Here is a 71,117-nt window from a genome sequence, read left to right on the forward strand (position 1 = left end):
TTAAAAAAAAAAAGACCTAATCTCTTAGCAACTTTAAATTTATAATACAGAATTGTTGACCATAATCACTAAACTGTGCATTAGATCTCTAGAACTTATTTATCTACTGGTTACAAGTTTATACGTTAAACAGCATCTCCCCCCACAGAACGTTATGGGCAACTCCCCTTCCCTCTCCACAGGAGCTACACCCACAAGCTGGGAACTGCAATTCAGGCAGAACAGAGTTTTTCCAATGGGTCACCCCATGCCTGCCCACCTCCTTATGAGGACATATCGGTTGCCTGTCTAATTGACCCCACGAGGACCTCTCTGATTGCCCACCTGCCTGGTCCTTGAGAAGGAATGCAGGTAGAAACTGGAACAAAGCAGAGGAAGGAGCCCTGGCTCACATTCATCACTTACCAGGTACAGAGAGTGCAAACTGAACAGAGGGGCGCAGTGGCTCTCGGCTGTGAAGAAGAGCCTCCAGAAATGGGTAACACCAGATCCCTAAACAGGAAAATCCATTAGTTGTCTAATAAAAACAACTTTGGACCATCATGGGCTGAAGGTTCGTGTATCATCTTGCTGTCTTTTCCTTTCGCCCGGGAGACCCTGCACAGCTCCTCTGCTGGGAGTTCGCTGTTGCAATGAGCCCATAGACACAACAGGGGTGTCCTCCGTGTTCTCAGCCTGCCTGGCTGGGATGTCCACTGGGTTGCCACCACTTCCTGAGGTAGCTGAGGCCCCAACAGATGCTGCCAGCCATCACTAAGGAGCCCTGTGTCTCGGGTCCCAGTGGCTCAAAATAATTGAGAGCTTTGTTAAGCCAGAGGGTGACCTACTGGCATTTTCTGGAATAACTGGCTTTGAGAGCTGGTGCTCCCCATCCTGGCAGTTGGCAATGTTCCAGATGGTAGAGGCCATGAACTGGCCTCCTGAGAGAGGACACATTGCAGTGAAATCCCCAAGAAGCTGAAGGGAATTGGGACGTGCCACCCCAAAATATGCTCCTTTGGCATATTGATGATTTTGAGCTGGAGGCAATTGAGAAACAACAGACACAGGAGGAGCTCTCTGTCCTCCCTCTTTCTGCCTATAAGCAGGGCAGAAGTTTCCCATTTTTAAAGAAAATTTCCACGTGTAAAGGTGCCCCCTCTCTTATACTAAAAAAAGGAGAGGGACTCATCACCTGAGATGGGACTGAGATGAGTCTGCATAAACAACCTTTATCTGTCATTAGTGCCTCCCATACATTTCCTTAGTTACCTTCCCACAACCCCCCTCCCCCAGAATTCCAGACCCCCTTTCCTTGGTCTAGTCGCTTCTCCACAATTTAGTGTCCTTTGTTAAAATGGTATAATGGCCCCAGGGTCTAACCACCAATTTGTGTTTTCAATTCTTTCTAGGAAGCTCCCATACATAATTAAAAACATAAGAAAATTGGTATGCTTTTTCTTCTATTAATCTGCCTGATGTCAGTTTAATTCATAGACCTCAGGAAAACATAAGAGGACCAGGGGAACGTTCTTTTCCCCTCCCCTACAAGGCCCATGATGCACAGGCAGTGGACGTGAGAAATAACCTTTGCTGTGGTGTATCTTCAGAATATGGGGCAGTTTGTTATTATAACAAAATCCCGACAGATATGGCAGGCTCTGTGGTAACTACAGAGAAAAACAATCATGTTAGTGAGATATCCGGAAACCAGGCCAAGTAAGAATGGTGGCAGCAGTGCAGGTAGTATGGTTGAAGAATGGACAACCTGTTAGGGGCCAGCGGGGAAGGTGTGGGGTGGATAACAAAATTGATACTTCCAGATATTTGAAGGGCTGGCTACATGAGACAGAAGAAGGAGAGGATTACTCTGTTATTTCAAAAGGCAAAACTGGAACCAGGCCTGGAAGTTGCAGGGCTGCAGACACTTGACCTAAGCCCATTCCCACCAGATTCCCGAAGGAGGATAGGCACACATCTTGTTCACTAGGAGGTGGGTACCTGTCTTGAGGATAATTGCATAAAGGATTCCACTTTTGCAAGGCGAGTAGACCAAAATCCTACAGCTCTGTGGAAATGACACCCCAAAGCGGTATTGAATGTACTTAAAATTTCCCCTATATTATATTCCATAAAATACCAACTTTAAGGTTTACAGGAATGCTGATGGTTCTCCCGGTCATTTTGGACATCACTGCAAAGTATGCAAATGCCCGTCAGCTCCCACAAACCAGAGGGCAACTTGCAGTGCCCCCAAAGTCTTAAAGCAAGTTCAAGCTTTATTAATGACAAAGACTCTCCTCCTTGACCAAACTCCAGCCAAGCTCCTCTGAGCCCTCCTCTCAACAAGGCCTGGACCTTGGGCGTCTGTATTCATCCTGGCAGTGCCCTTAGCAAGGATCATGTTAAGTCAGTTTAGTAAGAGATACCCTACCCCCCCAACCCATGATGTCTGATCTAGTTCTTCATTCCCCACCTTTGGTGTATACATACATCCTTGTCCTGCCTTGAGCAAGAATCCTGTTAGGCCAGTGATGTAGACCACTTGATGGCCTCCCAAAATTCGTATATTGAAATCTAACCCCCAAGGTGCTGGTATGAGGAGGTGGGGCCTTTGTGGGAGGTGCTTAGGTCAGGAGGGTAGAGCTCTCATGAATGGGATTACTGACCTTATAAAAGAGACCCCAGAGAGGTCCCTCATCCCTACAACCGTGTGGGGACACAGTGAGAAGGCCAGTCCATGAACCACGAGGTAGGTTCTCACCAGACACCAAATCTGTCAGCAACTTGATCTTGGACTTCCAGCCTCCAGAACTGTGAGAAATAAATGTCTGTTGTTTACAAGCCACCCCATCTATGGTATCCTATTACCGCACACCGAACAGACTAAGACAGCCAATTAAGCAAGAATCCCCCTGGTGGATGGAATTTTCACATACTGATGTACGGAGAAGTCATTCTGGCTTATATATGATTTAACTTGAATTTTATGTTAACTAGAACAGCCTGTTTGCAGTCTATCAAACATACATTGCACAACTGCTTCAGTCATTTAAAAAAAAGGTGCATTGCTCAAAAGTAAAAAATGTCCATTTAAAAGATAAAGATTATTTAATCTTTAGTCTTCCTTAGGACGCCAGTACAAGCACTCCTTCAATGATAAGACTCCCTTCCCAGGCACCAAAGCCCTACTGACTCACTGCTGATCTGGTTTTATTTTTTAAACCTTGAATGAATGTACCCCCTATCTGTTTGATGTTCTTTGTTCTGACAAGATATAAAACTATGCTGCAAAAGAGGCTTCTCCAGAGCAGTTCCTCAGAGCTACCTGAGAGGCTATCTCCCAGGTTATAGTCTTCAGTTTGGCTGAAATAAAGCTCTTTTCTACTCTTATTATAGATTGCTTATTGCTTATTTCTGTCAACACCCCCTTCTCACTGATGTTTCCTCTTAGTAATTTTCTGTCCACTCACCGGCTACAAATCCCAGCTGTCTTTGCAGTATTCAGAGTTGAAGTCAGTTCTATACTGAGGTCTCTTTCCCCTCTTACAATAGTACTGGATGAAATCTGTCTTTACCACCTTTAACTAGTGTCCAGCTTTATCTCTGACAATAACCTTTGAAATGGATTCGAATATGTCATCCAAAATATGCCTGTTTTGTGCCAGTCTCAGCCTGACAATAGTAATGCTATTGGCTAGAAATGCCGGGGGGTGGGGCAGGGGGCACTCCCTGAGCCTGGTGAGGTTCCCACAGAGCCCCTTCCAAACCAGTGTTACAACTGGACCAATCCTTGTGGGTTTTATTATGATTTTGCAAGATGCTCTTCAGCAATAAGTATTAGGAAACTTTGAAGAAAAAAAGAATTTTTTACTTACAGTTCTTGGAGCATAGAATGCATGTGGTGGGTGGTGGGAGAGAGAACACGAATGGCCTGGTGGCCTTGTTCTGCTTTTACTGGGGTCAAGGGTAGGGGCCTAGTGTTCTATTAGTTCACTCTTTATTGATGAAGTTAAAACATAAGAGCAAGAATTTAGTCACAGGAAGAAGAAAAAGAAAGAAAAGGAAAAAACCAAAAAAATAAAACCCAAGCAGCCCAAATGGCCAGTTAACTAAATCAACCAGGATCGCTAAAATAAAGAAGCCTCTTGGGGGGCGGGGGCGGGAGTTAGGAGGTGCACGCTCAAGTCCTGGCTCTTTATCTAGTCATTTAGCTGGCTGCATATTTATCTGAGATAGCCTTTAGAATGCCCCCTTTGAAGTGGACGCCTCAGCAATCAAAGTTTAAGTCAGGCACTTACATTGCAAAAAGAAAGGGTAACTGTCAGAGCTTACACCACAATGCTTCTTTGCCATAGGATTATTTTGAGCTGAAGTCAACTGAGATAAAACAGACACAGAATGAGCTCTCTGCTCTCCCTCTATCTGCCTAAAAGCAGGGCATAAATCCCCCTTGCATAGGTGTCCCCCCACCCCTGTACCAGAAAAAGGAGATCACCAAAGAGGGTGATCTCACCTCAACACCGAGGTGAGTCTGCAGAAGCAAAACTTGCTAAATAACCCCTACCTATCATTACTTTCCCCATATATTTACCTTCCCACCACACCACACCAAGAAGCTCAAGCTTCCTTCTTTTTTCTTGTTACTTCTCCACAATTTATCTCCTTTGTTAAAATTGTTATTGCCAACTAAAAATTGGCACTTGCCATTTTGCCTCTACAAAGATTGTCACTTGCCAATGCAGTCACTGACCTTCAACACACCCCGAGAGGAGTTCAGGGTGGAGATCAGGAATGAGGCACTTTGTATTCTGGGAAAAACTGGCAGAACAGACCTTTGGACTGTTAGAGATTTTCAGGAGAACATTATGAGCCCAAATTCTTGCATCTTATATCTAGAAAAGCACTAAAATCATTAACAGAGACATCTGCTCCTCGTGACTAGCAGCAACCTTCCGCCAAAATATGTGCTTTATTGCATGTATCCCCCTTCACCAAAATCACATATATACTGACTCCCCATACCCCCACTTCTTCGGAGCAGTTCCTCAGATCTATCTGAGACACTGTCTCCCAGGCTATACTCCTCATTTTGCCCCAAATAAAACTTAACTCACAACTCTCACATTGTGATTCTTTTTGTGTGTGTGTGTGTGTTTTACTTTTTTTTTTTTTTTTTTTAATTTTATTTATTTATTTATTTATGGCTGTGTTGGGTCTTCGTTTCTGTGCGAGGGCTTTCTCTAGTTGCGGCGTAGCGGGGGCCACTCTTCATCGCGGTGCGCGGGCCTCTCACTGTCGCGGCCTCTCTTGTTGCGGAGCACAGGCTCCAGACGCTCAGGCTCAGTAATTGTGGCTCACGGGCCCAGTTGCTCCGTGGCATGTGGGATCTTCCCAGACCAGGGCTCGAACCCGTGTCCCTTGCATTGGCAGGCAGATTCTCAACCACTGCGCCACCAGGGAAGCCCTGTTTTACTTTTTTTTTTTTTAAATTTATTTATTTATGGCTGTGTTGGGTCTTCGTTTCTGTGCGAGGGCTTTCTCTAGTTGGAGCAAGCGGGGGCCACTCTTCATCGCGGTGTGCGGGCCTCTCATTATCGCGGCCTCTCTTGTTGCGGAGCACAGGATCCAGACGCGCAGGCTCAGTAATTGTGGCTCACGGGACCAGTTGCTCCGCAGCATGTGGGATCTTCCCAGACCAGGGCTCGAACCCGTGTCCCCTGCATTGGCAGGCAGATTCTCAACCACTGCGCCACCAGGGAAGCCCTCACACTGTGATTTTTTTTCAGTCTACAATATAAGCCCTTGAGTCTGGTTTTTTTTTTTTTTTTTTTGGTGGGGGTGTTCAGTTCTTGTCTGTGAAGCCCTCACGCACATAAATTTTAAAACAATTAACATCAAATAAAATGTGTATGCTTTTCTTATTATTCTGTCTTTTATCAGTTTAGTTCACACACCCCTAAGATGGTAGAGGAAACAATTTTCCTTCCCTACACCTAAGAAGAATAAATGCTACAAACACATCATTTGAAAGTTTATATTTCCTTTTATACTTAGTTTTGTATATTTCAAAAAGAAAAAAAAAAAAAGAAGTTTGATTTAAAATTTTTGGTTTCTGTCCCTCTGGCTAAAAGTGGCAAATATGGATGGAAACAAAAACCCAAAATAAAATGATTCAAACTTTACAAAAGTAATTAAGTAGAAAAAAGAGCTAGAAATGAAATTGTAAGTCCATGTCATCAGGCATGAAGTGACGTGAGGCTCCGAAGGCCACAGGCTCAGGCACCCAAGTGTTGCAGGAAGAGGGACCCCTTCCAGGGCCCAAGAGTGGACTCTTTTCTAACACTCAGAAATGAATTGTCCAAGGAGATGCACGTGCTGACAAAGCAAGAGACTTTATTGGGAAGGGGCATCAGGGTAAGAGAACATAAGAGAACTGCTCTGCCACGAGGCTCGCAGGCTCAGGTTTTATGGTAATGGAGTTAGCTTTCCGGGTTGTCTCTGGCCAATCACCTTGCTTGTGGCCATATTTGGTCTGACTCAGGGTCCTTCCTGGTGGTGCACACATCTCTCAGCCAAGATGGATTCCAACATGATTTCTGGGAGGTTGGCAGGACATGTTATGGGCTGGTATCTCCTCCCTTCTTCTGTCCCCTCCCGAATCCTTCTGGCTGGCAGTAGCTTATTAGTTCCGTGTTCCTTTTGGGGACCTTCTGTTGTGAGATAACTCATGCAAGCAGTTATTATGCTGCCTGGCCAGGGCAGGTGGTTTCAGTTAATGGTTCCCTTACACAAGTACTCCTTAGTCTTACCCACTGGTTTTCCATCCAACTTCTGCTCGGATCCATGGCCTTCCTCTCCTGTCTCCAGGCACCACAGCCTGAGCTGATTCTCTGCAGCTAGCTCTCCTGGCAGGCCGAGCTCTCCACACAGGAAGGGTGAGGGGACCACCAAGGACACCTTCGGGGTGGGCAGGAAACCACTGCCCCACGTGTGGTCTCAAAATGTTCCTCTGGAAACCACTGGGCTGAGAAGATGGGTTCTCCCTCAGTCAGACAAGCCCTGATCTAACAGCAGCTTCATACCAGTTGGAGACTGAACATACAAACATCGGTCAGATCATATATAAAAACAGAACTCTGACCCACAACATGCAGCAGTCTTGTCTTAATCTGCTCTGACTGCTGTAACAAAATACCATGACGGGGTGTCTAATAAGCCACAGACCTTTATTTCTCACAGTTCTGGAAGATGGAATCCAAGATCAGGGCACCAACAGATTTGGTGTCTGGTGAGGGCCTGCTTCCTGGTTTACAGACAATCATCTTCTTGCTGTGTCCTTACCTGATAGAAGGGGCAAAGGAGCTCTCTGGGGTCTCTCTTATAAAGGCACTAATCCCATTGATGAGGGCTCCACCCTCCTGACCTAATCAACGTCCCAAAAGCCCCACCTCCCAGGGGCTAGGTTTCAACATATGAATTTTAGGGGCACACATTCAGTCTATAGTAAACCTGTGCAGGAAACCAAAATACCCTCTACATTAACCAGCCCAGGAAGCCAGCCTGCTGCCAGTCAGACCTGTGGGACATCAGGCTGCTATCTCTAGCGACAGTCCAGGACACTCCACTTCTAGTCAGCTGCTCCAGTTCCCCAGACCCACAACCTCCATCAGGGCACAGATGAAACCTTCTCTTTTTCCACAAGGAAGTTCCCGCACCCCACTGATTGTCTCTGAATTGCTGCCAAGGGATGGTGGCCATCTCCCTTGCTGCAGAGAGCTGTGAATAAACACCCTCTGCTCACTCTCATTTGGGTTGTTTCCATTGACTTCCACGTTGGAAAGAGAATAGGGGGTGTTGTGGGGAAGAAGCTGCCTCTGGGAGGATGCATGCTCTGTGCTGTAACCTGGACCATTTGGGTCCATGTGTCCTTCTGAGCAAGTGGCATGGTGTTGCAGCCAGTAGTAGAAGCTCATAAGGGACCAGCAGCCTCCCCGCTGGACCTCCAACAAGCTGCACAGATGATGCTGGACCATAGTCCACACTCTCTCTGTCTCAAATTCTCAACAGTGACCCAAGGGTCTCCAGCCCTGTTGCAGGTTTAACAGTCTTTCCAGTTCTTCAAAACTTTGCTTCCGCAGTACCTGCGACCACACCCACACCTGTACACGATATTCTCGGCAAAGACGTGAGTCTGAATCTGATCACCGTTAGTTCTCTACTTTTGCTGCACGTTAATGTTGGGGAAATATAATGCACAACAAAATCTGCTCCCAACCCAGAAAACCTCTCCATAAAGAGAGAAGAGGAAAAAAAATTTTTTTTGTTATTGAATGAGCATTCAAGCAGAACATGATGCTGATCACAAGCAACAGCTAAAGGGGCTTCAGAGCTGGAAGGGAACCTCATCCTTTTCTATGGCTAAGTGGATACAACCTATTACTTTCATGTCTTCACAGTAATGTTGCTAATTTTCTCCTACAATTATGATCAAAGGTGATTTGAAGTCAGGTGGCAAGTTAGGCCCATCTCCTCCCAGGCCTCTGGGAAATGATTACATTTCAGACATGCTCCCGGGTCCTTGAATCATTCCTGATATGTGAGATGGGCCAAGAGGCTTATTTAGCCCGTAAAAAGATTTACACACATTTGAAAAGGACAGAGAAAGAAATGTTTTTAAAATTCTGTGATTCTATTTTCTAAATTGAAAGAAATCGTCAGCCCAGAATCACCTTGCATGCAGAGGAGGTTCAGGAACTTCCAGGGAATTCGAATTAGCAACCAGTATTCCCTCATTCAACAAGCTGCCTGGCCCCCACCCCCATTCACTGCCGTGGCACACACAGGGCAGAACCTTGAACCACCAGACTCCATCCTAGAGACGTTAAAGAAACAAGAAACACACCTTAGCCAGCCACGCCTGAGCGGGGAGAGCGGAGCTGCGGGAGCTGCGGGAGACCTGGGGCTGCGGGAGCTGCGGGAGACCTGGGGTCCTACGGACCAGCGACCCCCTTCATCTTCCCCAAAGGGGTGCCTGACCCCTGCTGCCTCTTCCGTCCTCACGTCCCTGCCAACACGGGATCCGCCCCCTGCCTCCCCACTGGTCTTCGCCCCCACCACGGACAAGGCTCCCATCCCCATCTACCTCTTCCCCTCCCCTCTTGGCTACCAAACCCCCGGCCCTGTTCCCTCTTCCTCCCCACCCCGACCTCTGTGCCGGCTCCTTGCGCATCAGGAGGATCCTGCCTCCATCCCCAGGCTGCTGACAACCTCTCGCCAAGGTAAACCTCCCCGCCCCGCACCCTGATAACGGGCCCCGCCCCTCGACCCCCGGCTCCTGCTGACGCCACAAAGCCCCACAGCCCTGGCGCCCTTGCATCCCCGCCGGGATGGTCTCCATCGCGCAGACGCAGGCTTTCCTGGGCCGCGTTTGCAGGCGTGGCTGGGGGCTCCAGGCGAGGTGCAGCGTGAGTACCAGCCCCTTGAGGGAGCAGGCAGGTGGTCACCCTGTGGGCGCTGAGGCTCAGGTTGGGACCCCGTGCACCCCCTGCCCTTAGGAGACTGGCCGTCCCAGCTTTCAAGGTGGTTGTAACTTGGGAGGAGCCAACTATTTTAGACCTACATTTACAGAGGAACATTCTGGGGTCAAAGGAGGCCCGTCCACTGTCATTGACCCAGAGCCCTTGGATAGCTTCCCCCAAAACCTGAGCCGGAGCTGGAGCCCCAGCCCACCAGACTGCCCTACTCTCACCCAGCTTCTGTTGGGTGGGCAGCAGTTGGGCCTAAGGGCAGCTGAGAGCAGAGGGAGAGACTGACCCCAAAGGCTCTTCACAGAGACAGCTCCAGACAAAGTGAACCAATGTCAGGGACTCGCGAATCTGCGGAATCCAGCCGCCATCGTTTCAGATTGTACAAAAGGGAACCTGGATGGTGCTTATAATTCAGAAATGATGTTTTCAAATCCAGTCCGTAACTCAGCTCTAACAACTACCCAGTGAAGTGCACAGGGAAAGACTTGGATCTCCACTGGATAAGGTCATGCGTATTCCAACCCCAGAGTGTGTGTATGTATGTGTGTTTGTGTGTTCAAGTGTGCACATGTGTGTAGGTGCCTCTGCATGTGCTTTTGTGTATGTGTGCCCGTGTGTGAGCATGCGTGCATACATGTGTACATGTGTTTGTGTGCAGTATGTGTTTGTGTGCATGTGTGTGTTTGTGTGCATGGGTGCATGCAGTAGCCCTCCTTTGTCTTTTCTGCACAGCACCTCGTCAAGGAAAACCAGAGTTGGATGGTATTTAGAGGGGTAGAAACAGATTTTATTCAGGACTATTGAAATTGGAAGAAAGAGATCAGCATAGAACCTGGGATTCTATATAGAACCCCATGTGAAGCTCAGTTCTGAATACAGCATGGGCCAGTGGGGATGTATAGTCAAGGAGTAGGGTGGGGGTAAGTTATGGGAAATTACTAAGAGGACACATCTTAGTAGTGGGGGTGGGGGTGTGTGTCTGGTTAAACCCACCTAGGGGGATTCTTCCTAAACTCAAACAATGCACAGACAAACATGGAAGCCCAAGGCCTGATTGGAAATTTCAGGGAGGCTGAGCTAGAGTTTGGTTAAAGAGAGAACCTTCGTCAACCCGGCTCCCTAATGGAAGAGAGAGTGTTGTTCCTCTTAAACTCCCTTCTTCCTTTGTTCTGCGGGTGTTCTGTTAAAGGAAACATGATGCTTGTTAAAACGGTACGCAAGATGTTATTTAAGACTATTGCAATTGCAGAGGGAGATGGGGGGTCATCTCTGATTGTAGCCAAGACAGCTGGGGATCTGTAGCCAAGGAGCAGGGTGATGGGGTTCAGTGATGGAAAATCACTAAGAGGCGCCATGAGGAGGGGGCTTCTTGCTAAACTGGCCTAACAGGATTCTTACTCAAGGAGGGTCAAGGACATGTATTCATTAAAGGTGGGAATGAGGAACTAGATCAGATATTATGGTGGGAGTACTGTAAAATTCTCGCTAAAACTGGGTGGGGCCAGCTAAAGACAGGCCTACGGCTCAGGGGAAGCTGACTGGGGTTAGATGAAGGAGAGGGTCTTTGTCAGCTTCCAGGGAGGCATTTGTGCCTCTTATTGAAGATAAGTCAGGGTACCCTAATAACCCCGTGTTCAGACTCCATCTGCAAAAGGATGCTGAGAGAGTACTATGGAGAGCCCAGACAGAGCTCCAGACAGAGGATGTGGCAGGACACTCGGTTCCTTCCCCAGGAGCCATGGATGCTGTGGAACTTGCCAGAAAATTGTAGGAGGAGGCCACTTGCTCCATCTGTCTCGACTACTTCACAGATCCCGTGATGACCACCTGCGGTCACAATTTCTGCCGAGAGTGCATCCGACTGACCTGGGAGAAGGCCAAAGGCCAGAAAAGGAGGAGAAAGTGCAAGGGCTCCTTTCCCTGCCCTGAGTGCCGCAAGCTATCCCCCCAGAGGAACCTGCGGCCCAACCGTCTGCTGACCAAGGTGGCCGAGATGGCGCGGCAGCACCCCAGCCTACAGAGCAGGGACCTGTGCCAGGTGCACCAGGAGCTGCTCAAACTCTTTTGTGAGGACGACCAGAGTCCCATCTGCGTCATCTGCAGGGAGTCCCAGGGACACCGGCCCCACAGGGTGGTCCCTATTGAGGAGGTTGTGCAGGAATACAAGGTGGGCCTGGGCTGGGGGCCAGGGCAGGGAGGCCCAAGTGTCCCCACACTCCCACGACAAAACAGGCTGGTGGCCAGGCCATCGTGGTGTCACCTCTGATTATGCAGGAGTCCCGACTGACAAAGTCCCCACCTGGGCCTGTCCACATTCCCTGGTCCTTGTGCAGCCATCTGTGTGGGGAGGCCAGGCAACCCTCTGTTAGGCAAGGGGAGGGGAGCCTTTCTCCTTCATCTACCTGAGGCTCTTTGGCTGGGGGCCCATAAATTAGATTGAGCAAAGACAAATCCAAGAGAAAGGCAAACCGTTTACTAACACATGCGTGTGATGCGAGTCACTTGGGAGAAACTGCAGCAACAGTAAAAAAGGGTCAGTTAGAACTTGGGCTTATCTAGAATCTTAACAAAGAATAATACATTTGGAGAAAAGCAACAAGACAAAGGCAAAGGTTTCAGCCTCCCAAGGGTGGCAGACTATGGGGAAAGTGTCTCAGTCTGCTTGGGCTGCTGTAACAGAACACCACAGACTGGGTGGCTTACAAGCAGAAATTTATTGCTCACAGTTGGAGGCTGGAAGTCCAAGATCAGGGCACCAGCACAGTCAGGTGAGAGCCCCTTCCTGGTTCATACATGGTCAACTTCTCACTGTGTCCTCACATGGAAGAAGGGGCGAGGGAGCTCTCTGGGGTCACTTTTATAATGGCACTAATCTTATTCATATGGGTTCCACCCTCATGACCTCATCACCTCCCAAAGGCCCCACCTCTACCATCACATTGTGGGTTAAGGCTTCAACATATGAATTTGGTGGGGAGGGACACAAACATTCAGAGCATAGCAGAAAGTAAATATATAGGGGGAAACCAAAGGAAGATAAGGGTTATTAGTGCAGGTCCATCTTAACACCAACCTTCCATCTTCTTCATGGGCATAAAACATCCCCAGCAAGGTGCTTTTGCTCACGTAATGGGAGCCCCTGGAAGGCATCTTTCTGCATCTGTTGATTCTCAGTTGCCTCCTGTTCAAAATAGTCCTCATGCCAAAGGGGCAGATTTTGGGGTGGCATATTTCCATCCCCTGCACCCATTAGGATGGTCTTTGGGGTGGATGCATCTTCAGAGGGCACCATCTAGATGTGGGGCATGCAGGGGGCCCACTGACTCCAAATTCCATGGTTTGGGTGCCCCACAGTTGAAGTTGGAGGAAAACATGGGATACCTGCGAGAGGAAAAATGATGAAGACCGGGAAGTTGCAAGCCAAGTAGGAACAGACCTTGGCCGAATGGCAGGTAGGTGCTGGGGACCACACTCAGCAGCTGAGCAGGGTGGGGAAGGCCCAGCCAGGCCCCAGAGCACCCACAGGGTCTCCTGAACCTGTGGAACCCCTTGAGGTGGGAATCACTGTCCTGTGTGGATGTGAACATGGGACCCCAGAAAGGCAATGATTTCCCAGGTCACAGAATTCCTGCCAAACCAGGACTGAGAACAGTGCCCTCAGCACAGACTGGCCACTTCAGAGATGCAGGGAGCAAGGGCACACGGATGCTTGGAAGTTGCCATTTGGGGCTCAGATTAAAATTATGCTACAGTGACAGTGCAGGGGGCCTCTGTGTGGCCCCTGGCTTCTATCCCTGCCAGGTTTGCTGGTTTTCTGTGGGTCACTGGGATTCAGATGTGCCATCGTCCCCAGAGCAGCGCTTCCAAGCTGGTGGGTTTGGTTGGTGGGTGGGGTCTGAAAGCAGGCACTTGGGGTGGTGGGGCCCTGAGCGGTACCTCACCTAGGACCCCCACCACTACCACCTCAGGAGAAGGTGAAGGAGCGGAGTGAGTGCATCGTGGTTGAGTTTGAGAAGATGGGCCTCCTCCTGATGGAGGGGAAGCAGCGCCTCCTCCAGGCCCTGAAGGAGGAGGAGGAGGAGACAGTGGCAAAGCTGCAGAAGAGCATGGCCTCACTGGACCAGCAGAGTCACTCCTTGAAGATGCTGCTACTGCAGCTGGAGGACAGGAATGAGTGCACACCACTCCAGATGCTGCAGGTGAGGTGGGCACACCTGTTCACCTGGCTGGGGGTGGGGGGTGGGGGCATGAGCTCTGGCTCAGGTGTGGTTAGGGTGGGCTAACCTGTGGCAACAGATTCAGGCCAACGGGAAAGGCTCTGTCTCAGTCAGCTCAGGCTGCATAACAAATACCACAGACCGGGTGGTTTAAACAACAGACATTTATTGTTCATGTTCCTGGAGGCTGGAAGTCTGAGCTCAAGTGGGCAGAGCTGGTTTCTCCTGAGGCTTCTCTCCTTGGCTTATAGAGAGCCATCGTCTCCCTGTGTCCTCACATGGTCATCCCTCTGTGTCTGTGCCCTGATAGCTTCTTCTTATAAGGACATCATCAGATTGGATTACAGCCCACCTTAATGACCTGATATTATCTTAGTCACATCTTTAAGACCCTATCTCCAAATACAGTCACATGCTGAGGTACTGGGGGTTAGGGCTCCACAACAGATGAATTTGGGGAGGGGCCAATTCAGTCTATGACAGGCTCCAATCCTAGAGACCTGTGTTCATTCCCTTCATAGCCTAGGGATGTGGCCTGAGGGCAGCTGTTGTCCACAGTGATGCAGGGCACAGACACACTGGCCCAGACAGGCACCCGTGACTTCTCAGGCAAGAGCAAGTCACATGATCACACCTGCCAGCTATGCAAGTGGGGAGAAGGTGCAGCTGGCCTGCCAGGGATAGGCCTGCACACCGAGGCCCTGGAAGGGGCAATTATGTTGGCCAAAAAGTGGGTAACTGGCTCAAGTGTGCAGTGATGGAATCCATAGCAAAAAAATACATTTCACACTGTGAGCCATTATACGCACACTCACAGGAATATGTTTACACAAGTGAAGCAAATGCCACATGCAGGGTATCTATATCTCCCAGTGTGCCTGGGTCAATCCAGTTTTATGCCTGTTATCCTGGCATCCTGTGGGTTTTGTCCCCAATAAGTGTCCTGGTGTAGACAAGACTATACACTCGCTCTACCTTTGGGGGAACACTTTGTCTTCTATCAAAGAGCAAGCTGTTTGCAACCCACTAAACTGACTCCTGACCCACTCAAGGCCCAAGGCCCACAGGGTGAAAACACCATTTGGTCTCTGATGCCTCCATGGTCCATCATGAGCAGGACAGCTTCCCTGTGTCCTCATTCATTGTGATGGGTAGCAGGAGGCTTGGGTAAGTCAGATACCTTACTGTGTACAGCCAAAAGACAGGGTTACACTCTGGAAACTGCAAACAGGGCCATGGGAAAACATCATAAAGCCCTTCTAGCCCTACTGGCCAAATGTCGACACAGGGTGTTCGGGAACTCCACAGATCTCTAATGAGACCTTGCCAGTCTCTCTTCCTCCTTCCGTGCCTTTTGAAGGATGTGAAGGACCTCCTGGGCAGGTACGTAGCCACCTGCGGTGGAGGAGGTGATGGGTGCAGGGAGGACTGTGAGTGGGGCCAGAGGGGACAGTGAGACCTGTGTCCACTGGAGGAAGAACAGTCTGAGTGTGCAGTACCCAGAGGCCACCCCCACCATGCTGAAGACCGTCTGTAGGGTGCCGGGCAGATAGAGGTGCTCAAGAGTTTCCAAGGTAAGTAGTGGGGGCCCAGGTGCTCTTGGCAGTGCCCCACCCTGCTCCTAGCCACTCAAGACAAGGGCCACCAATGGGGGGGCGGGTCTCAACCACACTGCCCAATGCCCAAATGGTTCCCCAGCCCCATCTCCTTGGCACCACCAATATCCACAGTTGGGGTATGGGATCATGTAGCAACTCCAGGTTCACAGCTGAACTTAGCCAAAGGGAGGCCTGGGTGGGGGTTAGGATGAATGGGGGATTATTTGGCCCCTGCTAGGGCCTCACCCTCCCCACCCTGACCCTGAAAGTTTCCCCTCTCCCCTCCACCCCGGGCCTGTCTCCAGAGAACGTGGTGCCCAATCCCTCCACGGCATACCCCTACCTCCTCTTAAATGAGAGCCACCAGAGGCGCTACCTGAGCACCCCGATGGATGGCACACCCCGTGGCAAGGACAGGTTCCTAGCCTACCCCTGTGCAGTGGGCCAAGAGACCTTCTCCTCAGGGAGGCACTACTGGGAGGTGGGCATGAACCTCACTGCTGATGCACTGTGGGCCCTGGGCGTGTGCAGGGACAACGTGAGCCGGAGCGGCAGGGTCCCCAAGTGCCCAGAAAATGGGTTCTGGGTGGTGCAGCTATGCAAGGGAAAGAGGTATGCACCTGCCACGTCTGCCCTGACCCCCGTCACGCTGACTGAGCCCCCAGCCACATGGGCATCTTCCTGGATTTCGAGGCCGGAGAGGTGTCCTTCTACAACGTGAACAATGGGTCCCACCTGCATACCTACTCCCAGCCCGCCTTCTCTGGCCCCCTGCAACCCTTCTTCTGCCTTGGGGCCCCCAAATCGGGCCAGATGGTCATCTCTACAGTGACCCTATGGGTGAAGTGATAGCGGCGCAAGGAGGGGGAGCCTGGGCAGGCCTGGTTTCTCCAGAAGGTGATGTGGTCCAGCTCAGCAAGGCCCACCTGCCCAGCTTATCTCGCATGAGGCATTTGAGAGCCATCGGCTGTGCAGGGTGGTTTCACAAAGCGGAAATGTAATCATGATTAAAGCAGTTAAACATTAAGAGGCTATATTTACAGATGCTTCATAGAGAAGAAAACTTCCATAGTGGTTCAGTTTCTAAAAACATATGTACCAGGCACAGCGTGGTGCAGTGTTCTTTAGCCACGTCCCTCAATCTCCACTTGAGATGTTGCCATTCATTGGCTCCTCCATGGTTCAGGTTTTTATATGTAGAGCCAAGGCCTCAAGTATCTACCTTCTTTGTCCTCCACAAATTCCATATTTGGGTCCTTCACGGGGAAAATGAAAAAGTGAAGAGATTTTTCAAGCTGAAATCCTAAAAGCCTCAGAGCTCCCCACCTCCATCCCTTCTACCCAGGGAAGTTGCAGGGGCAAAATTCAAAGACTGAGGATCAGAAAGGGTCTTTTCTTTTCACTCCCTCTCCACCGCCCACCCCACCACCTCCCCCTGAGCCCCGCCGTTGCAGACGCATTAACAACCAGGTAACAGTTGCCAGAAACCTAGAATTCTGGTCAATGTACTCGTACCCCAACAAGGCCAAAGTCCCTGCGGGCCAAGCCCCTCACCCAGTAAGTTCTGACCGTTCCCAGCCCGGGGACGCGCGAAGACAACCAGGAGCGCACGGGGAACGATTTGGGGCCCACGACACAGCCTCAGCTTCCCCTTGTCCTCGCGGTCTCTGCGCTTCGCGGAAAGCCCAGTGACCGTGCGGGGCACCCCACTGGCCCCGGCCCCTGCACCCCACCTTTCCCCAGGCCCGACCGAGAGGCCAGGCGGTGCAACAGCCCAGAGGCAGCAGCGCAGGCGGCGGCGGCAACGCAAGATCCCCGGGTGAGCAGCCTCCAATTCTGTCCGGCCCGCGGGCCGCGTGACAGGGCACGGCCAATCCGGAGCTAAAGTGGGTTGTTCCAAAGGGGGGAAAAAAAAAAAAAAAAAAAAAACCCAGCTGCTTCCTGCTTCCGCCCCCACTTCGACTCCTCTTCCTGCCCGCGCAAGGTATTCCTAGGCCCTACGTTCCCGGAGCCTCTGCAGTCCCGGAGCAGTATATTCCGCAGCCCAGGAGCCGCGCAGCCTTGGACCCCGGAGCCCCTGCGCTCCGAAGCTCCCCGAGTCCCCCGGTGCCCTGCAACTCGCGTCCCCGGAGACCCCGCGTCCTTGCGCGCTCCCCATAGTCCCGGCAGCGGCCGGCCACCGCCCGACCCGGCGGACCACACTGCCCTCCTCCGTTACACCGGTGCCATGGCCGCCCCGGACCTGTCCACCAACCTCCAAGAGGAGGCCACCTGCGCCATCTGCCTCGACTACTTTACGGATCCGGTGATGACCGACTGCGGCCACAACTTCTGCCGCGAGTGCATCCGGCGCTGCTGGGGCCAGCCCGAGGGCCCGTACGCGTGCCCCGAGTGCCGCGAGCTGTCCCCGCAGAGGAACCTGCGACCCAACCGACCGCTCGCCAAGATGGCCGAGATGGCGCGGCGCCTGCACCCTCCGTCTCCCGTCCCACAGGGCGTGTGCGCCGCGCACCGCGAGCCACTGGCCGCCTTCTGCGGCGAAGAGCTGCGCCTGCTCTGCGCGGCCTGCGAGCGCTCGGGGGAGCACTGGGCGCACCGAGTGCGTCCACTGCAGGACGCGGCCGACGATCTCAAGGTGTGGGCAGGTCCAGGCGGAGCACGGCCTAGCAGGGGGTCACTGCGGGTTGGGGGTCGTGGCTTGGGCCTGGGGGGTTGGGGGCCCCAGCCTGGCCCAGGTTGTGGGCTCGGGTCCCAGCCTGGTCCGGGTCTCGGGGGTGTGTAGGGGGCTGCAGCCTGTCCCAAACCGGCACCCTAGAGGGACTGGGGCACCGCCCACCAGTGAGGCGCTGGCCTGGGGACCAGGTCGTGGGGAGGGGGCGTGCTTTCTGAAGTTTAGGTCCCACAGAACCGGTGGGAGGGCTGTCTGGGGTGGGGACTGGGCAGGTTTGACTGACCGTTGGCAGGGATGGAGCCGGGAGAGGAGAAAGTGGGAAGGGAACCTCAGAGGTGGCTGGTCCCAGGTGGACGTGCACGGATGAGGACTCTGAGCCCTCAGAGGGTTGTGGGCAGGGCAGGGCAGACCAGGGCCTTGGGGCCGACGCCAGTGCTGAAGTTCTGGTGAGAAGAGATGGGAAGGCAGCCAGGAAGCCGCTGCAGAGCCCCAGGCAGGGATCAATGCGGGGACAGAGCCATTGCCCTGGGAGGCGGACGCCAGGGCCCACCAGGCTTTCCCAGTAGGATACTCTGCCAGCTGACAAGCCAGGGCTCAGCCCTGCTTTGAGCCCAGGCCGAGATGCCTTGTTTCTCTGTTCTGGAAATGCATTTCCTTAAAATCCAAACGGACGCCAGCACTCCCCTTTGTGCTAAGAGCCTCAGGGCAAACACTTACCTGGCTCACCTGGCCAGCTGCCTGCTACATTCCTGCAGGTGGGTTTGCTTCTGAAACCCAAGATATTAGGTACATGGGTGGCATCTTTCAAACTTTTTGACTGTGGTTTGCATTTTGCTTTATGGCCAGTAGTGTCTCTGCTGAGGTGCATCAAGTACATGCTTTAGTCAACGTTAGAATCAGTACTCTGTCACTATCATAGAGCAAGCCTCTGGGACAACAGAATAAACCTATACCTGATCCACATCACTGGGCTTGTCCTGACACAATTCCTGTGGTTTTCTTCTCATTTTGAGGTATAACATGCATACAGGAACACCCCCTTCTTACATCAGTCTAGCAGATTTGCCCTTCTGTCACTGAGTACCCCGATCAGGGTGTGGAAAGTGACCAAAAGAGCAGAGAATGATCAGCAGCTCTCTAGAGGCCTCTCCCAGCTGACCTGATAAAGTCTCATGTGGTAGCACTTAATCCTGTCTATCATAGGGGAGGAAAAGCGTTTTCCTCTACCGTGTCATGTTCTGTAACTGGATACAGAAGGATCTGATACAAATGTGTGCATCCTGTGGCTCGTTCCAGTTGGAAGAAAGAAGGTGGTGATGCAGTGGGAAGTTGCGTTGTGGGAAGGTTGCCCTGAGATTAGGGAGGGGTGGGAACAACAGAAGAAAGGATATTCAGGCAAGGGGAAGTAGCTGGTTAGGGCAGTGGTGGGAGGGCCATGCCGGTTAGAGGGCATCTCCTGGCAAATTTGAGTTTGCTCCACCTGTCATGTCCCAGGCCCAGTTTTCCACGACTAGTCCCTGCCAGCTGAGTTCAGGCTTAGCTGGGGTTGGGCAGGTGGGAGCAGGTATAAGGCCCAGCCTGGAGGCCTGGCCTGGCCGGGGTCACTCTGGGCTCACCTCCCTGTAGGGCAAGCTGGAGAAATCCCTGGAGCATCTGCGGAAGCAAATGGAGGATGCACTGCTGTTCCAGGCCCAGGCGGAGGAGACCTGCTCCTTGTGGCAGGCAGGTGGCCAGGCACCCAGTGTGGGTGGGGACAGGGGGCATGAGGGCCGCCACCGCAGGACGTCACTGTTCACATTCAGCCTCGTGCTTCTGGGCAGCACCCCTGCCCCAGACCCCATGTATAACCCACCTCAGGGTGGGCTTGGGGGTTGGGAGTGGGGGTCAGGGAGGACCAGGCATGGGGGGCCCTGGGCGTATTGGTTTGCGGATCAGGGAGGGATGGGTATGACGGCCCAAGTGGTGGGTTTGGGGTCAGGAAGGGATGGATGTGGGGGACCCCGGATTGGGGGTTAGGGTGGCTCCAGGTCCTAGGCCCTCAGCTGTCCTCCCTGACCCCCACAGAAGATGGTGGAGACCCAGCGGCAGAATGTGCTGACGGAGTTTGAGAGGCTGCGCCGTCTGCTTGTGGAGGAGGAGCAGCGGCTGCTGCAGAGGCTGGAGGAGGAAGAGCTGGAGGTGCTGCCCCCCTTGCGGGAGAGCGCGGCCCGGCTCGGACAGCAGAGCGCCCAGCTGGCCGAGCTCATCACTGAGCTGGAGGGGCGCTGCCAGCTACCAGCACTGGGGCTGCTGCAGGTGAGCTGGCACCCACTCCTGGGGGTGGGCATGTGGGGGGTCTCAAGGGAAGGCCAGGCATGGGAATGGAGAGCAGGAAAGTGGAGGAAGCATTGTGCAAAGCAGGCTGACTGACTGGTGCTTGCCTGGACCTCTCAGGTCCTCACCAGCTGGTCTCCTTCCTGTGAAACACAGGGAGTGGACACCGCTGCTGAACTGCACGAACTGCTGTTAGCGCTTGTCTGGGAGCCCTAATGGGGACGGGCCAGTGGGTCACCAGCCAGCTCTCTGAAGGTTTGGGCCCACTGGGCTGAGAGAAAAAGCCAACAGGTCTCCCATAGGGATTCCTGCATGGGCCCAGTGCTACCCCTGAGAATCTGCTCAGCTCCTGGCCCCTGCAATTTGTGCCCGCAGGTGGGAGCAAGGACGCTGCATGTGCAGCCCAGGGGGCTTCCTGTGGGAGGTGACCCTCCTTGGGGCCTCAGAGCTGAGTGGACTTTCAGGGACCAGTAAGAGGCTCCCAGTTGCCATCCTGGGGCTAAAATTTAGTCCTTTGGCTTTTGCTGAGCCATCAGGTGATCTTAAGCCTGGGAAGCAGGAAGAATCCCGGACAAGTGTGTGGCGGGGATTGAGGGAAGTCAGCAGAAGTGGGCTATGCTCAGTAAAGTGGTGGGAGGGCTAGGCAGGCAGCTAGGAGGTGAGAGGGGGCAGCCCTCAAGGATGAGTGAATGTTGCTGGAGAAGCTGCAGGAAGCAGAGGTTCTAGAAGGAGGACGGGTTGGCCCAGGAAGTGAGATAAGAACCACGGGATTATGTGAAATGCAGTTTGGGGTCTCAGCTGAGATGTCCCAGTGTGGGAGTGGTCTCAGCTGGCCTGGCGGCATTTCATGCCCTTCACCTGGGGGATGGGTGCTGACGCAGTGTGTGTCTCTCCCACAGGATATCAGGGACACCCTGCGCAGGTAGGAGCTTCGGACTCTCCCCAGGGAAGGTGGGCAGGGTTCAAGGTGGGCCCACTGCAGGGGTGACACCTCCACTGCCCCTCCAGAGTCCAGGACGTGAAGCTACAGCCTCCTGAGGTGGTGCCCATGGAGATGAGGACGGTGTGCAGGGTCCCAGGGCTGGTGGAGGCCTTGCGGAGGTTCCGAGGTGAGTGTTGTGCAGAGGCCGGGGGGGATCCCACGCGCTGTCTCCAGTCCAGAGGAAGTACCAGTCCTGAGCTTTTGCTGGTGGGCTGGGGTCTGTGGTAGGAACAACACACAGGCTCCCAGTTCATGGGTGAGAAACTAGGAGGGATCAGGGCCACTGGGCAGAAGATAGCAGCTAAGGGAAGGCCAGGTCCAAGCTTTTCACCGATGCATTTAGGAAAAATAGAGGTGGGACCACCCTCCTAGGGTCATTCAGGTGCCAGAGCACCCGTGTGGACCCCAGGCTTGTGGAGTCTGGGATGAAAGCTGCCCTAGAACACACACACACTTCTCTCTGGGGACTAAAAGAATGGACATGGAAAGCACTCAGGGTTTCCTTCTGTGCTCTAAAGGGGCATGAATCACAAGGAAGCATGGACTGCTTTCTAGAACGTTCCAAGATACCACGAGAAGTGGTTAGGGAATCTCTTCGAGTGAGAAGGGGCGTGGTCAGTTTATGGGCAGTCACAGACTGCAAGGTTGTATGGGTCTGGGGCAGACAGCTTCGAGGGTTGACCACTGTTCTGTCTGCAGGGGACATGACCCTGGATCCTGACACCGCCAACCCGGAGCTGGTACTCTCAGAGGACAGGAGGAGCGTGCGGCGGGGGGACCTGCGGCAGGCCCTGCCCGACAGCCCTGAGCGGTTCGACCCCGGGCCTTGTGTGCTGGGCCGGGAGCCCTTGACCTCGGGCCGCCACTACTGGGAGGTGGAGGTCGGGGAGCGGGCCAGCTGGGCCCTGGGCGTCTGCAGAGAGAACGCTAACCGCAAGGAGAAGGGCGAGCTGTTTGCTGGTAACGGGTTCTGGATCCTGGTGTTCCTGGGGAGCTACTACAACTCCTCCGAGCGGGCTTTTGCCCCTCTCCGAGACCCACCCCGGCGCGTGGGCATCTTTCTGGACTACGAGGCTGGACATCTGTCCTTCTACAGTGCCAACGATGGGTCGCTCTTGTATACCTTTCCTGAGACGCCCTTCTCGGGGACCCTGCGGGCCCTCTTCTCACCTCTGTCCAGCAGCCCAACCCCTATGACCATCTGCAGGCCGAAAGGTGGGCCTGGGGACATGCTGGCTCCCCAGTGAGCAGGCCTCTCATAGCCTCTTGTCCTGCCTTCCGAGTCCTCGAGACACTTGAAAAACCTGAGAAGAGGGTGCTTGTCCTCTGAGCTATGGAAAACGCTCGTAATGCCACTCGGATACGTGGAGCAAACTGAACTCTGTCACTGCCACTCCCAGGAAGCCATGTGTGAGTGTGTGCAGGCTGGGCTGTCCTCCCTCGGGGGACTCTCCAAGGTCATCAGGTGCTGAGACCCCATTCACCAGTGCACCACACACAGTCCTTCGCAGAGCCCTGAGCCTAGGGCCCTGGTAGCTCTGGTTCCAGGAGCCTCACCAGCCGGCCCCACCCAGCCTCAGTCTGGGGTGAGACACCAGGGCCTGCAGAACTCTCAGCTGCAGTCTGGGCACCCCCCCAAACCCTGGGGCCACACCTCGAGAAAGCTGCTGTCTTGTGAGACTGCTGGCCAAGAGGTGGCTCCAGGCCCACCAGCCTGTCTTGGGGTCTGGTCCAAACTGGTGGAGGGGTGGGGGGTGGGTCTGGATGTAGTTGCCTCAGATTAACTGGGGTGCAGCAGAGTCCTCAGGTGACTGGTGATGTGGGAAAGGCCACAGGGAGGGAACTGGGAGCAAGTCACTGAATAAAGTGGTTGATTAACTAGGACACACAGATGCCCTCAAATCCCCCTGAACATGGCCCACTCAGGGCTTCTGGAAAAAGCTCCTTCCCTGGTTCCCAGTGCAGAGGTTCAGTTCTGGGAGGGCCGAGGGCCTGGAGGTGAGTGTGAGGCTCAGAAATGACACCTCACTGTTTCCTTCTGAGCGGCACTGAGAACAGCAAGCTGGCGTTGCCCTCTCAAATGCCTCTTCAGTGGCCCGTGGAGTGGTCCCTGAACTCAGAACCCAGAGTCTCACTCCTGCCTGGGGGAGGGGGTGAGGCCACAGAGAGCCCTGGCTTACAAAGTCCAGAGTTCGTTTTTGCTTTAAGTTTTGACGCTTCTTCACCCTTCTCAAGAAGGTGTGATGCAGCGTCTCTGCACCCCTAGATTTTTATTAATTGTAAGGACCATTCTCACAGTAAATAAACTAACAGTTGTCTGTAGTCCCCTTATCTTTTAGGTTGGGGGGTGGGGAAACCCTCCAGAGGGCCCACCCTCTGGGAGGGGATACAGAAACAAGATGCTCACTGGTAAAGTCGGGGATGCAGCTGCTGCCCACACAAGCACAGCAACTCCCAGGTATGGTTTCCATGTTCTCTGGCTCAACACGTGTGTTCATTTCATGCAGGTACTGTGGGCAGTTTTTTCCTTTTTTTCAGATAACCTGATAAACATTTCCCATGTTCCACTGTGTTCAATAGCCAGTACTTTTTCATTTACTTGATTATTTACTCATTCTCCCATTCTTGGGCTTTTTTGTTATTGTTACTATGTATACACCACTTTTGAATATCTTGAACAACAGATCCTTCAAATTATGTACACAGGGGGAAGTATTTTCTCAATTGAGTCAGGGGTCTGGCCATGTTTTTGGCTGGGGAATTATTTCCATATGATTTCCCAAGGAACGGGGCCCACTGCTTCACTTCCTGTTGAGAATCTGAGCGTAGTGTTTGCTTGCTGCCTGTAGCAAGATTTGGACTTTAAGGTTTGGGACTTCCACAATGGCCACTGGAAACGTAGCCTGCGGGACAGCCTCGTGGGTTTAATAAATGAGCACACAACTGCCCCGAGGACACCAAGACGCCTCTGGCTGTGGCTTTAGAACAAAGCTGGACACAAATGTAAGGGAGGAAAAATCATATTCCCTCAACCCTTCTGAGTTCTTGGCTGAGACCCCGTAATAAAGCTAAACAAGAGAAAAACAAAGACGTTTATTGACACGTATACCTCAGGTATGCATAGGAGAAACCTCAGGAAAATGAGTAACAGAGCAGCAGCTTAGATCTCTGGCTTAGATGGCATCTTCAACAAAGAACAATGTTTATGGAGAAATGACAGGGAAAGCAGTTTTAGGCTTCCAAGGTCGTAAAATGAGCAGGTAAACTAATGGTACGTAATGCTAGTTAGTAAGGTTTGTTACATGTAGATCCTACCCCACCGCCACCGCCCCCCCCCCACCCCAGCCCCATGCCATCTCCAAACTGATAAGATTAGAATTGTCTCCAAATCTTTCCTGTGGAGAGGGGACAGGACTACCTCTAAATGTGTGTCCTGCTTTTAGATAGATGGGGAAAGGCAGGGAGCTTGTATTTGCTTCTCAAGCACCTCTGGCTCAAAATAATTGTTACCAAACCAAACTTGGGTCTGCTCGACCATGCGTAGTAAATCCAATCCACTAACACCGGTTGTGGTGAAGGAAAATGCAGCATTTATTGTAAAGGCGCCAATACAAGGAGGACACGTGGCTCTAAAACCCCCGAACTCCCCCGAAGGGTTTCAGCAAGGCATTTTTAAAGGCCAGGTGAGGGAGGGGGGAATCTCAGGGTATGTGATCAGCCCCTGCACAATTCTCTGATTGGTTGATGGTGAGGTAACAGGGTGGTTAACATTATCAACCTTAGGCTCCAGTAGGTCTGGGGCCCCATGATCATCAAGTAGTTAATTTCTTCCATTTGGTGGTGGTTTTAGCATTTGTAAAACAACTCAGGAAATGTGCATCAGATATCAGAGGATATGGGGGAAGGGTCTGTCCCAGGAAAGCCTCCTAGGGTCCTGCTTGGTTACATAACCTTTATGCCAAATGAGATGTTTTGGGGTGACATGCTGCTACCATCCACCAGTCGAGAGAAAAAAAATGAGCTTCAGTGATACCTGTTGGCAAATAGACTGATTTTCAGCTTTACAAATATTACTCCTGCTGACTTCTGCATCCCCAGGGTACCACCCAGTGTTCTAGGTTCAGAGAGACCACAATGAACATGCAAGCTCCTGCACGTGCCCTGATACCTTTGTGAGTGACGGGTAACAATCTATGCCATATCTATCCTACAGTGGGTGAACCCATACACTGGGAGTAGATGATCTCCTACACTGGCATTAGGTGAACTCCTACACTGGCACTAGGAGAGCTCTTGCGTTGGCAGTTAGTGCTGGCAGTTGGTGACCCCTATGCTAGCAACAGATGATTTACACTAGCAGTTGATCTCCTACACTAGCAGTAGCTGAGCTCATACGCTATCAGTTGGTGAACTCCTACTTGGGTAGTTGATAAGCATTCTGGAGGAAAATAAAGCTGGATGGATGTAGAGTAAGCCAGGGCAGTGCAGGATGTGGTCAGCCATTCCTGGGGCTTCCAGAACAACCATAAGTATTGCCTACCAAGTTTTTAAATGCCCAGAACCTCTTCCCCTAGATGACTCAGCCAGCAGACCAATGGGGAGACAGGAAAGAAGCTGTGAAGATAAAAATCATTCTGGGTTGATCAGTGCTTAAAAAGCAATTACTCAGGATGGCATGACGGAGACCTCAGAAGGAGGAGGGAGTGGCTACTACAATACTTAAGGCATTAGTAAGTGTGTTCAAAAGAATGTTTGAAAAATAAAAGCAGCAGTTCTGGGGCTATGTCCCTGGTCAGTCTCTGTCAGTCTCTTTTGCTTCCCCATCTCCTGGGCATGTAATGTATCCACAAGATTGGGTTAAAAGACAAAGTGTCCTTTTTCACTTGTTTCCTCCACATTAACTCATCTAATAGCAAGTCTGTGTGGTAACGTCCCATTTCACACCTGAGACAACAGGAGAGGAGGGCTATGTCTCCTGGAACAGAACTGGGATTTTAAATAACTTTACTGACTAATTTTCATACCCTCAACCTCACTGGTTTGTAAATGTACAAGTCAGTGATTTTCATTAACTTCCTGGTCGAGCAATGTGCACTGTGCACCCCGTCACTCTTGGTGCACGTTGGAGTCATTCCCAGAGTGGAGCCTGGCCGGCGACCTGCAGGGCGAGACTTCGCGCCCTGCACCCCTGTCTTCAGCCGTGCATGCCCTACTGCAGCAGTGACCCCAGTATCGAAAGTCCTGAGAGCTACATCCCAGCTGGTGGTTCTGAGGGTATATGAAAAGATATACAGCATTGCTAATCATCAGAGAAATGCAAATCAAAACCACAATGAGGAATCCTCTCACACCTGTTAGAATAACTATCATAGAAAGACAAGAGATAACAAGTGCTAGTGAGGGTGTGAAGAAAAGCGAACCCATGTGTACTGTTGGTGGGGTTATAAATTAGTGCAGCTAGTATGGAAACCAGTATAGAGGTTCTTAAAAATATTAAAAATAGAACTGCCATGTCATCCAGAAATTCCACTTCTGAGAATATATCCTAAGGAAATGAAATGAAAACACTATGTTGGAGAGAGATTTGTATCCCCATGTTCATAACAGCCTTATTTACAATAGCCAAGACATGGAGACCACATAAGTGTCTGTCGATGGATGAATGGATAAAGAAGTGGTGTTTGTATTTACAAAGGTCTGTCCCTGTCTTCATCCACATTCTGCCTGAGTGGTGATGGATGCTGTAGATCTCAGTTGCTGCTGAATTCAAGGAAGTGTACCACAACCCTTGCCTCTCCACTGGCTGCAATTGTTTCTTTTTATCAACAGGACCCACTTGGGGGATCCCATGCCAGTTGCAAGTAACTGGGTTCCCAGGGGTGAAAGGGAGGAGGTGCAAACCTGGAGAAGTGTCTGGGTGCTTAAGTGGGACCCTTCATCCTGGCACCTGACCTGCCGGGGAGTGCCCAGCTGGGCTTGCTTCTTTTGGCCTCTGCCTACCCACCCAACCCCCCTCCCTGACTCCTTCCATTGGGGGAGGTCTGCCATTCTCCCCTTTTGACTCAAATCCCTACACTACCAGGAGGGGGAGAATGCCAAGCTATCCACCTGGGGCCAGGAATGGCCCCTGCCATGGTCATCTCAAGCACCTGACCAGCATCTGCCCAAGTCAAATTCCAGCCTGATGGTTGCTTTCTGTAAAGCCTCCTGCAAGTTACAACAGGTCTGGACATGAGTTTGCTCGTCTACAACATGACTGTTGTTATTGACTGAATTGTGACCCCTCAAATTCATATGTCGGAGTTCCAACCCCCAGGACCTCAGAGTGTGACTCTATTTGGAGACAGGGTCTTTAAAGAGGTGATTAAGTTTAAATAAGGTCATTGGGGTGAGCCTTGATCTTATACGACTGATGTCTTTATAAGAAGAGGAGACTAGGACACAAAAATGTTGACCATATGAAGACATAGAGAGAAGATGGTCATCTACAGGCCAAGGAGAGAGGCCTCAGGAAAAGCCAGCCCTGCCTACACCTTGACCTTAGACTTCTAGTTTCCAGGACTGTGAGAGAATAAATGTCTGTTGTTTAAACTGCCCAGTCTGTGGTATTTGTTATGCAGCCTGAGCTGACTGACACAGCAGTCATGATAGTTCTTATCTGAGAGCAGAGTAGGTGGGTTGAGCATGTGAGTATGATATACAAAACTGGCAATGGCGGTCTTGTGTTTGCCATTACCATCCCTCCACTATTAATTGTTTCAAACATTTATCAGAGGCCTGATGACCAGCACCTTGCCTGCTCTGACTGCCTCATGCTCACAGCTGACCCAGAAGATGTGAGTCTTCATTTTCATGCATGCTTTATGCATGGAGAAACTGAGGCATAAGGAGACTGCCTGAGTTGCCCAAGCTCAAGAGCAAGAAGCTGGAGAATTCCAGGTCTGATTTGAAGCTTTCTCTATTCCCCACTTCCAGTGAGCTGGCTCCTCCACCGAGCCTCAGTACACATACTCACCTCCTTTCATATGTTATGTGGGCTTTCACTACTGTTGTCACCATTTTATTGAGGTGTGACTGACTACAGTAAACTGCACATTTGAAATGCACTTTCCGACAACATACGTATATACCTGTGAAACTGTCACCACAATTAAGATACTGAAGGTATTTACCATTCTCAAGTTTCTTCTTGCCCCTTCATCATCCCTCCCTTTAGACCCCCTACGATGTGTGTGTTTTCCAACACCACCAAGCAATTAACTCAATTCCTACACTATCTACTTGGAAGTAGCATCAGACCTCACAGGTTAAGGGCTCAATCCTACAAGACTGCCCCCCAACTTCAGGTGCCAATTGCAAGTCCAGGTTGTCACCCGTGCTTCTCACCAGTGGGCTGTAGATCAGAAGTTCCCATGACCTACTCCTTGGATTTGATTAATTTACTAGAGTGGCTCACAGAACTCAGAGAAACATTTTGCTTAGCAGATTATTAGTTTATTCTTAAAGGATGTAACTCAGAAACAACCAGATGGAAGAGATGCATAGGGCGTGGTTTGTGGGAAGAGGCATGGAGCTCCCATGCCCTCTCTAGGCCTGCCACTCTCCCCAGATCTCCACATTTTCACTGACCTCTTCAAACCCAGTACTTTTGGGTTTTTATGGAGGCTTTATTACATAGGTATGTTGATTAAGTCACAGGCCTTTGGTGATTGATTCACCCTCCAGTCTCTCTCTGGAAATCAGGGGGTGGGGCTGAGAGTTCCAACCATCTAATCATGGGTTGATTCCTCTGGCAACCAGCTCCCATCCTTAGGGGTTTTCCAAAAATCACCTCATTAACATAAACTCAAGTGTGGGGTTGACAGGGACTTGTTGTGAGCAACAAAATACACCTTTATGGCCCTCATTACAACAATTCCAAGGATTTCAGGAGCTCTGTGTAAGGAATGCGGTTGAAGAATAAATATATATTTATTATAAACCACAATATCACCCTCCCAACTCCAGGCCTCCAAGAAACCACTGATCTGCTTTTTTTTCCATATTGATTAGTTTGCATTTTCTAGAGTTCTTTATAAATAGAATCCTTCAGTGTATAAAAGTTTTAGTCCGCTTTCTTTCTCTCAGCATGATTTTTCCAAGATTCATCCATATTGCTGCATCTATCAGAAGCTTAATCCCTTTTACTGCTAGTGTGGATACCAAGATTTGTTTATCCATTCACCTGTGGATGGATATTTGGGTTGTTTCCAAGTGTTTGGCTATTACAAAGAAAGCTGCTAAGAATGTTTGTGAGTCTTTCTGTAGACCTATATTTTCCTTTCTCTAGATGAATGCCAAGGAGCAGAATCCCTGGGCCTTCTGTTAGGCATATGTTTAACTTTTAAAGAAACTATCAGTGTTTTCAAAAGTGGTTGAAATATTTTACATTCTGACCTGCAGTGTATGAGTGTTCTGGTAACTTCACATCTTGCCACCACTGGTAGGGCCTGTCTTCTACATTTTAGGGATTCTAATAGTTGTGGCATGTTGCTGCATTGTGGTTTTAATATCCACTTCCCGAATAACTAACCATGAGCCTCTTTTTGTGTGCTTATTTGCCTCTGTATCTCATCCTTGGATAGTGTCTCTTCAAATCTTGTTAATTTAAAAAATGTGTTTGTTTGTTTCCTTACTGAGTTTTGAGAGTTCTTCTATGTTTTCTTCTAGGAGTTTTATAGTTTTAGGTTTTATATTATTTTTATCATCTGTTTTGAGTTAAATTTTGTGTATGACATGAATTATAGATTCAAAGTAAGTTTGGGGGGATATATTTTATCAAATTATTCCAGTACCATTTCCTGGAAGGACTATCCTTTCTCCTTCGTTAAAGATCAGTTGAATATATATATATATATCTCTATTTCTAGACTCTATTTTGTTCCATTGATTAAGTTTTTCTTTTTATCAACACCACACTGTCTTTTTTTTTCTTAATAAGAATTTCTTTTATGTAAGTATGGCTACATACTGGATTTATCTCCCCAGTATGGGTCATTACCAATGTCGTAAGTGTTTCCAGAAAAGATTTCTGCCATTATTACCAAGTTTTTATTAGCAATTGAAGTGTGGGAAATGTGACAACAGATTTTCTGCTAATACCACACTGTCTTGATTACTACAGCTTTGTAATATATGTTGAAGTTAGGTAAATTTAGACCTTCTTTTCTAAGTTGTTTTGGATATTATAAGTCCTTTGCATTTCCAAATGAATTTAGAATCAGCTTGTCAATTTCCAGACAAAAATCTTCCTGGGGTTTGGATTGGGATTGCATTGAAATTATAAATCAATCTGGGGAGAAGTTCTCTGATCCATGAATAAGATGTATCTCTTTATCTATTTAGGTTCTCTTTAATTTCTCTCAGCAATGTTAGTTAGTTTTCAGTGTCCAGGTCTTACACATCTTTTTATCCCTATGTATTTAACATCTTTTATGCTACTGTAAGTGATACAGTTTTTTTTAATGGTATTTTTCCTTTTATTTTCTTTTTAAGAATAGGATCATACTGTTTAGTACTCTTTTTTTCCCCCTTGAATATCTTTTTAAAAAATTGTCTTAGTGTCACATAACATACATAAAGTGCATATAAAGTGTACAACTCAGTGAATTTTTACATATGTATAGACGTTTGCAACCATTGCCCACATTAAGAGATAGAGCATTTCCAGCCCCCAGGAAGGTTCCTGTGCCCTCTTCCCAGCCATAAACCTTCCCAGAAGTAGCCTCTATCCGGACTTCTATCATGATAGATTAGCTCTGCCTGTCCTTGAGCTTTATAGAAATATAAATCTCCAACAGCATGTTTGTGTGTGAGTGTGTCTGGCTCCTTTCTCTCAACATATTGTCTGTCAGATTCATTCTTGTCATTTGACTATATTTTCATGTCAACTGTTCTTCAAGGTTATTTTTCAGCTGCTAAACTGGTCAATATTCCCATGATGGACATTTAAATTAGTTCCAGATTTTCTTGTTATACCCAGCACTTTGATGCCCAGCCTTGTAACTAGCTCTTTATACCCATCTCTGATTATTTGTAGACTTGTCATGGACTTGGTGGGCTCTGTGAGGCCCATGGAGGGATTCGGGTTTCACAGTCAATTGTTTGCAGGATCTGGAATGAGTTCTAGATTTTTCCATCTCTCACTCTAAATCACCTTAAAGGAAGGATGCTAAGGAAGAAAGGGGAGGAGGGACAGCAGTGGCCCTGCTGAGGGACCAGGGCTCTTTTCCCCTCACCCAAGAACCACCTCTTTATCCAAAAACTGTTCCCACCAGCGTCCTCCTTTGGCCAGCAGGGAGCGTCGGAGGCTCGTAGTGCATGGAGAAAGTCTCAGCCTCTGAGTTTCCCTCCTCCCATCCCGTCCCTAAAATAACTCCCCTAACATTTCCCAGCCTTCAACTCCCTTAATCCCAGCACCGTGCCATTTCATAGATGCCATCACATGACCAAAGTCACACATCGAATAAGGAGCAGGATCAGAATTTGAACTCCAGGCCATCCGACTCCGTGGTCTTTGCTCTGGTCTACACCACTGATGTCCTCCGGTGCACGGTTTCGCTGTCCACTTTGTATAAATTGAAGAGACTACAGACGTAAATTAGAATCTCCTCTCCAGCGTTTATCAGCCACGTGCTGTCCCTGCGGTTAATCCACGTCTCCAACATCTCAGGTTCCTCATCTGTGCAATAGGATAATATAGTTCCTCCCTCATAGGTGTATATGATACAGTTTTTAAAATGTCAATTTCTGACTGTGTGCAAGCTTAGAAAAATGCAATTGATTTTTAAAATATTGCTCTTGTTTCCTACAAACTTTCTGACTCATTTATTAGTTCAACTAGCTTTTTCATATATTCCGTTGTATTTTCTACATAGACTGTCATATCATCTGTAAATATAGACAGTTTTACTTCCTTTCATATCTGGGTGACTTCTGTTTCTCTTTCTTTCCTTATTGCACCGGCTAGTACCTCCAGTACAACACAGAATATCAGTGGTGAGAGCAGACATCTTTGTCTTATACCTGATATTTGAGAAAAAACATGCTGTCTTTCACCATTAAATGTGATAAGAGCTGTAGGTTTTTCATAGATGCCCTTAATCAGGTAAAGTAAATTTTATTTTAGCTTGCTGAGAGTTTTATTGGGAGTGATGTTGGGTTTTGTCAAAAGAATTTTGTGTGTTTATGAGGTGATTGTATGGTTTTTCTTTCTCTTTTTTTTCTCCTTTCTCTATCTGTTAATATGAGAAATTATTGATTTTGGAAGTTAAGCCAACCTTTTATCCCCAGAAGAAATCTCACTGGGTCATAGTGTATTTTAATTTTTATATATTATTGGATGTAACTTGCTAATATATTGTTAAGAATGTTTGCATCTATGTGTGTTAGGGATATTGGTCTGTAGTTTTCTTTTTTGATTATATCTTTGTTTGCTTTTTGTATCAGAGTAGTGCTGGCCTCATAGAATGAATTGGGAGGCACTGCCCCTTCTTCCAGTTTCACAAAGAATTTGTGCAGAATTGGTAACATTTCCTCCTTAAATGTTTGATAGAGTTTGCCAGGGAAGCCATCTGGGGCTAGGTTTTCTTTGTGGGAAAGTATTTTTTTATTGTAAATTCAATTTATTTTAAATGAATAAGTTTATCTATTCATTTTATTATACTTTTCAGAGTGAATTTGGGTAGTTTATTTTTTCAATATAGAAATGTTTATTATAATGATCTACTATTACCCTTTTAATATCTGTAGATTCTTTCCTGATGTCATCTCTCTTACTCGATATTAGTAATGTGGGTCTTATTTCTCTCTTGACCAGTCTGGCTAGACTTTTATCAAATTTATTGATCTTGTCAAAGAATCAACTTTTGGCTTCGCTGATTTTTTTTTCCTATTGTTTTTCCTTTTTATATTACATCAATTCCCTTTTTTTTTTTTTTTAATAATGAAACTCTCTAGGAGTTAAGCCAGCATTTAATTTATTTATTTATTTTTGGCTGTGTTGGGTCTTCGTTTCTGTGTGAGGGCTTTTTCTAGTTGTGGCGAGCTGAGGCCACTCTTCATTGCGTTGCGCGGGCCTCTCACTATCGCGGCCTCTCTTGTTGCGGAGCACAGGCTCCAGACGCACAGGCTCAGTAGTTGTGGCTCACGGGCCCAGTTGCTCCGCGGCATATGGGATCCTCCCAGACCAGGGCATGAACCCGCGTCCCCTGCATCGGCAGGCAGACTCTCAACCACTGTGCCACCAGGGAAGCCCTCTGGTTTCTTAAAGTAAAAGATGAGGTCACTGATTTGAAACTTTCCATCTTTTCTAATATAGGAAATTTTGTGCTATAATTGTTTTCCCAGATAATTCTTTAGTAGCTTCCCACAAATTTTGATATGTTGTATTTTCCTAACTATCTAGTTCAAAATCCTTTCTAATTTTCATTTTGACCTCCTGTTTAACACATGGGTTATTTAGAAGTATGTTATTTAATGTCCAAAGATTTTGTAATTTTCCAGAGATCTCTCTGTTATTACTTCTAATTGAATTCAATTGTGATCAGAAAACATACTTTGTATGACTTGACTCCTTTTACATTCAGTGAGAATTGTTTTATGGTTCAGAACATGGTCTATCTTAGTAAATGTTCTGTTTGCATTTGAAAAAGATGTGTTTTCTGCTGTTGGATTCACTTTTCTGTAAATGTCAGTTTGGTTCAAATCAATCAATCATGATTGATAGTCTATCAAAAGTTCTCTAAATCTTTGCTGATTGATTTGTTGCCTATTTATTTACCAATTATTGGAAGAGGGTGTATTGAAATCTCTAACTGTAATTGTGGATGTGTCATTTCTTATTGCAGTGTTATCGGTTTTTGCTATATGTATTTTGAAGTTCTATTATTGGGTGCACAGATATTTAAGATTGCTATATCCTTCTGGTGAATTATCATAAAATAACCTTTAACTCTGGTAATATTCTTTGCTCTGAAATCTACTTCTGCTATTCATGTAGTCACTCCAGTTTTCTTTTCTTTAGTGTAACATGATATGTTTTTATACTTTTAACTTATTTGTGTCTTTATATTTAAAATGTGTTTATTGTTAGCAGCATATAGTTACATCTTTTCTTTTTTAAACCCAATCTGACAATCTCCGCCCTTTAATTGTAATGTTTTGTTCTTTTATGAATTAGCTTTTTATGTTGTGTAATAAAATATCACAACTTTAGTGGTTTAAAAGAACATCCATTTATTATCTCACAGTTCTGTGGGCCAGAAGTCCAGCTGGGCTCTGCTTAGGTCCCACAAGGCCAAAATCAAGATGTCTTGGTGAGCTTGCTCTTTCTTGAAGGCTCTGGGGAGAATCTGCTCCCAGAATCACTCAGGTAGTTGACTGAATCCAGTTCCCGTGGCTTCAGCCCATGGGATGGTAGAGAACTACAAAGAAAATCTTCTCCCAACTCAGAAAATTCCTTCACAAAGGTGAAAGAGAAAGCAAATAGTTCTATTTGAATACACATTAAACCAGAATGTGATGTGCACCACAGGCAACCCACTAAAGAAATTGCAAAGACAGAAAGATGTATCACCCTATTATATAGCTGGGTGGACAAAACTCATTTAAAGTTCTGCCTCCAATTTTCAATGTGTTGAAGGGGTTTCTCCACAGCACCAAGCAATGTTCTGACACCAGCTGAGTGTCCTACAATTCAACTCAATTCTGACACTATTTTCCTGAAGATGGCATCAGATTCCACAAGTTAAGGGCTCGGTCCGTTAAGACTGCTCCCCTCTCCTGCTTCAGATGGCAATCATAAGTCCAGGTTGTCACCTGTGCTTCTGAACAACCAACAATAAATCAGAGGTTCCCATGACACCCTCCCTGAGCTTCAGACACCAGTTGAAAGTCCAGATCATTACCGGTACTTCTGACCAACTGGCTGTAAATCAGAAGTTCCCATGACCCCCTCCTTGGGTTTGATTAATTTCCTACAGCAGCTTACAGATCTCAGGAAACCTGTACACACTCACTAGATTACCAATTTATTACAAAGAATATTAAAGGGTATGAATCGACAGCCAGAAGAAGAGATACATAGGGTGAATTCCCAAACAAAGAAGCTTCTGTCTAAACTGGTCCTTTGGGGTTTTTATGGAGGTTTCATGACTTAGGTGTGATTGATTAAATTATTGTCACCTGGTAATTGATTTAACCTCTAGCCCCTCTCCCCTTCCTGGAAATCAGGAGATGGGATTGAAAGTCCCAACCCTTTATTCTAGGTTGGTTCCCCAGGCAACAAGCCCCCATCTTTAGGGGATTTCCAAAAGTCACTTCATTAACATACACCCAGTTGTGGTGGAAAGGGACTTGTTAGGAATAACAAGACACCCACTTTACCTTTGTGGCTCTGAAGCATTTTCAGGAACTGAAATGCTCTTCGGGAGGAGAGACCAAATATTAATAACAAAAAATGTTCCCATTGTTTTCATCGCTTAGGAAATTCCAAGGGTTTTGGGAGCTTTGGGCCAGGAACTGTGGACAAAGACCAAGTATATATGAGAAATGTATTTTGGTGATCTGAATGACCAAATATATATTTCTTATAAATTCTGTGCCATTATATTCATGTTTTCAAGATGAAATGCTAATTTTCTCTGTGACTGGAGGTGGAGTTTATCATTTGCATTCAGATAACAGCTGAAGTTAGCCCTGTCTCCTCCCTGGATGTGGGGAGATGGGGCCTGAAGGGGATCAGGACATCACAAAATATGCCTCTTTGGCATAAGAATTATTTCAAGATGAAGGCATTTGAGGCTTCAGAATCCCTTATCTGTCTAAAGCAGAGCCTCCTCCCAAAATTCAAGTGTCATAAATGCCCTCCAGAGTAGCCCTAATCTTCTCCCGTGTTTGCTCCCATATCCATGATGTAAGTGTTAATCAACTTCTGTTTGTTTGTCCCTTGTTAATCTGTCTCTAGTTGAATTTACAGGGCCCCATCTGGAGGAGAGCCTAAGATGGGTGGAAGAAAAAGACTTTTCCCCCTCCCTACAGGCATTATCTTCTTTGCTACATTTCAAGGAAATGGCTCCTGAAGCAAACATGCCTGGGTTGTGGGACTGGCCAGAAAATTAGTTAGCCTTTCACCTTATAATACAAATCCATGCCAAGCCTAAAAATGCTCTTTCCATAAGTATCAAAATAAAAGTGGCACGGTGAATTCTCAACTTCACTTTTTCTTTCCTGCTGATACACAGAAGATGGTGCAAGATGGTGCGTTTTCAAGGCAAGCAGTCTGAAACAATGAAGCAGGATCTCATTCCTCTGTTAAACCACATAATAACTGCAGATGTATGGAGAGCTCACTGCTCATCCCTTGGACGTGCATGGTCTCCTCTATCCCACCTGGGAGATGGAGATGACCTTTTTTTAAATTTAATTTAATTAATTTATTTATTTATTTTTGGCTGTGTTGGGTCTTCGTTTCTGTGCGAGGGCTTTCTCTAGCTGCGGCAAGTGGGGGCCACTTTTCATCGCGGTGCGCGGGCCTCTCACTATCGCGGCCTCTCTTGTTGCGGAAGCACAGGCTCCAGACGCGCAGGCTCAGTAGTTGTGGCTCACAGACCCAGTTGCTCCGCAGCATGTGGGATCTTCCCAGACCAGGGCTCGAACCCGTGTCCCCTGCATTGGCAGGCGGATTCTCAACCACTGCACCACCAGGGAAGCCCTGGAGATGACCTTTGTAGGGGAACAGAATTTGCCACCCCAAAATGTCTCTCCGGCATGTGGATTATTTCGAGTTGAAACCAATCTAGGCCCAAGAGACTCAGGAAGAAACATTGACCTTCCCCCAACTGCCTAAAGAATTTTGGTAGGGGGTCTATTACCAGGAGGGAACTATTACCATAGATAACTATAGCATGAACTGGGTGTGGTTGACAAGGAGTAACCTAGCAAAGTCAGCTTTTTAAATTACTCTCTGGGTCCCATGGTCTTTTCAGGGGCACAGCAAACATTTATTTACCAAACATTTGCTTTTCCATCTCCATGTGAATTGTCTTCCTCCCATTTGAAGTCCCAAACCACCACCACCAACATCCTCTTTTGTCTTTAGGCGAAGATGGTATTTAAGGTGAGGGTTTCAGCTATTTTGGTGAGTTACTCAGTTTTCCTGGGTCTCTCCCATGTATACATGTTATTAAACTTTTGTTTGATTTTCTCCTGTTAATCTGTCTCTTGTCAATTTAATTCTTAGACCAGCGAGAGAAACCTGGACGGGTAGAGGAAAAATTCTTCCTGACAATACACATTTTTAGCCATCCTAAATATTTATTGAATGGGTCATGGAATAAAGTGTCATAAATAGATACTGTAATAGTTGAATTGTGTCCCCCAAAGATGTCTGTGGATGAAAAAATTAATCAGTAGTCGATCTAAGAAAGAAATAGAAAATTTTATTTGCACCAACCTGAGGATTATAGCCTGGGAGACAATCTTTCAGAAAGCTCTGAGGACTGTTCTGCCAAGTAGAGGTCAAAGCACAGTTAATATAGTTTCTGAGGCAAATGATTAGACCTCAAGTGACGTATTGACATATTGATAGTTTACATAGTTCAGATCTGCATGTGACCATGGCAGGATTGAGAAAGGAATGTTATCTCCTAGGGAGTTACCTTGCTGGTGCCAGAAGAAAATTGCTCTTTCCAACCAATCAGGCATTCCTGTATCTTCTAAGGACTCCGGTTAATGTATAATGCAGATGCACAATGCACACTAAAGGGGAGGGGATAGTGACCCACACAGCAGAGAGAATTTTATGTTTCAATTTTTCTTGTCCTGCCTTAAAAATAATTTGTTTCATCACATGTAAATCTTACCTTAATAAAAGAGGCATTTCCATGGCATTTTCTGGCCACTCCACTCACTGACTACCTTATGCTCCCAATTCTGAACTCCAAAGTGCCGGATATGGAGAGCACTTTCATAAAACTGACCTCACCTTTGTATGAGGAACTTGACTCTGAAAAACATTTATAGATTTCTATAGGGTCCTTGTATTCCCTGTTCATCTTATTCGGAGAGGGCACTGCCATGCAGGAAGGTGTTCTTGTCCTTCAGCCCTTGTGTCCCAACTCCACGCCCCCTGTGGTGGGCTGAACAGGGACCCCCCAAGAGATGTGTTTTAAGTCCTAACCCCTGCACCTGTGAGTGGGAGCTTCTCTGCAAATAGTGTTTTGCAGATGTAACTAAGGATCTTGGAGGACATCATCCTGGGTTAGGGTGGGCTCTGAATCCAGTATCCTTGTAAGAGAAAGGAGAGGGAGATTTGCGACATGGAAACACAAGGAGATGGCCACATGATGACAGAGGCAGAGACTGGTGTGATGTGGCTGCAAGCCCAGGAAGGCCTGGAGCACCAGGAGCTAGGAGAGAGGCATGGAACGGATTCTCCCTCAGAGGCTCCAAAAGAAACCGACACTGCTGCCATCTTGATTTATAATGTCTGATCTCCAGAACTGTGAGAGAATACATTCCTGTAGTTTTAAGTCCTCCAGTGGGTGGTACTTTGTTAGGTCAGCCCCAGGGCACTACTACAAGACCCCCAGTGCTCCACTCTGGGGTGGGGACCCTGACTCTACAAAGCTCTTGTCTACTGCTCCCCATTAGATCAGGCAAGGGGAAGCACACAGACTGGGGGACAGTCCCAATTCTGTCCTCTCAGGACCACCTGTCCTCACAGTTCTGGACCCCAGTTTGCACATTCTCAGCACTCTGTGGAACCAGCCACACAGGCCTCTGAGCAGTGTCTTCTGAAGCTCCCATGCTCTTCCTCCCATCTCCTCTCTGACCCCTGACACAGGGGTGGAAGTGGCTTCTGGCAGCATGAGCGCTGCCATATCTCCGTGTTCTTGCCTTCTCTTCTGAGCTCTTCAATTCCAGCGTAGTCTCTCTTGGAACTGCTGGTGTGGTCTCTGCCCCAACAGGACCCTGACTGACGCAAAGGGCAAGACTGGGAGCCCTGGAATCTTTGGTCCACCTGGCCCTGTGCTAGACTGTCATGGTGAGGGAGGAAGAGAGGTAGGTCAGATGTCTGGGTGGTTGTGAGAAGGTGGAGGAGCAAGAGGAGGAAGGCTGGCATTTACTGAACAACTAGTACATGTCTGGCACTGAGCTCAATGTTTTCCATATGTCCCCAAACATATTTCAAAAAATCACCCAATGGTGTATAATAATATGATGTATCAGTCAGCCCAGCCTTTATAACAAATATCACAGACTGGGAGGCTTAAACAAGAAAAATTTATTTTCTTAGTTCTGGAAGCTGGAAGTGTGAGATAAAGGTGTCAGCAGGGTTGGTTCCTTCCGATGCCTCTCTCTTTGGTGTGTAGATGGCCATCTTCTCCCTGTGTCCTCACATGGCCATCCCTCTGTGTGTGTCTGTGTCTTAATCTCCTCTTCTTATAAGGACCTCAGTCACATTGGATTAGTGCCCACTCTGGGGACCACATTTTACCTTAATAACCACTTTAAGGTCTCTTTCTCTAAATACAGTCACATTCTGAGGTTCTGGCGGTTAGGGCTCCAACATATGAATTTTGGCAGGGGACAAAATTCAGCTCATAACATATTGTCATCATTTTGCAGAGGAGAAAAATGAAGATAAGAAGGATAATATACAAAGTTGCATCCTTGTGCATGGCCCAGCTGGGATTTAGGAGATGGGACGTGTTTCCCACAGAGCTGGGCTGGGCTGGGGAGAATGGGGGCCCCCTCAGAGGAGACTTCCTGTCCTCATGCTGTCCGTGATCCCATGGAGAGTCCAAGGCCTGTTGGGACCAGTGTCCTGATCAGATGGTTAGGGGGCTGGGGTCCTGTGTCCAGACCAGCAGAAGCAGCCACAGTGGGGCTGAGAAAGAGTCCAGAGGACATGTAGATGAGGAATGTGCCAGCCACTCTGTGGAAGGAGATCTTGCCCGACTCACAGTCCAGGAGATAGCCCACCTGACACAGGAGCTCTGAAGGGTAGAGGGGAACCTTCAGGAAGGTGAGGGCCCAGGGCACCTTCTTATACAACTCTGAGGCCCAGAGTCTATGTTGGGGGAACCTGGGGACTATTCCCTTCCATCCTAAGCTCTTCAGACACATATCCAGGTTCCAGGCTTTCTTGCACTCCACCTGGACCTCCCAGTACTATCTCCTGGAAGGGAACTGCTCCCAGCCCAGCATACAAGGGTCCTGGTCAAATCTGCTGGGGTTATTGGGCAGTTCCTGCTCAAAGAGCAACTCCGTGGTACTCTTTCCATCCTCAGAGAGGGTGAGTTTGTGGTGTCAGGGTCCAGGAATGAAAGAGAAGAGGGTCAGGTTTAGTGGTGTGAACCCCTGACCCACACTTCTACACTGAGGGGACCTGGGGTTCTCTGGGGTAGATGGACCCACAGTCACCCTGGGAATATTTTTTGCTGTCTCTGTTTTCTTCCAGGGACCCCATGCAAACAGCACATCCCAGAGCAGGCAAGGCAACTTCAGGTGGGAGCTTGGGTCTTACTCCTAGGAATGAGGAGACACAGCATGTGCGTCATTGCATGGTCTGCTCATTGCCCAGTGTTCCAGTTTCCAGTGTGTGTGTGTGTGTGTGTGTGTGTGTGTGTGTGTGTGTGAGAGAGAGAGAGAGAGAGAGAGATAGTGACAGTAAGAGACAGTATTAGAGAGACAGAGAGAGATACAAAGACAGACAAAGATACAGAGTCAGAGAGATACAGAGAGAAAGAGAGGGAGAGAGCGGCAGTGAGAGAGACAGAGACATAGGAAGACACTGGAGGACCTGAGAGGGCCCAAGTGTACCTGGGAGGTCACGGGATGACTTGGGCAGACACAGGAAGATATGGGAGGACACCAGATGGTACCGCATGTGCATTGATGCAGGTACTATTGGACAGCTGTGGCATCAAACATTAAGGAATCCTGTTGGGGAAACCCAGAGAGAGATCTTAACAGCCCCCAGTGCTGAGACAAATATTTTCCCAAACAGACCACTTCTCTCCCATCTGGAGCTCTGCCCCACTGTCCCTCTTGATGCTCTTGTTACCGAACTCAGGTTCAGCTGCTCATGGCTCAAGAATCCAGTACTGAGAGACAAGTGTTGGGTAAAAGGAAATATATCTTTATTGAGGAAGCTGACAATCTGAGGGAGAAGGTGGTCTCATGTCCCCAAAAATGAACTCTCCACTGTCAATCAGGGAGCAAGAATTTTGAAGGGGGACATTTCAGGGGTATACATGCAAAGGGTGTGGAGAACAGCACAGTCAGCTCAAACAATCATCTTGAATTTGGTCATGTGGTGTTCTGGTCAGTGTCACCTTGATTGTTTTAAGTATAGTTAATCTTTTAACTCCAGGGTCGGTTTGTTCTCATTTCCTGAGGCCAGTTCTTGGAACTGTGCAAGATGCAGAGGATTATATGGTGGCTATGGTCTGGTCATCATGGAGTTAACTTCTACCTGGTGGAGGTTTCAGTATTTGCAAAACAATTCCAAGGATATGGCTCAGAATATTATTTATAACCCTTGAGGGGGAACTAAGTGTCCTTGACTTTGTTTAATGGCTAAACTATTATTATTTTGTCTTGTTTGCCTATTTTCTTTTGTTTCTGCATTTTCTCACTTCTCTGATTAAATTTATTCTTTGGAACTCAGGGAAGGCCTAGGAAGCTAAAGGTTTTCTACAAACAAGAGACAGGCAGGGGACTCAGGGTGGTGGGGGGGTGGGAATCTGTCCCGTAAAGACCCCATATGGTCCTGCTCAGTTACACTCTCAGGCACCCAGTAGGTAAACTGGGTAGAAGGTCTGTCTATACCTGGGCTCCCTAAGAGAGGCAGGAAGGGCATTTGGGGACCAGCTGAGTGCCCAGCTGTTCTGGAAGCCGTGTTTTCATCCTGGCACCAGCACTAGAGCCACAGCCCAGCCTGTCCATTCTAAAGCCCCTATGCTGTTGTTTGCTTGGGTCTCCACTGGGATTTCTTAGTAATTCATGTTTCCTGAACTCCCATCCCATCGGCTTGATAGAATCCGTATTCTACTATCAAAACCCCAGATTTCTCCCCAAACATCTCCTTTCCTCCTTCTTAAAGTGATACCATGTTCCTGTTAGATTGCTAGCAAAGTCTATTTGTCTGTTTTCCCTCAAAATTCTCAATTCTGCTTCACACATTCTCCCTGGTCTCCTCCACCCAAACCCCTTCCCCATAGAGTCCAGGCTATGGGGATGGAGCTCACCCACCTTGCATCTCCATTATGATCAAACAACGACTCCCTGGCTGGCCAATTAGCCTAGCTCAACTATTCCAAATCTTCTCATCATTAAAAAAATTCACATTAAAAAATAGTTCCAGACTTACAAAGAAGTTGCAAAATAGCATAAAGAATATGCATAGGACAATATCTTTCATAACCACAGGAAAAGGATCAAACCAGAAAATTAACATTCATACAAAACTATTCAATAACCACATCACAATCCCAGATCCTACTCAAATTTTGCCAACTCTTCCCCTTTCAGCCTTTTCTGATTAGTTTGCTATTGTTATTATTTCTTAATTGCTAAAAAGCATTCCGCTGTTCTTCTTATGGGCAACACTGGATGGACAATGGACTGTGCTTAGTTTTAGCAATTATGAACAAGGCTGCTAAGAACATTCTTGTCCGGGTCTTTCTGTGGGCATATGTTCTCTATTGTATGCCTAGGAATTAAAGTCATGGGTCCGGGGTAACTGAACTTTTAAATTTATGATTAACTGCCACACCGTCCCCAAAGTGTTGCCATTTTGTATCCTCATCAAGCATCTTTGACAACGTCAATATCCCTGAGGACGAATCCTTTGGTCCCCTGGTTACCAATTCCTGACATCGACGTCACCAGCTCTAATGCATCTTACATCCATCCGTTCATCCCTCCACCATTTTTACTTTTCTTCTCTTCTTGGTTGGTGCAGGTTCTTTGCTCATGGATCGTTATAACCCTTCTCTAGCAACCATTCTCAGTGATGTCCTTTAGGACAAAATCAAACACTGCAGGAGCCTCTGGGGATCTAACAGAGGAGGATGTGCAATCCTGCTAGACTCCTATCTCACACTATTCACACTATTCTTATTCCTCTCTGTGCAGCTCAAACCTGTGTCTCAACCCACCCACAGCTGTAGACAATTTCCTCTGCAAATTGTTCTCTTTGCTCATTTCCTTCATCCTTGCAGACTTCTTCTCTCATCACAGTGGATCATTCCTTTTAGGCAACAAATGTGCCCTATTACCTTTTGCCTTGAATTCAAACCAAACCAACAAAAGAACTTTCCTTGATTTCCCACTCTCCCATTTTTAGCTCAGCCTAATAGAAATAATGTTGAAAATTTCTACACAGTTATCTCCATGGGCAGCAACTCCCTACATTTACCACACTTGCCAATTTTTTCAAGGTCATTTTTCTTTCTTCATCTCACTCTACTTCTCAGCTGGCCATTCCCTCAACACATTTTATCTCTCGATTTTCGTGGAGAAGTATTTTCTGGTCCCTCACACAACTCTGTTCAGTCTTTTTGTTTGTTTTGTTTTGTTTTGTTTTTTGTTTTTGTTTTTGTTTTTTTCTTCTCTGATGGGAGTCATCCTGCTTATCCAGACTTTAAAATATTGGGGTTCTCCAAGACTAGATCTGGATCTTCTTTGTCCTGTATATTTCCTTTTTTTTCTTCTTTTCTAAATCTTATTCCTTTTTAAAAGACATTTGTAGGCATTCTTTAAAGAAGAATGCCTTTTAGGCTTAAAAGATAAATTGAGTAAATGGCATGGTGGCTTCCCAAATGTTATTCACTTTCATTATTTTAAACACCAGATATATGCAGTGAACTCCAATTCCTATCTTCAGTCCAAATTTCTGCCGGGAACTCTAGACTAGTACATCTCATGATTTATTTGACGTCTCCAATTGGATGTCTGAAAATATTTCCATCTTAAGATGTCCAAGACAGTTTTCACTTTTTTGGCCTAAATCTGTCTTGTTTCTCCCCAAGCCTCTCTCTTTTCAGTAGATTGAGCTGCTGTGACCCAGTTACTTACACGGCTGAGGATCAGCTTGATCCCTCCCTTTTCTTACGCCTTCTCAACTCTGCTTCTTTTAGCTCCAGGACCCATCTTATGTCTGTTCTCACGCGCTTCATCCATCAATGTATCTCCCCTGCTTAAAACCCCCCAGTCATCTTGCACTGCACCTCACACGAATCTGGACTCCCTACAATGGTCTTCCCGGCTCTGCTGGCGTCTCACCCACACTCCCAGCTCTCACTCATCACAGCCCTCCGCTCTCCCCACGGTGGGGCAGGGTCCGCTCCTACTTCCCACATGGCTGCAGTCTCCCCATCACCCAGCCCCCTGTTTAGATGGCACCATCCTCCAGCAGGGTCTGCTGATCCTATGTGGCCAACTTCATTGTTGTATCCATTTCAATTCTATATTTATCCCCGTTTATTCTAGTTTTAGCTCAAAAACTTCACTGGATTATCACTTGCATGCCCACCTACATTCTACACCCTAGGAAGATGGGAGGAAGCCATCTTCCTCACTAATAAATACCTGGTTGCTGGCACATGAGGTACTCAGTCACTATTCTAAATGAATGAATGAATGAATGAACAAATGAATGAGTTCTCTGTGTCTTTTCCTTCTTTGACAGGTGGCTGTATTTGGATGAGGTCTCCCCATTTTCCACAAGTCCTCTCACTTGCTCCATCTCTTGCCCTTTCCTGGTCCTGGGGGTTCCCTTTCCACAGGCAGACTCCCCCCTCTCCACCCCACGCCTCCCACCTAACGAGATAGTTCCTGAGGTGGAAAGTCACTGTTTTCCCCACTGTCCATGGCAACAGTGTTCCCCTGGTGCCCTGTCTCAGAAAAGTGGACTCCCTGGCATCTCCCACAGGCAGGACTCTCACTTCCATAAGCTCTCCCAGGGCCTCAGAAAATGAAAGAGAAGGAGCTAAGGCCTCTTGGGGCAGCTAAAACTTGACTTTTACAAGAATGTGGTTGCCACTCACCAGTATTTGACATAGCATTTCTGCACCTGGGTATAGAAAGGAACGCACACACACATGAATATTCAACATGCACTCACATGGGCACACACATATGCATACACATATACACGCACACATAAATGTGTGCACACAACACACGTACAAATACATGCACGTGCACACAGGCAAACATGCACGGACACACATACACACAAATGCCCACACTTATGCTCATGTGCACATGCATCCAGACATGCATACACATGCACGTATACACGCTACACACAAGAACACGCATGCACACAATTAGGCACATATGTGCACACACACAGAGGAAAGAGCATCAGGATGCAGGCTGAAGCCAGAAACAATCTGGATTTGCCTCGTGGTAGCCTTTGTTCACCCCCTCTCTGCATCCTCTTGAGTAACTCTGAACTTCCCACACTTATATCCATCATAAACAAGTGTTTGTGAGAGAGAAGCCAGGATCCATATGTCATTGAAGAAAGGCCCTTTCTGCCCTTTCCTATTTTCCCGAGACAAGCACCCCTGCCCTTTCACCCTTCCTCCATTAAATCAGGTTAGTGTTTCTGGCTCCCTTTGCTTTTGGCAAAGGGGTCAGGGATAGGACTTGAGATGGCTTGGGGGGCAGAGGCTCAAAGCCTCCAAGAATGGTCCTCACCATAGATAAGGTTGTCCTCTCTATAGCTTGCAATAAAACAAAAAGATGTGAAACTGTGGGGTTCAGCTTATCAAGTGGGGCCAAAGCTCATGTTCGGGGAAGCTAAGTCAAAACAGGACTTACGAAGCTCTTCTTAACATCTCTCTGTAAAAGAAGAACAAATACATGTTTTTTAGTGCCCAATAAAACAATAACAGAGATCGTCTTATTCCTAGGGAAAACTGTAAGAGCATAGCTTGTTGACCCAAGACCTCCCTTCAACCTTCTAAGTCATAATGCAGGCTTTACAACCAGCCAAAGGATGGTCTTTACTCTGCTCCCAAAATAGGGGCCTGACATCTACAGGCAAGTACCCAGCTCCTGAAATGACATAAGAGGCAGAGAATGGAGTGAACGGTTGAGTGGAACAATCGATATTGATGATAATCCTAACAATAAGCACAAACTCTCTCCATGTGCCAGACACACTGCTGCGTTTGATCACTCTGGCAGGCTTTCAGAATGGTTTCATCACCCCCAACTAACGGATAGTCATGCTCAAGCTCAGATACGTCTGTTTCCCTGAGGGAGACCCACCAACCTTCCCAAAATCACCTGGTGAAGAATAACCTGGAATCCCTCAGAGACAGAGGGTTTTCACTGTACATAAAGTAATTGGGCAATCCCAGAGCTGGGGCTGCCACAGGTCATTCCATTTCTACTGTAATTGAGGACACCCAAAGGAAAGCCTTAACACAGGGCTTCGCATGAGTGTCCCTGGTTTGCACACCCTGGGGGATCCCTGCTCACTGTGGAATGGAGGGTCCCCATTCTTCCTGGCTCACCATCCCTGCACCTCTGCCCCACATGCCCCCTCTCCTTCCAGCCACTGTCTATACGTTTCCCCTTGTCGATGCTGTAAGATGCAGGTGATTCCAGCTGTTGCAAGTCCCACTGCAAGCAGGATCAGAGGCACAGCTATTTTTTACACCATGGTCTGGAACTCTTTGTGGGGAGCTGAAGGGGTTTCCAGGGAGTCAAGAATATCAGGGTGAAAGAGCTTCTTTGTTCTCAGGATATAGATGCTACAGGGTTCATGGGTCTAGGGTCATGATGTTTACAAACTACTCTGAAATGCTTAAGAGAAACATATGTGTATTTATATAGATAGAGCTAGACAGATGCACAGAAGAGAGATAGAAGACAGAGAGAAAGGTAAAAAAAAGTGGCAGAATGTTAAACATTTGGTGAATCTGAGTGAAGAGTGCACAGAATTCTGTGTATTATTCTTTCAAATTTCTGTAAGTTTGAAATTATTTAGAAATAAAAAAATTATGCACACAAACTTGAAAGTCATTGAGATGTCTTTCAGAGGGTGATTGGATAAATAAACTGTGCTACATCCAGACCATAGAATATTATTCAGCATTAAAAAGAAATGGACTGTCAAGCTGTGAAAAGGTATGGAAAAACCATAAATGCATATTACTAAGTGAAAGAAGCCATTCAAAAAGGCTACGTACTGTATGATTCCAACTGTATGACATTCTGGAAAAGCAAAACTATGTAGACAAAAAAAGATCCCTGGTTGCCTGGAGTTGGTCGGTTGGGATAATAGGTGGACACAGAGGGTTTTCAGGACAGTGAAACTCTTCTGCGTGATACTGTGATGGTGGATCCACGTATTATACATTTGTTCCAGCCCATAGAAGACACAACACCAAGAGTGAACCCTAATGTAAACGATGGACTCTTGGTGATGATGATGCGTCAATATAGGTTCATCAGTTACAACAAATGTACCATTCTGATGGGGGATGTTGATAATGGGGGAGGCTGTGTATGTATGGGGGCAGGGGGTATATGGGGAAATCTTTGTATCTTCCCTCTCAATTTTGCTGTGAGCCTGAAACTTCTCTAAAGGTAAAGTCTATTAAAAAACACTTGAAAGTTTATATGTAATGAATGTTTCTCTTTCCTCTAGAGGCAGAGCTCACCTGGGGTCACACTTTGCACCCCATCTTTGTTCTGCTTCAGTATTCAGCACCCAAAACTGTGTGTTTCCCTTGACCCCACCCCTCCCACCTCCATCAGGCCGTGGACAGAGCTCTGCTACCCTAGCCACTCTTGCTATAAGCCTCTAGGCTCCCTCCTAATGTCCTGGCATCCGGGGCCATAAGGGCCTGCACTCAGAACTTTAAAGGCCAGAACTGAACACTCACCTGGCAGGTCGATCTTGTCCACCTTCCTCTCCAGGAGGAGAGGGTTAAAGATGGGGCAGGAGAGGCCCTTCACAGCCCCATACTGGAGAGTCACGTTGGACACCACAGTCCAGAGGCCAGTCGTTGGTGAGGCTGAGAGATTGATCACAGAAGGTAGAGTATGTCCCCTGAAGTCTCTCCAGTCCACCTGTGGCTCTGCGTACCAGGCTGCCGAGGTGCACTCTGCCCAGACACCTTCATCCTGGTCAACTTGCACTCGAATTATGGGCTCCATGCCCAGCCCTTCGGGAAAAGACATCTGCTCCAATCTGCAGTTGCCGCTGCTTCCATTAGAAAAATTAAAATATTGAGAATTTCCAATAGGTGTTCGGAGTTTTTCACAGACTACCTACCCTGTGTAATATTTATTGATATATTCCAAAAATGTTGGAATATATTCCCAGAAAAAAAAAACAGAAAATTTTCAGGAAGATATTGAAAAATTAGCACCTCTTTATCTTTTGGTCTTTCCCTCTCTCTGACCCTCTCTGTGTCTCATTGTTTCTGTCTCTTTCTTTCCATCTCTCTCTCTGTCTCTTTTTCCCTCTTTCTGTTTTTGCCTCTAACTTTCTGTCTGTTTCTGCCTCTATCTTTCTGTCTGTTTCTCTGTCTCTGTCTCTCTGTCTGTTTCTCTATATCTCTGTGTATCCCTGTCTCTCTCTGTGTCTGGCTCTCTATCTCTCTCCCATCCTCCCTTCTGTCCCCACTTTTCCAGGTCAATAGGGTAAGGAAGGGAAGGAAAATTAGGAAACAAAAGCACAAAAACAGAATCACGTTTCCCGAGAAACTGCCCTTGTGCAAAGCACCTGAAAAATGGGTTTGCTTTAAAGCACATGTTGTGGAAAGTTCTCAGGCTTAGGAACTTTGGGTTACAAGAGGGATGAGCTGGAGCCTGGACTAAGTTTGGGGATGAAGCTCCCAGGGAGACCAGAGGCCCCACCAGCTGAACTTACCTGCCACCCTCAGCCAGAGCATAGCCTCCTCAGACATGGTGCTGTTGAACTGGCAGTGGAATGTCCCATTAGCAAAAGTCATGACATTATGTATTATCACAGCTGCTTGGCTCTAGGCCATATGGTCCTCACAAAGGTTGTCCTTCCCCGATACAGCTCCAAGTGCTCTTGCTGCACGTCCTCCCCTCTCCTATGCACATGCACAGCTTTGGTGGGCTGGTCCGTGTACCACCGCAGCTCCATGTCCTCAGCACTGATGTTGGGAGACAGGTAGCATGGTAGCTCCGCATCTTTCCCCACCATGACCTGAACAGGCTTGCCAGGCCCTAAGACCTTGAAATCAGCTTTCCCTTGTAGGGGCAGATCCAATAGAACTAGTTAGACCAAGTGCAAGGAGACCAGTGTCTCTCCCACCCACACCCCTGCTCCTCTTAGAGGAATCTTTGGATCCTGAGCTGATGTGGGAAGGCGTCAGCTCTGCTCCCCTCTGGAGTTCCTCTTCTTACACTGGGCATTTTTTTTTTTTTAATATAAATTTATTTATTTATTTATTTATTTATTTATGGCTGTGTTGGGTCTTCGTTTCTGTGCAAGGGCTTTCTCTAGTTGCGGCAAGCGGGGGCCACTCTTCATCGCGGTGTGCGGGCCTCTCACTGTCGCGGCCTCTCTTGTTGCGGAGCACAGGCTCCAGACGCGCAGGCTCAGTAGCTGTGGCTCACGGGCCTAGTCGCTCTGCGGCATGTGGGATCTTCCCAGACCAGGGCTCGAACCCGTGTCCCCTGCATTGGCAGGCAGATTCTCAACCACTGCGCCACCAGGGAAGCCCAACACTGGGCATTTTTTAACATGGTGAAGGGAAAGCTCTCATACCATTTCCGGGGATGACACTGGACAGGAGCTGCAGAAGAACGAAGATGATGGGGCAGATGGGTAGGAAGGTGTCTTGACCACGTGTCTCTGCCATCCCTGTTGGGGACAAAGAGACCCATGCTCTGGACATCGGAGACAAGGCGGGGACCAAATTAATTTCTTTGTATGTGTCTCTCTGTCCATCTGTCTCTATCTCCATTTTCTCTCTGTCTCTGTCTCTCTCTTTTTGTCTTGGTAGGAGACAAGGCACCACTAGGAGGCTAAGAGGAGCAAGGGAAAAATGATGTCAGAAGAGAAAGGTCATTTTTAACCATCTCTGCCATTCCTACTCCCTAATAAGTTTTGAATCCTAGAGATAGGAAGACAACAACTGCAATCTACTCTTGTGTCCATCTACTTGTGAACAGTGTTTCTCTATTATCATCCATCTACTGAACTCTGAGGAGACATCCTGCAGTGTGAATGGGTATCTTTTCCTCAACTATTCATGTAAAATTTTTGCCCAATCTCTAGTCATGTTCTATCATGAAACACAAATATGCTAGGGGTAAAACCCAAACTCTGATTATGTGAATCCAAGGTCAGAACTACATCTGTGGACCCCCTTAAAGCCCTCTCTTTTCCTGTTGTTTCCATGAGAACTTCTACAATTGGAAGAGGGAGGACACAAGCCCCCTGGGCTCTTTGGCAGCGATGCCTGAGGCCAAGACACTCTGTAAGCTTCATTATTTTTTTTAAATTTATTTATTTTATTTTTGGCTGCATTGGGTCTTCATTGCTGTTAGCGGGCTTTCTCTAGTTGCGGCGAGCAGGGGCTACTCTTCGTTGCGGTGCACGGGCTTCTCATTACGGTAGCTTCTCTTGTTGCGGAGCATGGGCTCTAGGCGAGCGGGCTCAGTAGTTGTGGCATGCGGGCTCAGTAGTTGTTGCATGTGGGCTCAGTAGTTGTGGTGCACGGGCTTAGTTGCTCCGTGGCATGTGGGATCTTCCCAGACCAGGGCTCGAACCCGTGTCCCCTGCATTGGCAGGCAGATTCTCAACTGCTGCGCCACCAGGGAAGCCCTGTAACCTTCATTATTTATTGTGAACTCAGTTTAGAGAGCAAGTGTTCTGAAACATGTCTGCTGGCCTCTCAGGATTGGCATTTATGTGAACAAATAAGGAGTTTTGTTGTCAAATGCTCTCATCCTATGGTACTTCCCTTCTGTCTGCAGGTGGTGATATGAGAAGGGTGCCTAGAAATCCAGTGTAAGCAGCTGAGTTTCCCAGTTCCTGTAGAATCCTCCTATTACAATTTGCAAAAACAACCGTCTTTTTTGGCAGCTGCAATATAAAAAACACCCCAAATTCAAGGGCTTCTTAAGGTGTGTGGTCAATAGAACTGAACACATTGGGGGCTGAAGAGCAAGATCCTGGGAGCAGGAGATAAGGGGAGAGAAGGAGACCAAGTGATATGGCCGATGGAAGGATGGCTGTCGGGGCCAGCACCAGGAACCCCAAGGAGGAGATGTGGAAATGAAATGCTAGGATCCAGGCCAAGGGCAGAAACTGGGACATTCAGATAAAGTTTCTCCATTATCAAAATACCACCTGGTATTTTGTCCTCCCAAGCTGGGCCTGGTTTCTTCGTGAAAGTTTTTTATGATCAGGTTGAAAGTTGCCAAATTCTGACATTTCCCCCTAGGATCCTGTGCAGAAGCTCAGGCAACCCCTTTTTCATTCCCGTGATCATGGCAGTCTGTCCTCACTGGGATCCTGACTCGGGCAAGGCCCAGAACACTCACTTGATTCCCCTCTACCTGAGTAAGATGCTTGGCTCAACTGTGTTCCCGTCTATTCTTCTTTCTTGTTGAGTCAAAAGTATAGACATTTTCCCGAAGGGTTTTGGTGGGAAAAGAGCTACAGAGAAGGGCTGCATGGCCTTCTTGGAGGTGAGGCAGAATGTAACAGACTGGAGGTTTGTGTCCTTGCCTTCCTAATTCAGTGCTCACATAGAGGCTGATGCTGGCAAAAATCCAACCCCAAACCCTCCCGTGCATTCCTCCACTGGGAGCGAGCTTTCGGTAAGCAAGTGTTTCCTCGTATTATATGTAAACATGAAGGATTATGTCTGCTACTCATTTTCATCTTCCTGTGCATTGCTTTAACCAGATAATGACATCACCTAAAACTCAGCTTGGTGTACTTATGAGTTGGAAAGGAGGACTGTGGCTTTAACCATCTAGAGAGAGCACCTAAGATTAGCCAACTAGGATAGAAGCAGGATGTAGTGCTTGCCTAGGAGAAGGACAAAGTGCTGTGAGATTTTGAGGAGCAATAACCTTTAACCATGATTAGAAAGTTGACATGGAGGAGGTGTGGGGCTCCACACCAGCAGAGAGAGTGATCTGTCCCCTAGATCAACAGGCTGTCACCTGGATGAGTGGTCTTTACTGGGCATTGGCTCTTGCATGGCCCGGAGGCTTTAATCTAGGTAGCAAGAACGACAAAAGGCATTCACTCAACCTCCGGTGCAGCATTTAAAGTGAGGTGGGGATGGGCTCCCTGAAAGTTTGGAGAGGGGGGACATGGGAAACAGACACAAGAGGCCACATACTGTAGGTTTCCTGTATATAAAATGTCCAGAGGAGGTAAATCCAAAGAGACAGAAAGCAGACTGGTGGCTGTCATGCACTGGGGAAAGGGGAGGGAATGAGTGTAACTTTTATTGGTTTAGGGGCTGTGTTTTAGGGTGATGAAAACGTTTTGGAACGAGATAGAGGTGGTGGTTACACAACATTGTGAATGTACTAAATGTCATTGGATTGTTCACTTTAATAGGGTTAATTTTATGTGTTTCACCTTAATTGGGATAAAAAGAGAGAAATCAAAAAAGAAAGATAAAAAAGAAATATGAAAAGAAAAAGGAAAAAAGAAAAGAAAAATATAAGAAAATGAAAAATAAAGGAGAGCTGTGCATACCTCTTTGCAGATGGAATTGTTTTAAAAAAGGTAGAAGTGAAGTCACATCAATTTTATTAAAAGTGAGATTTTTTCTGGCCTTTTGTCGCCCCCTGCAGGAATATGTGTGTCACTCCACCAGTCCCTTACCCAGTTTCTCCTGGGGTTTTGAAACCAGGAAAGAGTTTCTGTGTGGACCAAGCTGGCTTGGGTTCTCCCACCTCCATCTGCACTGGGCCTGGTTACAGCTTCACCCCTGGACCCTGAGCAAGCTTGATTATGCTCTCTTCTCCCAAAGCCCTCCTGAAAACAGCTCAGCAAGGGTCTCCTACAGCCCCGCTCTCTGTCCTACAGATGGACCAAGTCCCTGGGAAACTTGGAGGACAGATCACTCTCTCTTCCATCTCTCCACCCTCTCTCCTACCTCCCCAAACAAGCCTCCTGCTTCCCATCCCTTGGGACTATGCACAGTGTTTTCAAATCCTCTAAGCATTCAAAATGTTGTCTGCTAAAATCAGGGATATGTGGTCAACTCTGACCGCAAATTAACTCCTTGAGGCTTTACAGTTTTCATATCCATATCACCCTGTCCAGGCTGCAAGGGATAGCTTACAGCAGCGGTCCCCAACCTTTTTGGCACCAGGGGCCAGTTTCATTGAAGAAAATTTTTCCACAGACGGGAGTGGGGTGGGATGGTTCAAGTGGTAATACGAGCGATGGGGAGCGGCAGATGAAGCTTCGCTCGCTTGCCCGCTGCTCACCTCCTGCTGTGCAGCCTGGTTCCTAACAGGCCCGGGACAGGTACCGGTCCGCGGCCTGGGGGTTGGGCACCCCTGGCTTACAGGATTGATCACCTCCTCATAGTTTCCCAAGTCTCCCATTCTTTGCTGGAAGATGTCCTTTTCTCTCGATATTGGGTAAAGCGTTGTGGAAATGCAGATGGAAGGTCCTCCTTAGAATGAGAGCTGTCAAGCCTGGGTCCTTTAGAATGAGGGGGAGTTCAGCAGGAGAGGGAGATGCGGGCCAGGTGCTTTGTGGATGACAGGAGAAGGAGACTAAAGCCAACACAATGTACATGTCAATGTATATATCAATAAAACAGGAGAAAATTAAGGAAAATAACCACCATAAAAGAGAACTGGCAAAAAAAAAAAAGAGAACTGGCAAAAACAGAACTGATAACATACACTCTGAAAAGTACAATACCTAATAAACTAAAGGGAAAAACAAATATAAAGTGATTGAAGCAAGATATTGAAACTCTAAATTTAAAAATATAACAAATATATGAATATGAAATAGAACTTTAAGGAATGAAAACTATTATCATTGAGTTAAAAACTTAATAGAAAGCTTAAGCAATGAATTTAAATATGATGAAGAGAGAATTTGTGAACTGGATGATAAATTCAAGGAACTAATTTAAAATTCATCCAGGAGAAAGCAAAGGTATTTCTGTATATTAAAAATTTTAATGAACTAACTAATATACAGAAAAAAATGTAAATGTTCTAAATTATTAGTGGAAAAATAAAAGGAAATAGAAAAAAAAATCACTGAATACAATTGAAGATCAAAAATAATTATACCGATGAACATAGATGCAAAAATCCTCAACAAAATACTAGCAAACAGAATCCAACAGCACATTAAAAGGATCATACACCATGATCAAGTGGGGTTTATCCCAGGAATACAAGGATTCTTCAGTATATTCAAATCAATCAATGCGATACACCGTATTAACAAACTGAAGGATAAAAACCATATGATAATGTCAATAGATGCAGAAAAAGTTTTTGACAAAATTCAACACCCGTTTATGATAAAAGAAAAACCTCTCATTAAACTGGGCTTAGAGGGAACTTACCTCAACATAATAAAGGCAATATACAACAAACCCACAGCAAACATCATTCTCAAAGGTGAAAAACTGAAAACATTTCCTCTAAGATGAGGAACAACACAAAGATATCCACTCTCACTACCTTTATTCAACATAGGTTTGGAAGTCCTAGCCACAGCAATCAGAGAAGAAAAAGAAATAAAAGGAATCCAAATTGGAAAGAAGTAAAAGAAGTAAAAAGAAGTAAAGGAATCCAAATTAGAAAACCCTAAAGATGCTACCAGAAAACTACTAGAGTTCATCAATGAATTTGGTAAAGTTGCAGGATACAAAATTAATACACAGAAATCTCTTGCATTCCTATACACTAAAAACAAAAGATGAGAAAGAGAAATCAAGGAAACAATCCCACTTACCATCTTATCAAAAAGAATAAAATATCTAGGAATAAGCCTATCTAAGGAGGCAAAAGACCTGTACTCAAAAAATTATAAGGTACTGATGAAAGAAATCAAAGATGACACAAACAGATGGAGAGATATACCATGTTCTTGGATTGGAAGATTCAATGTTGTGAAAATGACTATACTACCCAAAGCAATCTTCAGATTCAGTGCAATCCCTATCAAATTACCTTTGGCATTTTCCACAGAACTGGAACAAACAATTTTACAATTGGTATGGAAGCACAAAAGACCCCAAAGTGCCAAAGCAATCTTGATAAAGAAAAATGGAGCTGGAGGAATCAGGCTCCCTGACTTCAGACTACACTACAAAGCTAGAGTCATCAAAACAGTATGGTACTGGCACAAAAACAGAAATATAGATCAATGGAACTGGATAGAAAGTGCAGAAATAAACTCAGGCACCTATGGTTAATTAATCTACAAGCATAGAAGCAAGAATATACAGTGGAGAAAAGACAGTCTCTTTAATAATTGGTGCTGGGAAAACTAGACAGCAATGTGTAAAAGAATGAAATTAGAACACTCTCTAACACAAAATACAAAAATAAACTCGAAATGGATCAAAGACCTAAATATAAGACCAGATACTATAAAACTCTTAGAGGAAAACATAGGCAGACCACTCTTTGACATAAATCACAGTAACATCTTTTTTTGATCCACCTCCTAGAGTAATGAAATTAAAAATAAAAATAAACAAATGGGACCTAATTAAAGTTAAAAACTTCTGCACAGCAAAGGAAACCATAAACAACACAAAAAGAAAACCCACAGAATGGAGAAAATGTTTGCAAGCAAAGTGATCAACAAAGGATTAATCTCCAAAATTTACAAACAGCTCATGCAGCTCTATGTCAAGAAAACAACCCAATAAAAAAATAAGCAGATCTAACTAGACATTTCTCCAAAGAAGATATACAGATGGCCAAAAAGCAGATGAAAAAATGCTCAGCATCACTAATTATTAAAGAAATGCAAATCAAAACTACAATGAGGTACCACCTCGTACTGGTCAGAATGGACATCATCAAAAAGTCTACAAACAATAAATTCTGGAGTGGGTGTTGAGGAAAGGGAACTCTTCCACACTGTTGGTGGGAATGTAAATTAGTACAACCACTATAGAGAATAGTATGGAGGTTCCTTAAAAAACTAAAAATAGAACTACCATATGATCCAGCAGTCCCACTCCTGGGCATATACCCGGGGAAAACCATAATTTGAAAGGATACATGCACCCCAATGTTCACTGCAGCACTATTTACAATAGCCAAGACATGGAAGCAACCTAAATGTCCATCAACAGAAAAATGGATAAAGAAGATGTGGTACATATATAAATACAATGGAATATTACTTAGCCATAAAAAGAATGAAATAATGCCATTTACAGTAACATGGACTGATATATAGATTATCATACTAAGTGAAGTAAGTGAGACAGAGAAAGACAAATATCATATGATATCACTCATATGTGGAATCTAATTTAAAAAAGAAAGGAAACAAATGAACTGATTTACAAAATAGAAACAGACTTACAGATATTGAAAACAAACTTATGGTTGCCAAAGGGGAAATATGGTGGGGGAGAGGAATAAATCAGAAGCTTGGGATGAATACACACACACTACTATATATATTGAATAAGATAGATAACCAACAGGGACCAACTCTATAGCACAGGGAACTCTACTCAATATTCTGTGATAACCTGTATGAGAAAAGAATCTGAAAAAGAATGAATATATGTACTTGTATAACTGAACCACTTTGCTGTACACCTGAAACTAACCTAACATTGTAAATCAACTATACTCCAATAAAATTTTATAAAAAGGAAATTACAGCATATGTCGAGAAAAACACTTATGAAAGAATGTTTATAGAAGGCTAAAATGGCACACAGACCAGGTGTCTGTAATCAGGAGAATAAATGAGTGTCTTGTCACTTGTTTTTACCACAGAATATTTGTCAGCAACAACAAAAACAAAATACTGATACACATAATAATAACATAGATTGATCTAAAAAACATTGTTGACTCAAAGAAGCCAGATACAAAGGAAAACATAATGTATGGTTTCATTTATATGAATTTCAAGAAATGGCAAAACTAAACTTGGTGGCAGAAATCAAAACAGTGTTTGTCCATGGGGTGTAAGGATTCAAGGGGCATGAGGGAAAATTTGGGGTGATAGAAATGTTCTTTATTTTGAGTGGGGTAATGGGTGTATGTGTGTATACATGTAAGTGGGGTTTATCCCAGGAATACAAGACTGGTTTAACATCCCCAAACCAATTGATATAACACACAATATAAGTAGAAAAAAAGAAAAAAGAAAATAAATGCATCAAGATACCAAGAAAAATATTTCTCATAATCCAACATCATCCATGATAAAAACTCTTTGTGACCACCTAAAGTGGTGGGATAGGGAGGGTGGGAGGGAGACGCAAGAGGGAGGGGTTATAAGGTTATATGTATACATATAGCTGATTCACTTTCTTATACAGCAGAAACTAACACAATGTTGTAAAGCAATTATACTTGAATAAATATGTTAAAAAAAAAGGAAAGAAGGAGAGAGAAAGGCCAGAAGAGAGGAAAAAATAAATAAATAGGAGAATATTCAGAGAAAAGAACCCACTGAAATATGTAGACTGATTTGCAATAGTAATTGAGTTCATAACATCTCAAAAGATTTATACTGTTTTCATACTTTGCTCAACTGTTTTTCTGCATGCGTCTATTTCTATGCCTTGTTCTAAGTCATGATAAAAAAAAAACTTTGAATAGCTAAAACTGAACTCTACAGAAATGTATGTGCTGTAAGAGACAGGCTTTTCAAAGTACTCAAGGTAGAGCCAGCACAATCTTTTGTTTTTTGATTGACTGATGCCAGGTAGGAAGATTTTTCAATCAAGGTTGGCATTCAGGAGATAGTCCCTTCTTATCTAATCAGAATTAAGTGTTCTAGGAGTCCTAATTTGAATACAGGTTATATAAATAGGCTGCTCATGTCACACTTGCAATTTCCTTTTCTCCTAAATCAGGCTTGTTTTCTCTTCCTCTTAATTTATGCTATTTCCCTAAGGTTGACCAGAAAATTTGCCTAAAATTCTCTAAGAAGGAGATGCAAAGCAAAGAAATAACCACAGGAAACAGTGCCACATTTGGGATGTTTTCAGCGATTGTTAGTTGAAATATATATATATATTTTTAGTAAGGCACAATCTCCTCTCCTTCTGGGACTTCTATGACACAAAGCAACCTCTATGCCTGGACCAGCACAAGGGGGATAGCAGTCCTGTCCTGTGACTTCTCAGAGGAACTGAGTGAGGCTAATTTTAGCCACAAAACAAAATATGTGCAGTGTAATGTTATCTTTGGGGAGACACAAGGCAGTAACTAGGGCAAAGTAAGCCATCTTTTTGTCTCCTGAGTGAATGGGCATTTTTTTCCTCCAATCTATAATTTTAATGATTGTATGGCCCCTTGAAGTTTCTGGCTGTATCCAAGAATCTCAGTTCCAACATCCTGCCTTGCTCCAGCCCAATGCCTTCTCTACTTTCCCTGAAACCGTAATACAGCACATCTTTCCTCCCTGATCAGCTGACCCTTTGCCTTCCTCTTAAGGCTGCATTGGTGTCAGACATAAAAGTGTATTAATCAACAAGGACTGTAAAATAAAAACAGACACAAGTCATCTCTGCCGATAACATATGGGGAGGACAGATACAGATACGTCTAGCCGCAAAGTTAATGAGTAACACTGTTTAGCCCAAGGCCATGCAGCAGCTGTGAAATGCCAAAATATCCCCCACCCCGCCTTTTTTTTTTTTTTTTTGGTTACCTTGGGTTTTCATTGCTGTGCGTGGGCTTTCTCTAGTTGCGGTGAGAGGGTGCTGCTCTTCGTTGTGGTGCGCGGGCTTCTCATTGCAGCGTCTTCTCTTGTTGCGGAGCATGGGCTCTAGGGTGTGCAGGATTCAGTAGTTGTGGCGCGGGCTCAGTAGTTGGGCCCACGGGCTTAGGTGCTCCGTGGCATGTGGGATCTTCCCAGACCAGGGATTGAACCCGTGTCCCCTGCATCGGCAGGTGGTTTCTTAACCACTGCACCCCCAGGGAAGTCCCCCACCCCACCTTTTAATGACTCCTGTTTTATATCATTGATGTTTCAGATCTCCTTTACTATACCATGCAATGCCTGGAATATACAATTGCTAAACCACCCTTGCCTCATGACCACATCCAATTTTTGGTTAACTCTTGCTTCTCTTAATCTTACCCCAGACACACCATTAATCCAGAACTGTCCTTTGCTTCCCTGGACCATCCTCAGAATCCGTCAATGGGAACGTACAACTTACAAATGATGATTCCCTTCCCCCTTTTGTCTGGATGCCTTCCCTCACTGCATGGAATCACTAAATCTGACTTTGGCCCTGGTGGTCTTTCCTGATCGGGCTTTCACTGATTGCCCTTAGAATGCTGGTTTTGGTTTTTGTCTCTTCTTGTTCACTCCATACTGTATATGAAGCTATACCTGGGAAACATTTTATCAAGATGTCATTGAGGTCTTCTACTTTACTATAATATGAAAACTTGAAGTCCCTATGTAGTTTTCAGTTTTTAAATAAACTACTTGATATGTTTTGTTTGGGGGCTTTAAAATGGTTTTATACATACATATAACCAGTGAAAGTGTCAACATAATGAATATATCTATCATCCCCCAATTTCCCTTGCCTCCCTTTGTCATTTCTCTCCTGTGCCTTCTGCTGGTCTTCAGGAAAACACTGACCTGCTTTCTGCCACTATAGATGAGAAAATACAATCTACTATGTAACACCAGGAAGCAGACAGTGGTTACCTACTGACTGATATGGAAATCAAGATCCAGACACAGACTGACAAGCAGTATAGAGAAACTGATAGCAACAACTTTTAATTTTTGTTTTTAATTTTTATTTTTTTCCTATTTCTCCTTCTGTTTCCCTACATTGTTCATACCTTTCTAATAATCTAAAATCTCTCTAAGATTGGTTTCTGTAAAAAAAATAATGCAGGCCTAAATTTCAGTCCTTTCTAAAAATTTAGGAAGTTAAACTAAGTGTTGTGATATTTAAAAATTTCCTAACATTTGTTGAAAGTTGTGAAAATAATACATATCACAGTGTTAGAGGTTGTGGGAAAAAATCCATCAGGTTGAACAATAGGTGGAGAGAACACAGTTGTTGATGAAGGAAGCCAGGCTCCAACCAAGAGGCCAAGAAATCTGAATGGCTGAAAGAGAATCAGAAGATGGGAACTGAGAATACAACTTTTTATATAGTACATAAGTAGCAGCAAAGAGAGTGGAGATCTATTTGAGGAGCCCTAATTTTTATGTCAGATAAAAAGTGATGGGGGCATGTGAGTGATGTGCTAATGTTACTCTATTTGGATGGAAGGCAGCAGCTTGCCTGTTTTTTCTAGCATCCTGTAACTTGTGTGATTTTGCTGCATGGGGGTCATGTAGCAGTGAATGATCAAGGGTGGTGAGTTTGGTTGGATCATGCAACCAAAAATTATAGGAAGTAAATTTTTTTAAAATTATTTATTTATGGCTGTGTTGGGTCTTCGTTTCTGTGCGAGGGCTTTCTCTAGTTGCGGCGAGCGGCGGCCACTCTTCATCGCGGTGCGCGGGCCTCTCACTATCGCGGCCCCTCTTGTTGAGGAGCACAGGCTCCAGACGTGCAGGCTCAGTAATTTGTGGCTTACGGGCCTAGTTGCTCCACAGCATGTGGGATTTTCCCAGACCAGGGCTCGAACCCGTGTCCCCTGCATTGGCAGGCAGACTCCCAACCACTGTGCCACCAGGGGAGCCCGGAAGTAAATTTTATTACTGCCTTGTTGGAGGAAACTTCAAATCCAACTTAGGTAACTTAGTTTAGGATGTGAGAAGACTCCTGAATCAACAAAAAAGACAGGGAGTAGGAACTTCCAGTCTGGACAAGTCAGAGTAGGACACGTTTTCCTTGCTCCTCTCTACCAAGCACAACTACAAACCCTGGAAATAACATAAGAACTACTCAAAGCAGAACTCTGAAAGGCAGTGAAAAGGAAAAGTAGCAGGGTGCCTTAGCTCTCCCACTTAACTGAAAAAAGAGACGCATCAGGTGTTTCCCACAATCTATGAACACAAGGCAGCCAAATAGGCTCATTCCTCCCCAGACTGACCAGAGACCCTCTGACAGAACAAGGTGGCTCCCAGGCCCAGCAGGATCCAAGGGGAATGTATCTAGTGCTCCTAGAACAACGAGGAGCCAGTGAAACCTCCTTCCTCTCAACCAGGACTGAGACCCCTGTCCCCAACAGAACTAGCTGAGACACTAGACAGTACCTGCAAGAGGGACCCTTACAACCAGCAGCAGTTCAAGGAAAATACACACACATGTCACAAGGTATTCTTCCTGCCTTCCAGAGGACACTGTCCAGGGTTTGTGGTTGCCTGTGGCCCCCATGCCACGTGTTCACAGACATTAACAAGGGGACTTCCAAGGCACCAGACCTCGGGAGACCGGGAAACACTTGGACCTAGGAAACTTCTCAACATGGGGAACCTGCTCCAGCACCTCATGCACCTGTGGGGCAGCTCTTCCTGCTGCTGCCACTGTGCTTCTCCTGTTCCTCTCCTCAGTGCTGGAGCGGCACTCTATCTTTTGGACCTAACAGAATGCCAAAAGTAAAATGCAAACAAGCCCAACCCTGCAGAAGAGAAAGTGGCAGGTCCGGACAGGAGTGGCCTATTTATAGTTGCTATATTCAAATGAGGACTCCTGAAAGCCTCGTTCTGATTGGACGAGAAGGAAGTATCCACTCTGATTGGATAGTCCTCCTACAGGGCATCAACCAATCATAAACCAAAAGGTTGAGGTGGCTCTACTAAGAGTGCTTTAAAGAGATGTTCCCTACAGCAGGTGCATCTTTATAGAGTTCATTTTTATGGGTTTTTCTATTCTTTCTTTTAAAATTATGACCAAAGCCAATTCATAAAAATACAAACATGCAGAAAAAATAGCAAAATATTGAAAGTTTTAACCTTATGAGATGCATTTTGTGTCTTTTTTCTTGTATTTCATTAATTTCCTTTCTCTCCTTCCCTCCCTCCCTTCCTTCCCCTACCTCCCCTGCCCCGTTGCCCTCTTTCTTTCATTAATACACTGTATCTAGCCTCAGGTTCTTCCTGACCTGAAGTTTAGACAAATCACAGGGATGCTTGGAGGAACCAATCAGAGCAACCCGCCCGAAGATGTCCACCGGCTCAGCCAACAAGGGTTTCCCCCTTTCCCCTGGAATTGGTCCAAAGAACATGTGCGATTCCAAACTGAACAAAGAGGACTTTCACTAACTGTTTCAGAACTGTAGATTGAGAAGAAAAGTGATTGTGGATTGCTTGGGTGGTTTATGAACAGTTAAGAATGTGTATCTAGAGCTACCAGTGGACGAGATCCCTGTCTCTCAAAGCAAATTAAGAAAATAATGGGGGTGAATAGAAACAAGAAAATTTGCCATACTGTAAACCAGGGGTTCAGGAGAAAGAGAAACTGAAGAAGGCATGTGGATCCCGGGTTTAAGCTCTCAGGTGCCTTCCATATCAGCAGCTCTGTTTCCTTTTCCGTGTGCTAAATCAACACGTCTGAATCGGGCACCAGGAAGACGGCTAAACAGGTGGTTGACCTCCGGAAGGCAGACCACAGGTGCCAGGTCCCCAATTATAGGGAGTCTGTGTCTTCACGGGAGGATTCTTTATGTGAGAAAAAAATGGACGAAATTTGAAGACACAATGAAAAGGAACTAATTAAATAAATTTCAGTATAGAGTGTGTTAAAAGACAAACTGAGGCATGTTAAATTTTTCAAGCATTTTTTTGAGAATACATCCATCCCAATTGGGCTGTGCGAAACTGGAAGTGGTTGGAGCACTCTACCAACAGAAACTAGGGGAGAAAGGTTTTTTTTTTTTATGTAGAAGATTTGGAAGCAAAGTGTTGTGACTTTGTTAAATTAATATTTGTTAATTAGAGCCCCCCAGGGTGTCAGATGGCCAGCCAGGGTTCAAGAAAACACCACTAGGGAACTGAAATAGTGAAGTTCATTACTCACAGGTCCTGGTGGAAATATGTGGCTCACCTTGAGGTTACGTGCAGGGAGGTTGAGGCAGGGTGCAGGCAGGGAGAACATGGCAGCACCTGGGGCCCATGCCTTTATTAGGGCCCACGGGTGGAATGCTTTGAGGTTCCAGGGCTAAGAGTGGTCCATTTCAAACCAAACGTGTGGGGTTTTGGTAAGCATCTTGGGAACATTTTCATGAGAGTTAAGTATTCCATGTACGTTTTGTTCCAATTTCTGCTCAGCCAAATGAAGAGTCATCTCGTTTCTATAAATTACTGTTTCCCTCCATTCTCCAACAGGCTGTGTCTTCTTCTTCTCATTAATCTGGGGATGCTTTGTTACATGAAAAGGGTACGTAAATCATCAAGTCCTAGAGTACAATTTTCTGCTTCTTGAGATTTTTCAAATCTGAGGTTTTCACCGCCTAAAGGACTCTCACTACATATATGGCTTTCTCTCTCCCTCATTATAGCTTTGCTATGCCATGTCCAATGGGCAGAAAACTTTAATTAGATGCTGAAAGCTCTGTTCTTCTGTGAAACCTGAATATTATTTTCATCTGGACTTTTTATCAGTTACCCTTAAAATTGAATGTCTTTTCTTCCTCCCTTGTGTTTGTTTTCACAATAAGTGGGTTGCAAATATCTAGTTTATTTCACATTTTCCCTACCAAACCTAGTCTATGGTCATTTATACATCATTAAATATGTTCATTCATTGTCACTTTTGATTCTCCAGGTAAATATTAGACCTAAAATGTTATATCATGTGAAATATCTGTTGATTGTAGAGCTCAAGAGTTTCAAGCATAAAACACTATCTAACTGGGTTTTATATGATGTTTTAAAATATTTGTACAGTATTTTATTACGTGTGATAATGATATTTTCATTAATTCTTCTCTTCATCCACAAGATACTAAAGGTACTAAAGTACTAAATTTCCTACAAACAAAAGCATCTTATATTTAATATGCCACCAGGATAATCAGAGTTGATAGTTGAAAATGAAAAGCAGAATAATGAGAATCGCTGAAGACTTGTAATGGATACTTTTGACAGGGTTAATTATGTAATTATCCTTATCATTGTTAAGATTTAAAATTTTCCATGATAACTTTAAATAAAGAATTTAAGAAATTTTGTAGTCTAGTGACATGAGCAAGAAACCAGAAAAGGAATCAATAGAAAATCTTTTTCCCCGCAGGCACACCAAGTCAACAATACACAAATCAATTTACTTTATGAAAAATCCAGAAAATAGTTAAGAGGCTTTTGCATCTTGGGTGAGTGTGAAACCAGTCACATCAATGCCAGTAAGGAAAAAGGAAACGCCCTCTCCTGACGAGCTCTACCCCCATACTAAAGACTGAATGTGTCTCTCCCACAAATTCATATGTTGAAGCCTAATTCCCAATGTGTTGGTATTTGACATGGTGGGTTTGGACGATAATTAGATCATAAGGGTTGAGCCCTCATGACTAGGATAAAAGAGGCCCCAGAGAAACCCTTTACCCCTTCTACCATATGAAGACACTGCAAAAAGACAGCCATCCATGAACCAAGAAGTGAGTGCTCATCAGACACCAAGTCACCTGATGCCTTTATCTTGTACTTTTCAACCTTTAGAACCGTGAGAACTAAATTTCTGTTGCTTATAAGCCACCTAGTCCATGGTATTTTGTCACAGCAGCCTGAACAGTCTAAGATGTCCTGGTGTAGCACCACTTGACCCTGAGATAACCCTCAGTTCCCAAATTCTCCCTGGGAGGGAAAGAGTGGGACTACTTGTACAAATTTCCAAAATTTCCCATGGCTGCCCAAGGAACTGGATTCTCTTTTACGTATCTCAGAGTGCTGATGGAACTCAGCATACCATAGATGACTGGGGACTGCTAAGAAAAAAGACAGTGGTTTGGACTAGAAAGGATGAGAGTTTTCCAAAATCTCTGGTAAGGATGATTGTTGAGGGACTTCTCCTGTATGAGGGCGTTTTGTGAAGACTGGAAGAGGCGACTGTTTTGTCTAATGCACATATCCTGAGTTAAGGACACAATGAGTTAAGGACACACTGAGGACACACATTGCAGGACACACTGAGTTAAGGAAAATGAAGAGGCAAGAAAACATGTTCTAAACAAAGGAATAAGATAAATCTCCAGGAACCAATTCTAATGAAGCTAACATATATGATTTACATGACGAGAAATTAAAGTAATTTCCGTAAAGATGTTCAGTGTTGTCAGGAAAACAATGCATGAACAACATGAGAATTTCAATAAAGAGATAGCAAATATATACTATAAATGTACCAAACAGAAACTATGAAGCTGAAGAATACAATAACTGAACTGAAAAATAGAATAGAGAGGTAAAGGGGTTCAAGAGTAGACTAAATCAAGCAGATAAAATGATCAGGGAACTGGAAGAGAGGTTGACCGGATTGTCTTGTCAGAGGAGCAAAAAGAATGAAAAAGTGTGAAAAAAGCTTAAGTGACTTAGATTCCAAAAAACCAGACATTATGAGGGTCCCAGAAAAAAACAAAAAGAGAAAAGGGCAGCAAGCTTACTTAAAGAAGTCATGGCCAAAAATTGGCAAAGGGAATAGACACCCAGATCCAGGATTCCCAACAGGTTCTAATAAGATAAACGCAAGGAAATCTACAAAGATGCATTATAATCAAATCTTCAGAATTTCAAGACAGACAATTTGGGAAGCACAAGAGAAAAGGGATATGTCACATACAAGGGAATCCCCATAAGAATATTGGTGGATTTCTTAGCAGAAACATTGCAGGCCAGAAAGAAGTGGGATGAAATATTCAAAATACTGAAAGAAAACAAATGGCTAACCAGAAATACTACACCTGGAAAAAATTGAATTTTTTGATTTGATGATTTTTTTAGTGATATGCTTGGATTGCTTTCTCTTTCACTTTTGTGTTGCTACTATATGTTTTTGCTTTGGGATTACCATGAAGCTTACATGTAGCAACTTATATATTTACAGTTTTTTATATTAACATTATTTCCCATAACATATTTCCTTCATTTTTTTCCTATGGATTCAAGTTATAATCTAGAGCAATTTTCTGAGCCCCGAAAAGCTTTGTTTCCATCCACCTCTTTTTGCATTTGTTGGGAAATACATTGCATTTCTATACTTATAGGGTCAACAATGCAATTACATACACATTTTATACAGTGGATTTAAAAATTAATTAAAATAAGAAAGGACAAAAATATGCATTCATATTGTCTTTTATAATTACAAAATTACCTTTACTGGTACTTTGTCTTTTTTTGTGCATTCTATCTGGGGTCACTTGCTTTCAGACTGAAGAACTTCCTTTAGTATGTAAGATGGCTAACAACACATTGGCTCAGTTTTTGTTTATCTGGAACATCTTTGCCTTTATTTTTCATAGTTTTCAGGGTACAGGATTCTTGGTTGAAAGTTTTTTCCTTAGTATTACACAGAAGTTTAAGAAGAAGAAGCTAAAAAGCTTCAAAGATGGCAACAATTCCAGACCTAAAAAATCCATGTGAGTTGAACAAAAAAGTCATAGTGATGGTGGCTAACGACAGATGGGCCTAGGTTGTTGATGGCAGGAATAAGTGTAATTTTAGACTGTAGAAGCCCGTGGGGTAGGCGATCCTGACTGAAGCCAAATGACGAACTTGTTTATTAGAGAAGCAAAAATGATTTGTGAGAAATAGACCAGGTTGAATTCAAACAGGCTGAGAACTGGCGCCCTGTGCTAGTATTCATAATTTCAGAGGAATGAAAGTCACCAAATTAGTATAAAATGAAGCTTGATTAAGAAAGAGGGCCAAAAATGTAGCAAGGTTAGTTACAACAAGGATGGTGCTACAGAAAAAGTATTACCTGTTGCTAAAGGATGGTGCCCTAATATTGAGCATGTGAAATAAAACAGCCCTGTGAGTACAAGCAGCAGAGGAGACTGAGACAGAACACACCACCAGGAGAACCTGACACTTCACAGCAAAGCAAGATATCTGAGGACAGACATTTTACATCCCAAACTTCAGTGCTTTTAGAATGGCAGTGTCCTTTCCATCCTCTCTGAATGCACCTGGAAAAGTACGTGGGGGAGTGAAAAGCATCCTGCCTTCTTCTCCCCTTCCCAGGTGCTCTTGCTGAGGGCTGTGTTCTCTGGAGGACAAATTCTTCACCTCGTAGGTCAGGCTGAGAGGACATTTTCCTAATTCTCACAAAGGAGCTTCTAGTTTAGTTATGACCTAAAATAGAGACCAATGGAGAATACTGGTGAAGACCAGCAGAAATCACTTGAACCCGTAGAGGTATGTTGGGGGCTCTGACGTAAGTGTTCTACTTGTTTTGAATTTAGAGCTACTGTTAGGCTTCTTTTGTGTTGACAAGAACTGAGACACTACAATTCATTAGGGCAAGGTGACCTAGGAAAATGAGCTCACACAGGGAAACATTTGGAACCCAGCTGCTTCTTTTCTGTGGTTTTCCAGCAATGAGGTACGTTCAGTTTTCCCTTTGGTGGCTTCCATGTCTAACAATCCCAAGATCAGGGCTTTCCAGCTTCTACAGGTGACATGACAGTTATGAGCCTGTGGGGAGATGAACTGAAGACTTCCTTTCCTTATAATCAGACCTTGGGTGCCTCTTCTCACACATGGACTCACTCCAAAGACTCTGCTTGGTGTCTTTTTCTCAGGTTTATTTACTGAGAGAACTCAAGACTCAGGTGAGTGGTGGGATGAGACAGGATTTACCAAATGAAGTGTTAGAAGAATTCTCTTCTCGTAATTTCAGTCTCATATCTTAGTTAATCATAAATAAATATAACGGATTTTTTCCAGATGAAAAGATCAATTTCATGAATCTTATCAGGCATTAAATTTATAGATTTTTGGAAGTAGCTTTACAATTTTGTGACATTGTGTTTTAATTGGAACTGCCTTTGATTTTTCAAAATATTTCTAATTTTTCTTAATTTTACTTACTGTATGTACTTAAGTGAATTTTTACCTTTGAAATATAAGTTATCTAGACAAATTCAGAATGATTTAGTCACATGTCTTTGTTCTTTTAAGTTTGTAGATACTTTAGTCTACTTATAATATTTACAACTTTTAAAAATCATGATGTCATAAAACGAGATGTTACTGTCTGAAAAAAAAAAAAAAAACCACTGCCTGATAGGACTTTTAGGGTTTACCAAATTTGTCTTGATTTGTGATCAAGACCTTCCAGTGTTTTCCTGTCTCTTTTGCAGTGATACTCTCCCTTTCTATGATTTTCCCTAAGAGAGCTGAGAATTAATATCTTAAAATTATAAATATCTTTGTGCTTCCAAGTGCACCTGACACTAAGCTCAATTGCCATGCAATAGCAGTTGCATTTTACTTATTCAGTGGCATCTGATATTTATCTTACGAATTTTTTGGAATTTGACTCTTCATAAAGGTCTTATGTACTAATCATGGTGAGAAAGGGATTTTCCATTAATGACATTGGCAGCTTTGTTTTTCATGTTACTAATTATTGCCACTGAACCAAACTGAACCTCCCTCCTCTTGTCACCTGAAATTCTCATGATCACTTTAACCTGTCGATGTCCAGTCATAGATCTTTTTTTTTTTTTTTTTTTGTAATCCATTTATTTATTTATTTATTTATTTATTTATTTATTTATTTATTTATTTATTTATTTATTTATTTATTTATTTATGGCTGTGTTGGGTCTTCGTTTCTGTGCGAGGGCTTTCTCCAGTTGCGGCAAGTGGGGGCCACTCCTCATCGCGGTGCGCGGGCCTCTCACTATCGCGGCCTCTCCCGTTGCGGAGCACAGGCTCCAGACGCGCAGGCTCAGCAATTGTGGCTCACGGGCCTAGTCGCTCCGCGGCATGTGGGATCTTCCCAGACCAGGGCCCGAACCCGTGTCCCCCGCATTGGCAGGCAGATTCTCAACCACTGCGCCACCAGGGAAGCCCGAGTCATAGATCTTTTAAAAACATTCATAGATTATGGGAAGTCTGATGAGGAAAATGACACTTTCACTAACATAATACTAGTAAAACAATAGCAGAATGTTATTTTATCATATAGAATACATACTTAAATACACCAGAGTAAGTACGAGGATCTTATATAAATATATATATCATTTATTAAATAAAATACTCTAACAATTCCGCATTATTATAAAAATAAGGAAAATATTTTATTAAACTTCACTTTCTTCAAAAGAACACATTCATCTTGTGCAAGGTAGCACTTGGGTTCTTGTGAAAGTCTTCTTCATTTCACTACCCTCCTTCTCTTTAATCCAAATGTCTGATCTAGGCTCAGATTTATGGTCAAGCTTTTGTTCCTTGTCCATTCAATACCATTCTTTCCCCCAGCAATATCTATGATTATGTGTATAATTTGGGGCTCATAATATTGAGATTAGCCTAAGGTTAAAGCCAATATAATGAGAATGGACTTGATCTGGGTTATTTGTTTACTGAGAGTGGTCATGTGCTTCACCCTTAGCCCTAGCAACACTGGTTGCCACTTCTCATAGTGAGTGCTCAGATGTGCATTCAGATTTTTAAGTTTTTAATGTATCAGATAGGACCCAATATGCTCCTTTGCACTTTGATGAATCTCTGAGTTCTATGGATATTTCTGCTATTTCCTTTCTCTCAAGTCAGCACCATATTATTGCATGTTCCATGGTTCTTCCATGTTGGAATTTCCAGATTCATCATATAAATACACAAAACAGAAAGTGAAATTTAAAATTCAGATAGGGAGTTCCCTTGTGGTCTAGTGGTTAGGATTCAGTGCTTTCACTGCTGTGCCCTGGGTTCAATCCCTGGTCAGGGAACTGAGATCCCACAAGCTGCATGGTGTGGCAAAAACAAAAAACAAAAAACAAAAAAACCCAGATACATATCAAATGACATTCTTTTTCAATGCAGAAGTATGTTACTGGCAACTAATCAGTTAATTTTTCAGTTCTTACAGTTGAGATGAATTTTCAAAATATCTAGTAAGATTAATTATACTTTAGTAGTCAACCCAAATCCATGAGAACCATGTAACTTTCCTACCCAGGCTGAACACCACTTTCTTCAAGAGCCTCATTGGAGAAAGATGCCATTTAATGATCAACTCATTTTTAGGACATGATAGTCATTTGTTGAGTGAGAGATATAAATTAGAGGAGGTGAGCTGGTTATCTAATGGGATGAGAATAGAAAGTATTAAAATTATTGTGTATATTATCTAATTATTTTAATTTTCTTTTTTAGTATAAGGTTCTGATACATGTGGTATATTAATAAAATATTCATATATGTATCTAAATAATTATACATTAATATAATGCTAGTCCATGCTTAAATATTCTTTTACTATTAGTGAACTGTGATCCTTAAAAGGTGGGGACTATTGGGCTTCCCTGGTGGCGCAGTGGTTGAGAGTCTGCCTGCCAATGCAGGGGACACGGGTTCGAGCCCTGGTCTGGGAAGATCCCACGTGCCGCGGAGCAACTGGTCCCGTGAGCCACAATTACTGAGCCTGCGCGTCTGGAGCCTGTGCTCAACAA

General features: G+C 45.6%; 3 protein-coding genes and 1 long non-coding RNA gene across 6 annotated transcripts; 2 read left to right on the top strand and 2 right to left on the bottom strand.

The window, feature by feature from the left end:
• Positions 1 to 11,062: 11,062 nt before the first annotated feature.
• On the top strand, positions 11,063 to 16,233 carry TRIM17 (tripartite motif containing 17). Its single transcript, XM_082379591.1, is given in 10 exon segments — positions 11,063 to 11,277; positions 11,281 to 11,676; positions 12,864 to 12,902; positions 12,905 to 12,934; positions 12,938 to 12,961; positions 13,478 to 13,713; positions 15,180 to 15,271; positions 15,274 to 15,300; positions 15,630 to 15,986; positions 15,989 to 16,233. Coding segments are annotated over 10 exon segments (1,416 nt in total). The 5' UTR covers positions 11,063 to 11,247; the 3' UTR covers positions 16,174 to 16,233.
• Positions 16,234 to 16,340: 107 nt separating this feature from the next.
• Positions 16,341 to 17,695, bottom strand: LOC309623031. Its single transcript, XR_014241235.1, has 3 exons — positions 17,579 to 17,695; positions 16,879 to 17,205; positions 16,341 to 16,580 (listed from the first exon to the last, which is right to left on the bottom strand). It is a non-coding gene; the product is annotated as an uncharacterized lncRNA (long non-coding RNA).
• TRIM11 (tripartite motif containing 11) lies at positions 17,234 to 23,612 on the top strand. Of its 3 annotated transcripts, none has more exons than XM_082379414.1 (6): positions 17,234 to 17,959; positions 19,622 to 19,717; positions 20,063 to 20,290; positions 21,208 to 21,230; positions 21,317 to 21,417; positions 21,990 to 23,612. In XM_082379414.1, exons 1-6 carry the CDS (start codon positions 17,552 to 17,554, stop codon positions 22,535 to 22,537), a joined length of 1,404 nt encoding a protein of 467 aa, XP_082235540.1. In that variant the 5' UTR covers positions 17,234 to 17,551; the 3' UTR covers positions 22,538 to 23,612. The 3 variants fall into 3 exon arrangements, with proteins under 3 accessions (XP_082235540.1, XP_082235541.1, XP_082235539.1); XM_082379413.1 differs by having other exon boundaries at positions 17,235 to 17,959; positions 20,060 to 20,290; XM_082379415.1 differs by lacking the exon at positions 19,622 to 19,717 and having other exon boundaries at positions 20,060 to 20,290.
• Positions 23,613 to 24,506: 894 nt separating this feature from the next.
• LOC309623514 (butyrophilin subfamily 1 member A1-like) lies at positions 24,507 to 50,320 on the bottom strand. The gene is given in 5 exon segments (XM_082380459.1): positions 24,507 to 40,505; positions 40,509 to 40,619; positions 42,121 to 42,176; positions 48,167 to 48,638; positions 49,354 to 50,320. Coding segments are annotated over 5 exon segments (1,230 nt in total). The 5' UTR covers positions 49,546 to 50,320; the 3' UTR covers positions 24,507 to 40,106.
• Between the last annotated feature and the right edge of the window lie 20,797 nt (positions 50,321 to 71,117).

Source organism: Balaenoptera borealis (assembly GCF_965194805.1).
Source record: "Balaenoptera borealis genome assembly, chromosome: 2".
NCBI classification, from domain to species: Eukaryota; Metazoa; Chordata; class Mammalia; order Artiodactyla; family Balaenopteridae; genus Balaenoptera; species Balaenoptera borealis.

Bases quoted from the DNA above. Each gene is read 5' to 3' on its own strand.
- TRIM11 (XM_082379413.1), top strand. From the start codon at position 17,552: ATGGCCGCCCCGGACCTGTCCACCAACCTCCAAGAGGAGGCCACCTGC. The intron at 17,960-19,621 runs GTGTGGGCAGGT...ACCTCCCTGTAG, and splicing joins ACGCGGCCGACGATCTCAAG to GGCAAGCTGGAGAAATCCCT. The intron at 21,231-21,316 runs GTAGGAGCTTCG...CTGCCCCTCCAG, and splicing joins ATCAGGGACACCCTGCGCAG to AGTCCAGGACGTGAAGCTAC.